Consider the following 71217-nt stretch of genomic DNA (forward strand, 5'->3'; position numbering starts at 1 on the left):
CTGTAGCTGGTTTGCAACTTCTTAATGGAATTTGGAGTTTTCGCGTTTTTCGTTCGCCAGAGTTGGAATTTTTCTCCTCTTACTTCGCTCGCCTCTCAGTCTTGACCCAGGAAGAGCGGCAGTTGCCCGTCGCTCCTCCTCGCATGTCCCGCGCGCAGGGGCTAGGCAGGTGTGTGCGTTTGGGTTCGCCCGCACCGCAAACACACCTCGCCGAAGCCTCGGCTTCTTTAATCCTCGCGAGACGCTGTCGAATGAGCTCGTGGGCGTGCGCACCCTCTTAAGTCCGTGCCTCCGGCCAGTGCGACGCGGTGTACCTGCCCCAACCAACCCATGCCTAGGGGCTCGCGCGAGGAAGAGTGAGGTGCCCCGTCAAGCTTTCTAATAACTCTTCTGCTCTACAAATGCCTCATGAGGCCCTATGGCTCCTGAGTCGTCAGGAAGGGAGCTTCGCCGGACGCTGCCGGAAAGGTGCACCCTCGCGAGGCAGGAAACTGCCGCAAGCATATCAAGCTAAGTTACCTTAATCGCACCTACTTGGAACATGGGTGCCATGGCACAATATCTGGATAACAAACATAGCATAGTGGCATAAGTGCCATAGTTCATTACACACCCCAGTGGGGCCCTCTACTTTTTTCAAATGCAATAGAGAGGAAAGGTTAAAAAAAGCGGGCCGCACAGCTGCGACGGCCCCGGAGGTCAGGCTCCGGCAATGCCCGAAGCTCAGTCCGAGCCCTCCTCCCGCTTCACTGGAGCGTAGCGGCGAGATGGTCCGTCGCCTTCCCCGATCCGATCTCGGCGGCGGGACGGCTGATCATAGCCGCCGCTGCTGGTGCTCTCGCCGGAGGAGCCGCCGCCGCTGGGGGAGGCGCGGTCGTCGCGGCCGTCGTCAAGGCCAAGCTCATCGTCGCTGCTGCCATCCTCGGGGCAGCACCCCGCGCGGCAGCCATCCTTCCTGAACACCCTCACGTAGAGGGTCGAGAGGCCGTCGTACCTGAAGTGGAGGATGCACCTTCCGCTCAGGCCTCATGCACGGGCGAACGCCTGCCAACCGCGGGTCAAGGACACGTTGCCTGCGGCGGTGACCTCGACCCCGGCCCACGAGGCCCTGCTGCAGCAGCCGTCAGCCTGCAGCCAGAGGCTGTCGAGCCCCGTGGCCGGCAGCTCGCCGGCGAAGAAGCGCGGAAGCTGGAGCCAGGTGCTGGCGGGCCTCTCCGACCACACGACAAACTCTGGGAGCACATCCGCCGAGTGGAAGCGCGGCCGAGGAGGCCGAGCGACCACGGCACGCCTCCCCTCATCGCAGGGGCTGCCCCGTCCTCGGCGGCCCCCACCACGAGAAGAAGCGCCACCGCGGCTGCCCAAAGCGACGCCGGCCCCCGAAGAAGTGCGCCGTCCCCGAGGAGCTACCGCCGGGGTCGCAGCATACTTGCGGGGACTGCCGCGGCCTCTCTTGGGCGGCGGCGAACCCGGCCCCTCCTTGGGGCCTTCCCCTTCTCGGCGGCGGAGAAGATGAAGATGAGCAAGGGGACTTTGCCCCTCCCCTCATTTATAGCCGGAGGAAGGCCAACCGCTGGCCTCCACGATCCCATGGATGCTACAGCGAGACGGGGAAACAAGGAGGAAAAAGAAGGAGCGAGCAACGAGAAGATGAAGATGAGCAAGGGGACTTTGCCCCTCCCCTCATTTATAGCCGGAGGAAGGCCAACCACTGGCCTCCATGATCCCACACAATGATGATTTTTCTCCGCATGCAGCAGGGACTCGTCAAGCCGAACGGTTGCCGAGGCAGCGTGGGGAAGCGGAGACGCCCACGTCCCATCAATTGCCATGCGTCGACCAAGGCCGCAGGCGGTTAGGGCCCGCGGCGCTCTGCACTTGCCCTTTGGCTTCGCCTCGAAGCCAAGTTCGAGCGCGCCTTCGGCCCGGGGGCTAGTGTCAGCGTTCTGGGAACGGTGGTACCCAGACTTGCCTGCCTGCGGCCCACGACGTGGCTCCATCAATGGCCTGGTATGGCCCACCTTCAGCATCAACAACTCAAGACCCTCGCGAGGCGGACGACACCAAGACCTCCAGAAGGAACGGCCTCCTCAGGTCGGCTCCCGAGGAGCGGAGATTTCTATGTAAGTCTCACCTCGCGAGGTTCGGATGACGACCAAGGCGAGGCGGGCGCCAGCGGGCGGAGTGCAGCAGTTTCCCCTTTGGTGCTACGGAGGCAAGTGCAGGCGTGGAGTCCCGAGGAATCTGCCAAAGGTTTCCATTCCCGTGCAACAAGACCAAGACCGCCAGGAGGGAGGTCATCGTCGAGCCCACCACGGCGTCACGACCAGAAGCTTTGCAGGCGAAGACTACTTTTGTCAGGATAATATGTACTAGTTGTCTCCCTTCGAATTTGGCCGTTGTGGGATACCTTCCCGCCTTCATTTGGGAAGAGGACCAAGGCCACTATAAATAGGACCTAGCCACCACCATAGAGGGGGATCGGATCCATTCCACCCTAACCAGCTCACCAGCTCACTTGAGCACAAGGCACGCCTCCTCCTGAGGTTGTTCTCCCACTGTACTAGTTCATCCTCAGCCCCTCGAGGCCAATCCACCACAAAGCAGGAGTAGGGTTTTACACCGCAAGGTGGCCCGAACCTGGGTAACTGCTGTGTCCCCTTTCCTTTGAGTTCGTCGAGCTAGGCCGTGAGATTGGCGAGTAGGCAGACTGGGGAGGTTGAGTTCTTCACACGCACCCTAGAGTTCGAACCTCTCAAGGGTTTGCGGATCCCGAAATCCGGCAGGCACATGCTGCCAAGTTTCCGATCCAAGCTAAATATCTTGGAACTCAAGGAACTATACTTAAACGGAAGGCGAAATACTTGGTCAAATGAAAGGACTAGGGCGACCTTAGAGAAGATTGATCATGCGTTTGCCACGTCTTCATGGGAGGAGCTCTACCCCACCTGCTGTCTCACGGCTTTGGGTACGTCGATATCGGATCACTGCCCCATCCTCCTAGACATAAATGCAGATTTGTGCATAGGCAGAAGATTCAAGTTTGAAGCCTTCTGGACGCGGGCAGAGGTGGTTCAGACCGCGTGGAGCTCAACCGAGCCACATGAAAACCCCTATGTGGTGCTAGATAGGAAGTTGCAGGCGACAGCAAAGAGCCTCAAGAAGTGGAGTGAGAAGTGGATCGGGAACATAAAGCTTCAAATTGGTATTGCTATGGAAGTAATATTTTGACTGGACAAGGCAATGGATACTAGGGAGTTGATGGAGCAAGAAAGAGACTTGAGAAGAACCTTAAAACACAAGTTACTTGGATTGTGCTCACTGGAACAATCAATCGCAAGGCAAAGATCTCGCATCCTATTCCTAAGGGAGGGGGATGCAAACACTCGTCTCTTCCACCAGTTGGCATGTCATCGGCAGAGGAGGAATGCTATCTACTCACTTAGGGATGGCTCGGCCATTGCCACGGGCCATGAAGAGCTAGCCCAAATGGTGGATGCATACTATGATAAACTACTTGGACACGCGTCGGCTCGGCCATACTCGCTCAACATGAGCCTTCTACAACTGCCATCGTGGGGCATGTCAAACTTAGACATCCAGTTCACGGAAGAGGAAGTGGAAAAAGTGATAAAATGCCGCTTGACAAAGCGACGGGGCCGGACGGTTTCACGGGCCGATTCTTTGCATCATGTTGGCCGATAATTAAGGGGGACATTATGAGAATACTCCATGCTTTCCACCAGGGGGATATGAGAGGGCTGCCGGCCATCAATAAGGCCATTGTTACCCTACTACCCAAGCTAGACGGTGCGGAGGATATTAAGGATTTCCGGCCAGTTAGTCTTGTCCATGGGATCATAAAAAAATTCGACAAGGTGCTGGCCAATAGGTTGACGATGGAGCTCCCGTTTCTGGTGGGAAATCACCAGAGTGCTTTTGTTAGAGGGCGCTCGATCCATGATAACTTCATGCTCGTGTAGTGTACTGCAAGGAAGTTAAAAGCACTCAAGGAACCTACAGTGATGATGAAACTGGATATCACCAAAGCATTTGATTCCGTTCAATGGCCCTTCCTTCAGGAGGTGCTTCGAGCGATGGGCTTCAGCGGTAAGTGGAGGGAGTGGATCTGTGGTTTACTGTCAACATCATCAACACGAATTATGGTCAATGGAGTCCCGGGCAAGCCCATCTTGAACTGCGTGGGCCTCAGACAGGGCGATCCTATATCCCCAATGCTATTCATACTAGTAATGGAGCCGCTTCACAAGTTGTTCGAGCTTGCTGTTTCGCGCGGCATTCTGACCCCCCTGGTGGGTACGGGCCTTACCCAGAGGTTGTCCATGTTTACGGATGACGTGATGATATTCTTGAAGCCATGGGACAATGATCTTCACGCCTGCGCGGCACTATTGCGGCTGTTTGCTGACAGCTTCGGACTACGCGCCAACCTAGCCAAGAGTGTGGCATTTCCTATACGATGCAGCTCGGAACTCATGCAGAGAGTTGGGGAGATCATGGGCTATCCAGTGGGGGCGTTCCCATGCAAGTACCTAGGGTTGCCTCTCACCTTGCGGAAGCAAACAACAGCTCAGCTGCGAGGGCTCATGGATCAGCTGGCCGGACACTTACCACGATGGAAAGCGGTGAATATGCCAAAGAGTGGGAGGATGCTACTAATTCAGTCTGTGCTATGTGCAATACCACTCCATGCAATGATGGCACTTGACATACCCATAAAGACGATCACTGAAATGGAGAAAATATGCAGATGGTTCCTTTGGTGCGCCCAAGCGCAAGCCAATGGAGGGAAATGTAAGGTGGCCTGCGAAAGAGTGTGCTCGCCAAAGTGGGCGGGTGGCTTGGGCATTCCAAGCCTAAGGTGGATTAACTTAACCATGCAAGCCCGATGGCCCTGGCTCCAGCGTGTGGATGGTTTAAGGCCATGGGCACAATTTCATATCGCCGTGCCAAACGAATCAAGACTACTTTTCCAGGCTGCGACGAATACAACAGTAGGCAACGGTAACAACACGTGGTTCTGGGAGGACAGGTGGATCCAGGGTGCACGTGTGGAGGACATCGCCCCAAACCTGTACGTGAAAGTGCCGCAAAGTACGCGCTCAACGCGCACGGTTTGCCAAGACCTGAAGAATGGCGCTTGGGCCACCAATGTGGGACCGGAGCTTAATGAGATCATGCTACAGGAGTACATGGCCCTTTGGGAGCTACTAGCCGAGGTTCAGCTCCAGCCGGAGGAAGAAGATGTCACAAGCTGGGCTTGGGAGACGAATGGATGTTTCTCGACAAGGTCAGCTTATGCAGCGAGGTTTTGGGGCAGGGAGGCCGTTCCCACTGCAGCATTCACTTGGAAGTCCAGCGCACTGTTGCGCTGTCGCTTCTTCGCGTGGACGGCTCTGTAGAACAGATGTTGTACATCAGACAGGCTAGCATGCCGTGGACTGGAACACTAGAAGCATGCCCGTTTTGTGATCAAGAGGAAGAGACCATCAATCATTTGCTCATTGGATGTGTATTCGCGAGACAAATCTGGACAGGAGTTTGCCTAGCAACGAACAGACCGGAGTGGACACCGAATGCGGATACAAAGCTACAAGAATGGTGCATCACAAAAGTGGACACGACGATGGGGGCAAGAGACATCCGGGCCCTGCTGATCCTTGGCATATGGGAGTTATGGAAGCACCGAAATGCCATAGTCTTCGATGGTGCCACGCCTTCGAGCTCGCATGTACTACGTAGGATAATTCTTGAGGGTAGAACCTAGAAGAGAGCGAACCTCTTCAAAGGGGACGTCGAGCCAATCTTCTTGGCGGTGGAAAGGTGGGCGAGCGGGAGGAGTTAGTCTTAGATCTTTTGTGGGTGGAGTTGGGGTTATGTAATATGTAACTACCAACGTGGAGGGGCTCCTTACCCCCATCCTCTTCTTTAATATATATAGTACGCACACTCGTGCGTATTCGAGAAAAAACTAGATGTCTAACTGAAGTATATGTTTATTATTTATATAGGGAAGGTCTGAATCTTAGTCCTGCACCTCAAGTTGGTGTGAGATTTAAAAATCTGGACGAGGCTTGGTCGTATTGGATTAATTATGGCGGTCAAGTAGGCTTTGAGGTCATAAAAGCAAGTTTGATGGCAAGGTCACTTCATGTAGATATGTTTGTGCAAAGGAGGGTTATCGGAAAAAAAGATACTCCCTCCGTAAAGAAATATAAGAGCGTTTAGAACACTAAAGTAGTCATCTAAATGCTCTTATATTTCTTTATAGAGAGAGTAGTAGAAATCGTGTGATAAAGAATCCTCCAGCTGAAATAAGAACATGTTGTGATGTTCATATGACTCTTACACTAGATCGAGTTGTAGGCGATTTTGAAGTGACTAAATTGGTTCTTGTGCACAATCACAACCTTAGTTGCTTCAAACCTTTCATTTGATGGTATCATAGCGAAAGATTTCAAAAGTGCAAGCCTTTGAAATTGAAACAGATGATGATATGGGAATCGCGCCAAAAGTTGCACATGAGTTGGCTAGTTGCCAAGTTGGTGGGCGAATGTATCTTTCCTACACTTGTCGTGACCAGAAAAACTATTTACAGAGCAAGCGCTAGAGAGAATTGGCATATGGTCAAGCAGGAAGCATGTTGAAGTATTTTCAGGAGAAGATTGCTGAGAACCCTTCCTTCAATTATACTTTACAATTGGATTGTCAAGAAGATATAGCCAATATATTTTGGGCTGGTCCTAAGATGATCACTGATTATGCACTCTTCGGAGATGTTGTTACCTTCGACACTACCTTGGCATAAACAAAGAATATAGACCTTTTGGTGTCTTTGTTGGATTCAATCAGTTTAGGGAGACCATCATTTTTGGATGGAAGTAACACATACCTTCGGCACAAACAAAGAATATAGACCTGTGGTTGTCTTTGTTGGATTCATTGATTATGCATTCCAAACTCACTATGAAAGATCCATCGCCGCATACACAAGAGCATTGGATGGAAATAACACATATGTTGTTGCAATTGGGAGTGGAGAAGATGGTTTAGCCTTTGTAGAGAAAAAGCGCATTGTTGTTGGTAATCCTTTGGAGCAAACAAGTGTATGTAGTTGTGGGCTGTTTACACGGACTGGAATATTGTGTTGCCATACTTTGAAAGTTCTTGACTTGATGAATATCAAGTTGTTGCCACCACATTATATTTTGAGACGATGGACAAGGGAGGCACGTTGTGGAACTATATATGATAGTCAAGGAAGAAGCATTGTAGAAAATCCAAATATGGATGCTATGCTTCGTTGTAGGTATCTCTCTGGCGAATTACTTGGCATATCAAGTAGCTAATTCTCCAGAATATTGCTTGTCACTGGATAATGCACTTGATTCTTTTGGTAAGTATCTTCAAGAAAAAATCAACGCAGCTTCAAATATTATGAGTGAATCACATAATGCCCAGCAAGATGTTCAACAAGAAGAAGATTTGCTTAGTATTGCACGCCTAAAGAAAAAGGTGGTTCAGCCAAGAAGTTCCAAACAAAAGAAAAGTTGGGTTGAGAAATTACGCAAGTTCAAAAAGAAAGTGCCAAAAAAAATCTAGCATATGTTCCTGAAAAACTTGCAATCTTGTATTCTTACTAATTACACGTACGGAATAACAAGTTTGCATTTTTTTATTTAGCAACAAGAGAACAGCGGTGCTGTACAAAATCAAGTCGCAATGGATAGTACCTGTAGGGACAATAACAGGGAGTATGATGATTTGCATGACATGGATAGCAACACTAGCTTTACTGATCTGTTGATGGTAATGCATCATTTATGTTTAATTCATAATTCACTTCAAATGTATTGCTTTTTTGTTTCAGTAGTTATTTTCTCATCACAGTGTCATAGTCAAATTGGTGATTTATCTCTTGGACACCTTTTTAGGCCCCTGGAATGGATACACTCAAGCTGAAGAGTGGATACATTCAAGTACGAAGTGGTCTTGTTTCATCAGTTACTCTGAAGGTGCAAGTTATTTTGTTCTCCTGGAATGAATGTACTGAAACTGAGCGCATTTGAGTTGAAGTGCCAAAACTGAATGTACTCCGTTTGGTACTATTTTGCACTGATTTTTAGCAGTTAACTTGATGATAAAAGTATTCTGCTAGGTGCTGGTCTTTTGTTTTATGAAACTGAAAATGAGTTCTAATCTAATGCTAAATACAATGAGATTGTGTGAAAATTCAGTGGTAAAGCAGAAATATGTCAGGCTGCTGCACCAATGAGATTGTATGAACTGGGCTTACTTGGGCCTTTTTCTGCATTGGGCTACCTCTTTTGCACTGAGAAAATTGAGTGGTACAGCAGCCGTAGGATGCAGATTGCATGGTGGATGATTGTGCCTAAGTCAGCGAGAGACTTGGCTTCACAACTTCAGCCAATCTGAACCGAGAGAAATTGGTGAGGTGTGCAACGGTATAGGTGTAAGTCGGGTGCATATGGGCTGTTGATGCAGCAAATGCAACCGGCCACAATGTTCATGACAGTGCGTGTGGACGCCCTTGACATTAGTGCGTGGCCTGAGAGAATATCAGACCATCTCTAGTGGGGTGAAAAGGCGATTCTCATTCGTTAGAATCCGTTCGATTCGTGCACTGGACCGAGCGATGACAGAGGCACGCCCTTTTCCTACTCATACATCCTCCTCTGGCTCTCCCATACGTGGAGAAGAATATGTGCGTCCTCGCCACCACCCAGCTCAGCTAGCCTCCACCAGTTCAACTAGAAACCACCAGCCGGCCGGTGCAAGGAGAGGGAGCCATGTCCGAACTCGCGGCGAGCGCCGTGAGCTCCCCCCCCCCCGCCGCGGTGAGCACGACGAGCAGGCGCGCACCTGGATGAACCAGGTGCGGCTGATCGCCCAAGACTGCAACAACTGCATCGACCTGTGCCTCTACAGGGGCAATCCTGACATCCACCGCGCCAGAGGTGGGCTCCGAGGCTACCTTTGGTGGGCGACCTGGTTCTTGCACAAGCTGGCTGCACAGCACCGCGCGGCCGAGCAGCTGCGCCTTCTCAAGGAGCGGGCACGCGATGTCCGCGAGCGGCGGTTGAGGTACGGCGTGGAGGTCCGGGACAAGTCCGGGAAGGGGCAATTGGCTCTCACGGCATCCTCGTCGTCGTGGGCTGCTGCGACAGCTGGCTATGCGGCCAGGGATGACGAAGAAGAAGACGGTGATGGTCAATTCATGGGGGCAATGGCGACCGCCGGCCATTCTGGTCCAAGAGCCTTCACTAAGCCTCGCACTCTGGATGACTACGTCAAGGCAAAGCTATGGGAGTGGTTGCAAGGAGTTCCTGGTAATGCCGGCGAAACTTTGTCCATGGTCGTGGTGGCACCCTACACATATGAGGACCTCCTCACTCTTGTACAAGAAACTTGGCTTTTGAGTCAAAACCGGAGGGGCTACCATCGCATTGTCGTGGTTGACATCCCAGCTGTGCACCCCGATTTTATGCTACTACGGCCCAAGGAGGTTCTCTTCTACATTCCGCAGGAGCTTAAGCTTGCCAAGTCCAATCCCCAGGAGCAATGCACAGAAGGCCAAGAGGATCTTGACTCTTGGGAAGTTTACCTAAGAAGATGGCAAATTTACCGTGAAAAGAAGAGGGCTATTGCTCTTCTTGGCATCGAGGAGAATATCAAAAACGACCGGTCCACACAACTTCACTATGAGAATGATGAGTACAAAGTCTTCTCTAGAACCTCTAGAGAGATTTACAACACACTCTCCACGTTGCCAACGGGCAACAGCTACAACAGCCACAAGAGGCAAGATTTCAGCGAAGCAGAGTTTACACAGCTTCTGTACCCTTCAGTGTTTTGCAAACTGCTCTTAAACCTCTGAACCAAACAGCACCAAATTTGGCAGACAAGTAGGCACATGAGTTCTTGACATCCCCTCCAAATTTCAGCTCAATCGGACATCATTTGCCTACCCAAACTGTTCGTCTCCCAAAACTACTCTGTTCTGAAACTGCAGCAGTCAGAGCTGACAAAACCACTCTCAAATCTGATGCTCCACTGACCCAATCCTCAAACTAGCTAACCAGATCGAAGTACTCAAAGTAAGGAACGAGCTGACCAAGTTTGGGGTCGATCCAAGCATGTTTGAGCCTCCAACCATCAGCTTGAACACCGTCTAGTCAGATGCAGCAAATCTGGACAAAACCTCTGCTTCTTCTTCTTCCTCTCTCTCAGGTTGTGTTTTCTCTTGTGTGCTCTCTCTCACTCTCAAGAATGGCAGCCACCACCAGCAGGGGTGGAGTGGCTAGGGTTTTCTCCTTGCTTCACTTCCCTTGGAAGCACTCTCAACCGTTGGATGCAGCGAAGGTCAACAGCTGACATGTGTTGGACTTATGGGCTGATGTTGGGCTGCCAACACACCTCCATCTAGAGGGACTTAGCCCAACAAACTCCCCTCCCGACATCATGGAGGGTCTCACTGCCTTCCGGCAGCCATGCCAGCGAGCCGGCGGCATACTTCAAGCTTCTTCGTTGTCACCACTTTAGTCAACATATCAGCTCCATTGTCATCGGTGTGAACCTTCTCAAGTTGCATTTGCTTGGAATATAACACATCTCGAATCCAATGATAACGGACTTCTATATGCTTAGACCTTGAATGAAAACTTGCATTCTTACTCAAGTGGATAGTACTTTAGTTGTCACAAAACAACACATACTTGTCTTGCTTAAAACCAAGCTCACAAGCCAACCGTTTCAGCCACAATAGCTCTTTGCTCGCCTTTGTTACAGCAATGAATTCAGCTTCAGTTGTATTCAATGCCACACACTTCTGCAGCCTGCTTTGCCATGACACCGCTCCCCCTGCATAGGTAACCAAGTAACCTGAAGTAGACTTCCTTCTGTCAACATCTCCAGCCTTGTCAGAATCTGAAAAAGCAATCAGCTTGGCCTCACCATCACCAAAGCAAAGTTTCAGATTTGTGCTGCCCCGAAGATATCTCAAAATCCACATCACGGCTTCCCAATGAGGTCTTCCTGGATTGGACATAAATCTACTCACAGTACTAACCGCATGAGCAATGTCAGGCCTTGTACATACCATAGCATACATCAAACTCCCAACCGTTGAAGCATAAGGAACATGATGCATTTCCTTTTTCTGCTCATCAGTGGTAGGACATTGCTTTCTGCTCAACTTGAAATGGGCTGCTAGTGAACAACTCACAACGTTAGCATTTTCCATCCTGAACTTCTGAAGTACCTTCTCAATATACTTGAGACAAGTACAACTTGTTGCAATTTCTGTCTCGCTCAATTCTCATTCCGAGAATGTTCTTTGCTGGACCTAAGTCTTTCATGGCAAAACATTTGCTCGAATCCTTCAACTTAGCAATCCTAGAGACATTCTTGCCAACAATCAGGATATCATCAACATAGAGCAATAATATGACGAAATCATCACCTGAGAACCTCTGAATAAACACACAATGGTCTGAGCTACATTTCTTGTAGCCTTGCTCCCCCATGACAGTTTCAAACTTCATGTACCATTGTCTTGGTGCTTGTTTCAGGCCATAGAGACTTTTCTTCAGCTTGCACACATAGTCTTCTTTGCCTTTCACAAGAAACCCCTCAGGTTGCTCCATGTATATTTCTTCCTCCAACTCACCATGAAGGAATGCAGTCTTCACATCCATTTGCTCAACCTCCAAGTTGAGACTTGCTGCCATGCCATGGATTACTCTTATGGATGTCATCTTCACAACCGGAGAAAAGATCTCATCATAGTCAATGCCTTTTCTCTGGCCGAATCCTTTACAACTAGCCTGGCCTTGTACCTTGGATGTGATGTGTGCTCTTCTTGCTTGATTCTGTAGACCCACTTGTTCTTCAAAAATTTCTTGCCCTTGGGCAACTTCACCAACTCATAAGTATGATTCTTATGCAAGGAATCCATCTCTTCTTGCATAGCCCTTTTTCACTCCTTCTTGTGCTCATCTTCCATTGCATCTATAAAGCATTCAGGTTCTGAACTGTCCGATAATAACAACACGTATTGATCCGAGGGATACCTGCTGGAAGGAATTTGACCCCTGTTGGATCTTCTGAGTGGAGCAGCTGGTGGACTTTCTGGTGCTGGTGCTTTCTGCTGATCCGGATCATCAACTTCAGCATCATACTCTTGCTGCTGCTGTTGGGGAGCATCTTCTTCACCTGCACCACCATGTACATCATCTCGTACATCTTCTGCATCTGCTTCAACTTGCATAGGAGCTGGAGCTGCAGGAACTGGGTCAGAATCAATCATGTCTTGCTGCTGCTGAGGAGGAACCTGCCCCTTTGTCTTCACAATATCCTCAAATGTTTGGTCTTCAACAAACACAACATCACGGCTTCTCACAACTTTCCTTGTTATAGGGTCAAACAGCTTGTAGCCAAACTCATCACCTCCATAGCCAAGAAAGATGCACTGTCGTGTCTTCGAATCAAGCTTTGACCTTTCATCTTGAGGAATATGAACAAAGGCCTTGCACCCAAAAACCTTCAGGTGGTCATATGAGACGTCCTTGTCACACCAGACCCTGTTAGGAACATCTCCCTGCAAAGGATAACTTGGTGAGAGATTAATAAGATAAACTGCAGTCATCAAAACCTCACCCCAAAAGTGTTTGTTGTAGCTTTGCACTTGACAACAAGGATCTAACTCTCTCCACAATTGTCCTATTCATCCTCTCAGCAAGACCATTCAGCTGTGGTGTCTTCGAGGGAGTAAATTGATGCCTAATACCTTGCTGCTTGCAATATGCATCAAATGGCCCAATGTACTCTCCTCCATTATCAGTGCGAATGCACTTGATCTTCTTCTCAGTTTCTCTCTCAACCGAGGCTTGGAATTGCTTGAATACACCTAGTACTTGATCTTTGGTCCTCAAACTGAAGGCCCAAACTTTCCTGGAAAAGTCATCAATAAAAGTCACAAAGTACTTAGCACCACCAAGAGATCTTACCGACATTTTGCAAACATCGGAATGTATCAAGTCCAGCTTCTCGGGCTTCTTGTGAGGAGGTAGAGTCTTGAAGGCAACTCGGTGTTGCTTCCCTGCTAGACAATCTGAACATTTCTTGATGTGAACTCCTTTCACACCCTTCAACAATTTTTTCTTCACTAGCACTGTCATCCCCTTCTCACTCATGTGCCCAAGTCTCTTGTGCCATAAAGCACAATTATCATCCTTCTCTAGTGCATTGACGGAAGCACTAAAGAGGTTAGCATGAACATGATACATAACTAAGACCATTTTACCTCTTGCAACAATCATGTTGCCTTTGGTGAGCTTGTACTGCCCTTTTCCAAAACTGCTCAAGTAATCATCTCCATCAAGCAAACCAACTGAAATAATATTGAGACGAAGTGCCTCAACATGCCTCACAGATTTGAGGACTAACCTTGTACCATTTGCGGTCTTCAAATGCACATCTCCTTTTCCAATGATGGCTGCTCTATCATTGTTCCCCATCTTCACAACACCAAAATCACCTGATATATAGTTAGTGAAGAGCTTTCTGCGAGATGTAGCATGAATGGTAGCACCACTGTCCGGTATCCAAATCATCTCGTTACCATCCACAAGGTTGACGGCTTCATCAGAAACAACAGTGATCCTCTCCTCAACAGTGGAACCAAATCCGCCCTCATTTTCTTCATGCATAACAAGCATGATGTCCTCTTCTACTGCAGTAACTCGGTTGCCCTCTGTGTCACTATCACTGTCAACTTGCTTCTGATCTTGCTTCTTCTTTTTCTTTTTGTCTTTCTTCCACTTGTCACATTGCCACTTAATGTGGCCCTTCTGATGGCAGTGATGGCACTCATAATCAGCATACTTATTTTTGATTTGCTCCTACCTCTTTCTGCCCCTTTACCTGGACCTCTGCTCTTGCTTCTCCCCCTGGACCGAGTGACCAACACCTCTGAATGTGAGGAAGAACTAGCTTCAGCCACCTTTCTGGACTCTTCATTTAGTACCCTGGTTTTCACAAGATTCCAAGTGACAACTCCATTAAGTGCTGAATTGCAAACTGTGACCTTAAAGGTCTTCCAGCTGTCCGGTAATGAGCCTAGTAGTAGCAAATCTCTCACTTCATCTTCAAATGTTATTCCCATTAAAGAAAGCTGATTTATAATGCCTTGGAATGTATTCACATGATCTGCAATTAGAATGCCCTCTTTGTACCTCAAGCGCATCAATTGTTTGATCACATCTTGTTTGTACCTTCTGTCCGGGCAAACAACTCTTCCAATTTCTGCCATAAGGTGCGTGCATGTGTCTCATCAATGATATGGTTCAAAACATTGTCATCGACCCATTGCCGAATGAACCCACAAGCTTGGCGATGAAGTACCTTCCACTGACCTTCCTCAATGCCCTCCGGCATCTCAGTGGAGAACACTGGCTTCCAGTATTCTTTCACATACAAAAAGTCCTCCATCTTGCCCTTCCATGCTTGATAATTTGTACCATTCAAAGATATCATCCTGCTGGTATTCACTTCCATCTTTCACCACAAAAAACTCAACAATTTGCACAAGCAAACCAAGGCTCTGATGCCACTTTGTTGGGGCTAGACAACAACAATGCGCTACACAAATTCACCGACATGGCAAATATGCACACTACACAGCCCCCTTCACTTGTGATGAACTTTGAGGACAACTTCAACCAACAAGTAAGCAGCGGAATAACACAAACAACATGCACATGTGACACAGGATTTAACGTGGAAAAACCTCCTCAACTTGAGGAGTAAAAAAACCACGGCTGTGGACCGACCGGTCCACAAAACTTCACTATGAGAATGATGAGTATAAAGTCTTCTCTAGAACCTCTAGAGAGATTTACAACACACTCTCCACGTTGCCAACCGGCAACAGCAACAACAGCCACAAGAGGCAAGATTTCAGCAAAGCAGAGTTTACACAGCTTCTGTACCCTTCAGTGTTTTGCAAACTGCTCTTAAACCGCTGAACCAAACAGCACCAAATTTGGCAGACAAGTAGACACATGAGTTCTTGACATCCCCTCCAAATTTCAGCTTAATCAGACATCATTTGCCTACCCAAACTGTTCGTCTCCCAAAACTACTCTGTTCTGAAACTGCAGCAGTCAGAGCTGACAAAACCACTCTCAAATCTGATGAATCCTCAAACTAGCTAACCAGATCGAAGTACTCAAAGTAAGAAACGAGCTCACCAAGTTTGGGATCGATCCAAGCACGTTTGAGCCTCTAACCACCAGCTTGAACACTGTCTAGTCAGATGCAGCAAATCTGGACAGAATCTCTGCTTCTTCTTCTTCCTCTCTCTCAGGTTGTGTTTTCTCTTGTGTGCTCTCTCTCACTCTCACGAATGGCAGCCACCACCAGCAGGGGTGGAGTGGCTAGGGTTTTCTTCTTACTTCACTTCCCTTGGAAGCACTCTCAACCGTTGGATGCAGCGAAGATCAATGGCTGACATGTGTTGGACTTATGGACTGATGTTGGGCTGCCAACACACCTCCATGTGGAGGGACTTAGCCCAACAAACTCTAGGTCACACTCTGCTGAGCCAAGATGATCTGAAAGTCCTTGCCAAGCTGCCCAAGTTACGGTGTGTTAGGCTCCAACACATTGTATGCACCGAGCACATGCTGAACTTCAAGGAAGGTGAATTCAGATGCCTCAAGTACCTTGTTGTTGAGGGCTCGGACTTGACTAATATCACTTTTGAGGATGGTGCAGCCAGTGAGCTCGAGAAGATGGTTTTGTCTATCACCAGCATATGTTCTATTTCTGGAGTTGAGTATCTTTCTGAATTGAAAGAGCTTGAGTTGAACAGCAGCTTTTGCGGCAGTTTGCTGTCATCATTTGACAATGCCAAACAGATAGCCAAGCTGACTCTTCGTAATACATTGCTAGAGCAAGCTGCTCTACAACTGCTCACCAAGAAACCAAATATACGCTGTCTGGTGCTCTTGGACAAGTCTTTTGGTGGAACACAAAACGAGATCACATTAGAAAAAGATGAGTTCTTATGGCTCAACCTCCTTGTTGACTGCTCGGCCATCACCAAGATTGTCTTCAACAGCGGGTCTGCTTCTAGGCTTGAGAAGATTGTCTGGTCATCTTCCACATCTCTCTCCGGCATCGACAAACTTCCCAGATTGAAGGAGCTCGAGTTCAAGGGTGACCAAGTCCCTCCTGAGGTGAGAGATGCCATTGAAAACCATAAAAACAAGCCTAGTCTTAAACTCAATGGACCAAAAACTCAAGACTAAGCAAAAAGGAGATGAAGAAGAGGATGACGAGGATGCTGCAACATTCTCTTTCTGCTGGAAGAAACAGGTTTGACACCGGAAGGGCCTCTCCGTTGATCACATGGTGTGGTTTGCGTGTGCTAGTGTGGATTGCAATCTGTTCTTCTTGTCTGTTGATTTTTTTTCTGCTGCGTGTTTATGTTCTGCGTGCATTACCACTTAAGTATGTCCGTTTACTTGCTCTACATGAGTGCCCTAGTGGCTCCGATTGAGCATAAACGGTTGTATCTATGCTTGGATTTGAATTTGTGTGACTTTCCTCTGTATCAAACATCGTATGCATTTGTGTACAGTATCATGTAATAAAGTGTGATGATTGTGGAGACATTTGACTTCTTATTAATATATACAGTGTGATATCAGTATGCATGCTTTGATTGGGTTCCGCAACTCAAAGATGAACTGGATACAGGGACCTCTAATGTAGGCATCCGTTTGCTTCAAACCAGCTGAGTAGCTCTTGCACTGATGCCTGACTATGTACTTGAAGCAGAACTTTATGCAGATTAAGAATGTGTGACACAATCTGTCTGCAACTCTGCATCTTCTGATTGTCAGGCAAGCACTAGCGCCCCAGGAAGAATCGAAAGTGTTTTCAGCTGTATGTTGGCGTGCATTTGGTAGCTCGCGTAGTCTCTCCCATTGTTTGCTGGTGGAGATGCCAATACAGCTCCATATTTACCAATCCACTTGAAATGTTCAGACACATGCGGCAATCACGGTTCTTCGCTTCCTCATGTAACAAACCAAATCGAAGCATAAGACCTGCAGAGATAGAAGCAACGATATTAGGCATATAAACTCAGCCGGACAGGGTACCTCGTCACCCAATTGTCACGACCCGGATCAAAACCTCGACAGCCAATGTGGAACTAAACAGTGAGAAGTGCTCCATTAGGCTCTGACGTATCTATTGTAGTCATCTATCCGAAAATCCATCCACTGCAATTCATTCAGAAAAAACCTGTATAACGATGTATATGGGTGGAGAGGAGCACTAGCACCTACCAATCCACTTGAAAAGTTCAGACACTTGCATAACAATCTTCACTTCCTAATGCAAGAAATCAAATCGAAGCATAAGACCTGCAGAGACAGAAAAACGCCTATTATTGAGGCCTCGAGGAGGAAAATCATCAAGAAAATGTAGTCTCTGCTGCTCTAATTCCTGTTTGAGATCGGCAGATCGGAAGGGGTTGGGGGGAGGCGCGGTGCCCCCACCTTACCTCGAATCCGTGAACGACGACGAGCCGCAAAACACGACACTGACGACGGCTTTGTCCTTCCACTTCGTTGGTACTGGGCGATCTTTTTCGGTTTCGATCGAGGCCGCGACGGAGGAGGCCACGGTGAGGAGTTACACAAGCTGCACGGCACCTTGGAGGCTTTACCAACAACATCATTCAACAGCATTGCTAAGGTGATGGTCAAGTTCTCTTACAATGACCTGCCTAAAGAATACAAGTCCTGCTTGCTGTACCTAGCTATCTTCTCTCCTGGACAGAAGATCAGGCGGTCAACCTTGATTGCACGGTGGGTTGCAGAAGGGCTGACATCCAAGGAAGATTGGTCCAGTTCTATTCGTCAGGCCAACCGATGTTTTAATGCACTAGTTGGCCGGTGCCTTGTTTATCCTGCTGATATTGATGCCATGGGAAATGTAAAGAGTTGCGTCGTAAGTGATCCAGTTCATGGATTCATTACCACCATCGCCAGAAAACAACACATTGTGGAGACACGCCTGTCACATCACTTGGCTTGTCACTTCTCCATTTTCAACGATCTCAAACTCCGCAGCTCTGATAGAATTGATCAATTCTTCCATGGGCTCTCTAAATCATCTCAAGTATCCCTGCTCAAGGTGCTAGATCTAGAAGGTTGCCAGTGCTTTCTTGAGAAGTGTTAGAGTTATAATATAAGTCATGTACCCTTTTGTATTTATCCCGTTGTATAAGGGGTTTTCTGCATATGTTCCACACCTGTACATGTATATATATCGGCCTATGGCCTCATGGGAATACAAGTTGTTTATTCCTAACATGGTATTAGAGCTTTAGGTCTCTTTTTTCGCACGCGCAACTCGTGCTACGATCCAATCTCGCCGCCGCCGCGTTTTCTCTTCGCCTCACGCCGCTGCTGCGTCTCTCCCGTCAGGCGCCGCTCCCGCCTCCTGCTCCCTGCGCCGCCGGCCCCGGTCTCCCGTCAGCCGCCGCTCCCGCCTCCTGCTCCCTGTGTCGCCGGCCCCGGTCCCGACTCCCTCCCTGGCATCGGCACCTGTCCAGGCCCGTGCGCCAGCCCCGCCCGCGGACTCCCTCCCCTGCCTCACCGCCCGTCGTCAAGGCCCAGCCCCAAGCCCCGCCTGAGGACAGACGTGTGCGGTCTCCTGCTCCCAGCCACGCGAAGGCAGCGGACGCACCGGCTCCGTGCGCGGCTATCCGTCCACTTCCCGCGGCCGCCGTTCTCGTCTCTGCTTTCTCTCGCGCAAAAAAAAAAATGTCTGCTGCATCGGGCTATGTTGCTGTCCCTCGCTGTCCGGTGATCTTCGATGTGCTTGGTGCTCGTTCGTCTGTGCTATCGTCCCATGTGGCGACTCTCGCACGTGGTGATTGTCGCTCTACATCGACTCCTCCTGCGACTTTCATCGGTGATTATCGTTCTACACCGGCTCCTCTCACGGCCCCCATCGGATGTGTTGATGCATCTGACTCTATTGACCCGCGTCTTCCTTTGGCGCTTGGGGCTTGTCTGCATGTGCCCTCGTCTCCTTCACCGGCCTCTACGGATGATGTTGGTTATGCTATGTCGCCTCCTCTGGCGGTTTCCACAGGTGGTGGTGGGCCTGGTGGCCGCTCCTCTCCCAGTGCTACTGCGTCATCTCCTTCAGCTATGTACTTCACCGAGCAGGAGATTGTGGGACTTCGTGGTCTGCTCACTGCCTCCGGCTCTTCATTGCCAGGTGCATCTACGTCGACCTCTTCAGTTGAGCTCCTGACTGAGCAGGAGATTACGCGCCTTCGGTGCTTGCTCGCTGCATGCTCTGGTTCTTCACCGACGGGTTCTGCTGGTTCTGCTACTGACTCCTCTGGCATTGTGAGATCACCTTCAACACAGTCAGGTACATCTCCATGGATTCTTGATACTGGAGCATCTTTTCATATGACTCATGATTCATCCATCTTGTCTTCTATTCGTGCTCTTGATTCTCCTATTCATGTTCTTACTGCTGATGGTACCTCCCTCCCGGTTAATGGTCGAGGCATTCTTAGCACCTCATCTTTTCATGTTCCTGATGTTGCTCATGTTCCTCGACTTACCATGCAGCTCCTTTCTGGTGGTCAGATTGTTGACTCCGGTTGTCGGGTGATTCTAGACTTTGACTCTTGTTCTGTTCTGGACCGTCACACTGGTGCTCTCCTTGGTGCTGGCCCCCGACACCGTGACTCTCAGGGTCTCTGGGAGCTTGACTGGCTTCACCTTCCCTCCGCTGCCACCGCCGCCAGTCTTTCCCCCTCTGTTGCCTTGTCTACCAGCTCTTTTCAGCAGTGGCATCATCGCCTTGGTCACTTGTGTGGCTCTCGTCTCTCCTCCTTAGTTCGACGTGGTCTTCTTGGATCTGTCTCCGGCGGTGTGTCTTTAGACTGTCAGGGTTGTCGGCTTGGTAAACAGGTCCAGTTACCTTATCCTCATAGTGACACTATGTCTCAGCGTCCTTTTGACCTGGTTCACTCCGATGTCTGGGGTCCAGCTCCCTTTGCCTCGAAAGGAGGTCATCGCTACTATATTATTTTTATAGATGATTTCTCTAGATACACCTGGATATATTTTATGTCTTCTCGTAGTGAGGTGTTATCTATCTATAAGCGTTTTGCTGCCATGGTTCACACTCAGTTCTCTACTCCTATTCGTGTTTTCCGTGCTGACTTTGCTGGAGAGTATATCTCCAAGATGTTGCGTGGAGTCCTTGCTGAGCAGGGTACTCTTGCCCAGTTCTCTTGTCCTGGTGCTCATGCTCAGAATGGCGTGTCTGAGCGTAAGCATCGTCACCTTCTTGAGACGGCTCATGCGATGATGATCGCCGCCTCTCTTCCGCCTCATTTTTGGGCCGAGGCTATCTCCACTTCCGCCTATCTCATCAACCTTCAGCCGTCCGCTGCTTTGCAGGGTGGCGTTCCTTTTGAGCGTCTTTTTGATCGTTCTCCCGATTATTCGATGCTTCGCTTGTTTGGTTGTGTTTGCTATGTTCTTCTTGCCCCTCGCGAACGCACCAAACTGACTGCTCAGTCTGTTGAGTGTGTCTTCTTAGGCTACAGTGATGAGCATAAGGGCTATCGTTGTTGGGATCCTATCGGTCGTCGGATGCGTATCTCTCGCGACGTGACTTTTGATGAGTCTCGTCCTTTCTACCCACACCCATCTTCCTCGATTTTTTCAGTGGAGGATATCTCTTTTCTCACTTTTCCTGACTCACCTATCACCCCCGTCGCGCCTGTGCCTATTCGTTCCACTCCCTCTGCTTCTCCACCTCTAGTCGATTTGCAGCAACCATCTTCTCCGGTCTCCTCGCCTAGCATGTCACCGGATTCTACACCTTCATCTCCGGTGACTTCTTCGTCGCCACCCACACCTTCATCTCCGGTGACTTCTTCGTCGCCACCCCCCGATTCTACCTTGGCGATTCCTCCTTCTATTGTTTCATCTTTTCCTCAGCATTACACTCGTCGTTCACGACCTGTGGATGCCTCATTGGATGAGTCGTCCTCTTCCACTCAGCCTACTTATGGCTTGCGTTCTCGTCCTTGTCCGCCTGTTGATCGCTTTGGATTTCCTACTGCTGGTGCTGCTGTTCTTGAGCCGACTTCTTATCGTCAGGCTGTTGTTCATCCTGAATGGCAGTTTGCGATGGCAGAGGAGATTGCTGCTCTTGAACGCACTGGTACCTGGGATCTTGTTTCTCTTCCTCCCGGAGTCCGTCCCATCACTTGTAAGTGGGTCTACAAGGTTAAGACTCGCTCTGATGGTTCTCTTGAGCGTCACAAAGCTCGTCTTGTGGCTCGTGGTTTTCAGCAGGAGCATGGTCGTGATTATGATGAGACTTTTGCTCCTGTGGCCCATATGACCACTGTTCGTACACTTCTTGCTGTTGCCTCTGTACGCCACTGGTCTATATCTCAGCTTGATGTTAAGAATGCCTTTCTTAATGGTGAGCTGCGTGAGGAGGTGTACATGCAGCCACCACCTGGGTATTATGTTCCTGATGGCATGGTATGTCGTCTTCGTCGCTCTCTCTATGGCCTTAAGCAAGCCCCTCGTGCCTGGTTTGAGCGTTTTGCCTCTGTGGTCACTACTGCTGGTTTTTCAGCAAGTGCTCATGATCCAGCATTGTTTATTCACCTTTCTCCTCGTGGTCGGACTCTTCTTCTTCTCTATGTTGATGACATGATCATCACTGGGGATGACCCCGAGTATATTGCCTTTGTAAAGGCCCGTCTTAGTGAGCAGTTTCTTATGTCTGATCTTGGACCTCTTCGCTACTTTCTTGGGATTGAAGTCTCTTCTACCTCTGATGGCTTTTTTATATCCCAGGAAAAGTATATCCAGGATCTTCTTGCTCGTGCTGCTCTTACTGACGAACGCATTGTTGAGACTCCTATGGAGCTCAATGTTCACCTCCGTGCTACTGATGGTGTTCCTCTCCCTGACCCGATGCGTTATCGTCCTCTCGTTGGCAGTCTTGTCTATCTTGCTGTCACTCATCCGGACATCTCTTATCCGGTTCATATTCTGAGTCAGTTTGTCTCTGCTCCCACATCGGTTCACTATAGTCATCTCCTTCGTGTTCTCCGATATCTTCGGGGCACGATCTCTCACCGTCTATTCTTTCCTAGCTCCAGTTCTTTACAGCTTCAGGCCTATTCGGATGCTACGTGGGCTAGTGATCCTTCTGATCGCCGTTCACTTTCTGCTTACTGTGTTTTTCTTGGTGGTTCTCTCATTGCCTGGAAGACGAAGAAACAGATTGCAGTTTCCCGTTCGAGTGCTGAGGCTGAGTTGCGAGCCATGGCTCTTTTGACGGCAGAGGTGACTTGGTTACGGTGGTTACTTCAGGATTTTGGTGTTTCTGTCACTACACCGACTCTGCTCTTATCTGACAGTACAGGTGCTATTAGCATTGCGCGCGATCCTGTGAAGCATGAGCTCACCAAGCATATTGGTGTTGATGCTTTCTATGTGCGCGCTGCTGTGCAGGATCAGGTTATTGCTCTTCAGTATGTGCCTTCCGAGTTACAGTTGGCCGATTTCCTGACGAAGGCCCAGACTAGAGCACAACATGGCTTTTATCTCTCCAAACTCAGTGTTGTTCATCCACCATGAGTTTGAGGGGGGGTGTTAGAGTTATAATATAAGTCATGTACCCCTTTGTATTTATCCCGTTGTATAAGGGGTTTCCTGCATATGTTCCACACCTGTACATGTATATATATATCGGCCTATGGCCTCATGGGAATACAAGTTGCTTATTCCTAACAAGAAGAACCAGCGGTACCTCAAAGAAATCTGCAGCAAGATGTTACTGCTCAAGTATCTGAGCCTAAGGAGAACAGGTATTACCCAGCTACCCAGTGAAATCAACAACCTCCGTGAGCTAGAGGTACTGGATATCCGAGAAACTAAGGTGCCTCCACATGCAACAACACGTATCTTGCTGTTGAAGCTGAAGCGTCTGCTTGCTGGTCACATTGATCCAAGCAATTTTGGATCCACTCCCCGGATTCCTCATAGGATCGACAAAATGGGAAACATGGAGGTACTATCCAATGTCAAGGCCAAGCAGAGTCATGATTTAAAAGATATTGGAAGGCTATGGCAGCTGAGGAAGCTAGGTGTGGTTATCGATGATAAGGATAGTCACCTCAAGAATTTGCTTCAGGCGATCAGTGACCTACATGAGTGTCTCCATTCTCTGTCAATCACTATTGTTCCTGTAGCCACACCACATGAGGCAAAGTTACCAGAAGTTATTGTATCTTACCTAAAAAAACAACCCAAGATTCTTGAGTCTCTAAGCATCAAGGGAACCATACAAAAGGGGTGTCTTCTTCCATTGTTCATAAAAGGTTATAACAACAAACTTGCCAAGATAACTCTCCGTCACACTCCGCTGAGCCAAGATGATCTGGAAGTCCTCGCCAAGCTGCCAAAGTTACGGTGTGTCAGGCTCCAACACATTGTATGCATCGAGCACACGCTGAACTTCAAGGAAGGTGAATTCAGATGCCTCAAGTACCTTCTTATTGAGGACTCGGACTTGACTAATATCACTTTTGAGGATGAGGCAGCCAGTGAGCTCGAGAAGATGGTTTTGTCTATCACCAGCAAATGTTCTATTTCTGGAGTTGACTATCTTCTTAAATTGAAAGAGCTTGAGTTGAACAGTAGCTTCTGCGGCAGTTTGCTTGACGATGCCAAACAGATAGCCAAGCTAACTCTTCGTGATACACTGCTGGAGCAAGATGCTCTACAAACACTCACCAAGAAACCAAATATACGCTCTCTGGTACTTCTGGACAAGTCTTTTGATGAAAGTCAGAACGAGATTACATTGAAAAAAGATGAGTTCTTATGGCTCAACCTTTTTGTTGTTGACTGCTCGGCCATCACCAAGATTGTCTTCAACAGCGGGTCTGCTCCTAGGCTCCAGAAGATTGTATGGTCATCTTTCACATCTCTCTCCGGCATCGACAAACTTCCTAGATTGAAGGAGCTCGAGTTCAAGGGTGACCAAGTCCCTGATGAGGTGAGGGAGGCCATTCAAAATCATACAAACAAGCCTAGTCTTAAACATAATGGACCAGAAACTCAAGACTAAGCAAAAGGAGATGAACCAGAGGACGACGACGACGCTGCAACATCCTCTTTCTGCTGGAAGAAACAGGTTTGACGCCGGAAGGTCCCCTCCTTTTATCCCATGGTGTGGTTTGCGTGTGCTAGTGTGGATTGCAATATGTTCTGCTTGTCTGTTAATTTCCTTGTGTTTATGTTCAGCGTGCATTGCAACTGAAGTATGTCCGTTTACTTGCTCTACGTGAGTGCCCTAGTGGCTCCGATTGAGCATAAACGGTTGTATCTATGCTTGTATTTGAATTCGTGTGGCTTTCCTCTGTATCGAACATCGTATGCATTCGTGTACGCTTTCATGTAATAAGTGCAATGTTTGTGCACACATTCGACTTCTTATTAATGTGCAGTGTGATATCAGTATGCTTTGATTGGGTTCTGTAACTCCAAGATGAACTGGTGTGTGTCATGATATAGTTACCTGTAATGTAAGCATCCGTTTGCTTCAACCCAGCTGAGCAGCTCTTGCACTAGTGCCTGACTATGTACTTGAAGCAGAACGTTATGCAGATTAAGCGTGTGTGATCCACAGTCTGTCTGCATCTCCTGATTGCCAGGCAAGCATTAGCGAAGAATCGGTATTGTTTTCAGCTGGTATTGGTAGCTCGCATGGTTTCTCCCACTGTTTGCTGGTGAAGAAGCCAGTGTGCTGAGAAGCTCCTCTGCTCACGAATAGACGTTCTAGAATAGGATGTGCCCATCTACTGCAATTCATTCAGAAAAAGAACTTGTATAACGATCTGCAGCGGTGGAGAGGAGAATGTACCAATCCACTTGAAATGTGCAGACACATGCGGCAATCACGGCGGCTCTTCACTTCCTATTTGGCATCGAGGAGGAAAATCATCAAGAAAATGTAGTCCCTGCTGCTCTAATTCCTCTTTGGGGTAAGCAGATCGGAAGGAGTTGGAACCTTGGAGGAGGCGCGGTGCGCCCACCTTACCTCGAATCTGAACGACGACGACGAGCCGCAAAACACGACACTGACGACGGCGACGCGATCTTTCCGATTTCGATCGAGGATGCGACGGAGGAGGGGGAGGACCATCAATGGCAAAGGGAATCGGAGGCCACGGCGAAGGTGCGGCCGCCGGCCCTGGGCCCTGGCAGAGGAAGAGAGAGGAGGGGGTTGCGGGGGCGCGGGGGCTCGACGGTGGCGGCGTGGCCGTGGATACGGATGAGACAAGGAAGTGCATTTTCCTTTAATTATTGGAGAAATTTAATCTTGCTACTCAAACAACAATCCACTTTCTTTTGGAATAATTCATTTTTTTCGAACACAGTACAGACGTAGGTGCTCATATATACGCGCGTACGCTAATCCTTATGAACACACACAGGGGCGGACCCAGAAAAAGAATTGAGAGGGGGCAATAATGTTTGACCATATTCGAATTAAAAAAGTAGTCGTCCATATAAATTGAAATCTAGGCACAATCACTTCATTCTCCATGAGATGGCCAAATTCATGAAAGAAAAAAAATCAATTTAAACAAAATGACTTACATCGGTATGTCAATATCTTGTTCTGAAGTTGCATAAGAGAACACTGATGCATTGCCTAACAATCTAACCAACTAACTGGAAGAAAAAAAATCCTTATTATCAAACGAAGGGAGAATGAAAATATTGAAGGATGCATTTATACAAGCGAAAAAGAGCGTTTCACACATTCCCTTTTACTTTGTCCCACGGTGATTTTTCACCTCTTGAGCACATTTGATTATCACTTCATTTGAAAAAAAAATAGCAATGCCTTTTCTACAAATTAAATACGACTATGGTTCATACCAATCGACACTAAAATGTTGATTGATCGTCACAATTGTCTTTTGCTTAAACTTTTTAGGACGAGGCAGATTTCCTAATGCCAATTGGGATTGTAATATGCAATCATCTTGCTGGAAACTAGCAAGAATAGATGATCCGAATGAAATTTTGAGTATCTCGGGCTAGACAAAGTTTGGTACTAAAATTTAAATCTGACGAGAAAATTGTTTGAACCAATCTAGTCATCTAAATCAGTAAATTATACACATATATTATACGTCTTACTTGATGTCAATGAGAACGCTGAAATTGCAGAATCGGTGATGGGGCTGTGTTGCGAAGGCGGCGTGCAAGCGCGAGAGACAGACGATGGCAAGTCGCTCATTGCCGGCGGCGAGCACAGGATTGGGGCGGCCGCCGTATCATGCGTTCGCTACTTTTTGTGTGTGCGTTTTTTTAGGCAAACTCGCAAAGCTTTTTATTAACCCGTCACAACGTTTACAGGGACGAAACAAAGATCTTCAGGGTGGCCTAACCAAACATGGCGACTGATCTTTGTGGTGGGCTTCTACAGATTTAGAATATATGGGCTTTTGAAAATAAACAAGAAATTGGGCCGAGTGGGGGCAAAGTAATGGGCCGAGTGGGGGCACACGTAGCTTGGCACGATCAGTCGAGGCGTATGAGGAAAAATCGAGTGGGGGCAGCTGCCCCCACAACCTTCAACGTGCGTCCGCCCCTGAACACACACGCACACCCTACCCCTATGAGGACCTCTGAGAGACTGAGCCCTGGTAGGCTGGTGGTGCAAGCAACGGGACTTGAACCCTGGTAGGCTGGTGGTACCATTGTCCTCCTAACCATCCAACCACGGGTTGATTTGCGAATAATTCACTTTTTGGGATGTTGTGCGGGGACGAGAAGGAGTGGCTTTTCCGTCCTCTCCTGCGATGGTCAGGAGGTTTGGCGTGGGGGCGGGCTCGGGGCCAAGGATGTCGGGCAGGCGGCCCTGGATGGCAGCCTACATGTCTTGGCAGCGTGCTTCGGCCATGTTGGCGGCGGGATTCACGGTTGTTGGTGGTCCTCGCAAAGCTGTCACCGGCGGTGGCGGCCTAACCCTGATCTGGATCTGGAGTTCCCCACTGCCTTAGTGGTCCCTCGTCAAGGGTGGGTCTGTGGCATGTTCCCATGGCATGGAGAGTGGAGTGCTCAAGCGAAAGCTTTGCGTCTCGACGCCAGTGGTGGTGATGCCTTGGGGTGTCGCATTTCCCTTGGTGCGCTCCTTTGGTCCTTTCCCTCTCCTTCGGCGCTGTGGGTGAAAACTTTCATCTGCTTTGATGGCGCATGGCATGGTTATCTTTTTGGGGTGTCTACTTTGATGACGCATGGCATGGTTACCTTCTTGGGGTGTCAGTCGATGAGTGTGGGTGGTTATCAATCGTAGCAACGAATCTCCTGTGCTTCTCCTCGGCGACACTCTAGCAGCGTTTAGTATTGCACTCATGTGCGCTTTTCGCGTTATTGGTGTGTTTTGTTGTGTGTGTGCTTTTCTTTTATCGGCTTTCGAGGATTTCCTCAACACCATATGCCTTTGTTCAGCCGAATATAAAGCAGGGCGAGCATGTTTCTAGTACTGCCATTTCATGAGCAATAACAAGATGGTGAAGTTTCCTACAAGGAATGCAGTAACAACTAAATCAACATCTCGCCATTGAAAAAGAGGGAGAAATTCAAGCTTTTGAGTGGCAACTCAAATTGAAAGGTACAATGCCGTTCACAATCTTTGACAACGGAAGCCAAAGCAAACCAATCCATTTCCGGGTTCACCACTCCAAACTATATATACAGATACAATCAGGATTCTACTGAACTGGAGACCTCACACGCCAGCAATCTGCTTAAAAACCACTGATACATGAAATGCAAAGCAAAACAACAACCAGGTCATAGAGAAGTGCATGGATGAACCCATGGCCAGATGAACCCACTTTGAAAAAGTTATTTCTAAATGCCAAAAAATATGAAAAAAAGTCTCACGCATACATCTTCACATTCTATGTGCACGCACAAAGTTTCGCGGAAAAATAACTTTTTCTTTGGCATGTGCAAAAAGACCCAAAAAAATGTGTCGTGTAACGCTATTTAGAAGCACTGAAATTTGTTTTTTTTATTTTTGCGGAGCAAAACAAAAATAGATTTTTCTCACAAAACTTTGTGTCGTGCACACATATTGCGAAGATGTATGCGTGGAAATTTCTTTTATTTTTTTTACATTTTAAAACATGTTTAAAATGCAATTTTTGAAAAGTGGGTTCATATGCCCATGCGTGCAGGACGTGCCCTCTCCCAGGTCATAGGCCTAATAACCACATCAGCGACCTCGAATCTCAACCGGACATCAAACTAGGAACAAGTTGGCACTAACATACATCCCTTAGTCCTCCACTATAGCTGCTTACATGGCCACATTGGTCGGTTACCATCATCTGCCCGCTTCAACTCCCCCCAGCTCGGCCGCGGTGGGTTCACCACCGAGGAGCCTAGCTCATCTAAGCCTCCGACCACTAGGGCGTCGTGGCTTAGATCTGGTGATGCGTTGCGGAACCTGCCATCCTTGTCCTCCAACAAGTTGCTCAGACCTCCCGGGTCGCCTAACATAGCTGCCACCCTCTCTACCGCCGGCGACTGAAGAGGAGCCGGATTTGGATGAGACCTGGAGTGGTGTCAACGTGCTCGAGGAATTGTTGACAAGGTAAGTTTTTCCTGTTTTATTATCTTTATTTGCAATTGCTCAACTGAGTGATGAATAATGTGATGCTAAAAGGTTCTTCCTTTGCTTTTGCAGTGAGCAAATGGGTCCGTATTACGTTGATGATTTTATGTCACAATCGGCATAGACGGTCTCGGCGGTGACGGCGCGACTGTGTGAGCCCCTTGTGAGCTATCCTGTTTTAGTTGGTTTTTTGAAATGAACTTGTTCATTCAGTGTCTTTTGGCACAAAATATGGTTTTAGTTGTTTGTTGGATTGGTAAGGTTTATTTATGCTCGTAGTTAAATTATGGCATGGTGCATTTGAATTTTTTATGTTTGTGTTGAAAACATGAGGAATTTAATTGGATTGTTTAGGCAAACTTGTGAATAAACTGACAAAAGATTTTTGGGGGGGATTGAGTGTTGGTATGGACTAGCTGACCAAAAGTTTAATCCTCTAAAAAAGTTGGGAATTACATGAAGGGGAATAGGATGGGGAATTAAGATATGGGGATGGGCTAGAGATGCCCTAAGACCTCGTATGGTGGGAGTATCATAGCTATTAGCATCATACAGTGTCAACTAGACATGAAGCTACCCTCAAAAAACTAGACATGGAGCTCACATGATATGTCAAGATATGGGCACTTGTAGTATCATAATACGATATTACATCATAGCATGTGAAACGAGAAAAGTTAATGTCAAAGATCTTGTCTACGAATTCATATTGGGATTCTACAAACAATTAAATAAGACTAATTAATTGCCCCTGCATGGCAACGGGGGGCATACATATTTTAGTGGTTCAATATCTATTTTTTCCAACATATACGTTACACCAAACATATTTTAGATTTCGGTAAGATTTGAGTATGGTAAGGAAAGGCAAAGAAAGTCTTGGTTTAGTCGAGGTTTTGATAAGATTTGATTTGATTCAGTTATAGTATTATAGATTAGTATCGTACACGTGTTATGATTCTACCTAGTATATCTGTTAGATGCATTGTCTATAAAAAAGATTCGCTATGGTGCGTTAAGAGACAGAAGCGCAGGCTGAGTGAACATCAGCCCATCCCCAATGGGGTGAAAGGGCGATTCGTGGAAGAGCCCTGGACTCAACGATTACAGAGGCACGCTTTGAACCGATTCTTTTCTCGGCGATCTTAAAGAAGAAAAGAAGATTCGTTTCTGGAAGAGCGTGCACTGGACCCAGCGATTACAGAGGCACGCTTTGAACCGGTTCGTTTCTTTCTTTTCCCTCCTCTGGCTCTCCCATACGAGGGGAAGAATGTGTGCGTCGTCGCCACCGCCCAGCTCAGCTAGCCTCCACCAATTCAACTAGAAACCACCCAACCGGCCAGCGCAAGGAGAGGGAGCCATGGCCGAGCTCGCGGCGGGCGCCGTGAGCTCCCTGCTGGTCGTCATACGCAGTGAGGCGCGGCTACTGCGTGGCGTCCGGGACGACGTACAGTTCATCAAGGAGGAGATGGAGAGCATGAAGAGCTTCCTGACGCACCTGGCCAAGTCGGCACCCCCCGGCGGCGAGCACGATGAGCAGGTGCGCACCTGGATGAACCAGGTGCGGCTGCTCGCCCAGGACTGCAACAACTGCATCGACCTCTACCTCTACAGGGGGAACCCCGACATCCACCGTGCCAGAGGCGGGCTCCGTGGCTACCTCTGGTGGGCGACCTGGTTCCTGCACAAGCTGGTCGCACAGCACCGTGCGGCTCAGCAGCTGCGCCTGCTCAAGGAGCGGGCGCGCGACGTTGGCGAGCGGCGGATGAGATACGGCGTGGAGGTTCCAGCCAAGTCAGAGAAGGGGAAATCGCCGCTAACAGCAGCATCGTCGTCGCAGGCTGCAGCGGTAGGTGGCTATGCTGCTGTTGGGGACGATGACGAAGAAGAAGACGGTGACGATCAACTCGTGGGGGTGATGGCAGCCGTTGGCCATTCTGCTCGAAGAGCCTTCACTGAGCCTCGCACTCTAGACGACTACGTCAAGGCAAAGCTATGGGAATGGGCACGTGGAGTTCCAGGAGGCGCCGACGAAAGTCTGTCCATAGTCGTTGTGGCACCCTACACATATCAGGACCTCTTCGCTGTTGTACAAGAAATCTGGGGTTTGAGACAAAACCGGGAGTACAGCCCCTACCATCGCATTGTCTTGGTTGACATCCCAGCTGTGCACCTGCATTTTACGCCGCTACGACCCAAGGAAGTTCTCTTCTACATTCTGCGCGAGCTCAAGCATGCCAAATCCCAACCCCGGGATCAAGGCACAGAAGGCCAAGTGGAGGAGAAGCATCTTGACCCTTGGTCAGCTTACATGAGAAGATTGCAAATTTACAATGAAAAGAAGAGGGCTTTTGCTCTTCTTAAAATCGAGGAGAGTATCAAAGAGATGAGGATCTATGAAAAGCTTCACAAAATCAAGAGTGATATTCAAGGTCGACTAAAGAATAAGGGCGGCGGACTACGGAAGGGCGACAAGCTGCTGGGAGATTTTGACCAGCTGGACCTAGACGTACTCCTTCAGCTGCTGCTCCAGGCAGCGTCTCGACAAGATCAAAAGGGGAAGAACATGCATAGAGTGCCGGTGTGGGAAAACAGCAACATCATCGTCAACAAGCTTAAGGAGTATATGGAAGCAAAGGAAAAGGACAAGAAGCTCGAAGCGAAAGAAGCAGCCAAGCATATGGGGGCGGAAGAAGTAGAAGCCTCAGCCAAGCATATGAAGGAGGAAGGGGGAGGGGGAGGAGGAGGAGAAACAGCCATACATAAGGAGGAGGAAAAAGGAGGTCGGGGAGAGGGAGAAACAGCCAAGCATATGGCGGCGGAAGAAGTAGAAGAAGCCTCAGGCAAGCATATGAAGGAGGAAGGAGGAGGAGGAGGAGAAACAGCCATACATAAGGAGGAGGAAAAAGGAGGTGGGGGAGGAGGAGAAACAGCCAAGCATATGGCGGCGGAAGAAGTAGAAGAAGCCTCAGCCAAGCATATGAAGGAGGAAGGAGGAGGAGAAACAGCCATACATAAGGAGGAGGAAAAAGGAGGTGGGGGAGGAGGAGAAACAGCCAAGCATATGGAGAAGGAGGTACGTGGAGGAGAAATCGAAAGTCAGCAGACGGCATGGATTCAGCTTGATGAGGTACAATATGCACACATTCTGCGGAAGCTGCTCCCCAAGAGCGTCAGCAAGCCCTTGCAGGCTCAAGACAGATCCTTGGACAGGCAAGCTATGAAGACCACAAAGGCTACATTGGGTGAGGATCAAATCAAACAAATGATCCACGACGCAAAGGAAGACATCTTACGAGAGCTGCAGCAAGGCAAACATGACAAGAGTGAAGGGACAGGTGAACCTGGAGCTATGGGTCAAAACCCAGAAAGTGTTTCTGAAAGAATATTTGCCGGTTTCGTGGACCAGATGATGGAAAAAATGAAGGATGAGTTCAAAGAGCAGTTCAAGATCAAAGGGCTCGTGAACGAGATTAAAAATAACTTGAATCCTCATCCGTTCCGAGATAACAAGTGTGAATGCCCCCTGTTTATCCTCAAAGTTGATGAGCTGATGGATGTTTCCACATGTGAGGATATCAGAAATGCTTTGAGCCTGTTAAACTGCAGCGCCGATTTAATGATCGTCACCACCACAAAGGACATCCAGCTGGCTAAAGAATATTGCTATCCACAGCGACAACCTATAGACTATTCTCTTGCTGGCCTCTACCATGATACAGTGCTCGAGTATACTAGTCAGCAGAAGAATGAAGACAGCTATAACCCCCAAATTTTTCATGATATCTTGTATGAGTGTGAGCCACATGAATTCTGCATGAAGATCTTCACTCATGCTCTGTATGCTAACCCCAAGAGGAGCGGTGACGAGTTACACAAGCTGCACAGCACCCTGCATGCTTTACCAACAACATCATTCAACAGCATCGCTAAGGTGATGTTCAAGTTCTCTTACAATGACCTTCCAAAAGAATACAAGTCCTGCTTGCTGTACCTAGCTATCTTCTCTCCCAGACAAATGATCAGGCGGTCAACCTTGATTGCAAGGTGGGTTGCAGAAGGGCTGACATCCAAGGAAGATTGGCCCAGTTCTGTGCGTCAGGCCAACCGATGTTTTGACACACTCGTTGGCCGGTGCCTTATTGATCCTGCTGATATTGATGCCATGGGAAAAGTAAAGAGCTGCGTCGTAAGTGATTCAGTTCATGGATTCATTACCACCATCGCCAGAAAACAACACATTGTGGAGACACGCCTGTCACATCACTTGGCTCGTCACTTCTCCATATTCAATGACCTCCAACTCCGCAGCTCTGATAAAATTGATCAATTCTTCCATGGGCTCTCTAAATCATCTCAAGTATCCCTGCTCAAGGTGCTAGATCTAGAAGGTTGTCGGTGCTTTCTTGAGAAGAACCATCGGTACCTCAAGGAAATCTGCAGCAAGATGTCACTGCTCAAGTATCTGAGCCTAAGGAAAACAGATATTACCCAGTTACCAAGTGAAATCAACAACTTCCGTGAGCTAGAGGTACTGGATATCCGACAAACTGATATACCTTCACATGCAACAACGCATATCCTGCTCTTGAAGCTGAAGCGTCTGCTAGCTGGCCACGCTGATCCAAGCAATTTTGAATCCAGCCCCCGGATTCCTCATAGTGTCGACAAAATGCTAAACATGGAGGTACTATCCAATGTAAAGGCCCAGAAGAGTCGTGATTTAAAAGATATTGGAAAGCTATGGCAGCTGAGGAAGCTAGGTGTGGTTATCCATGATATGGATAGCCATCTCAGGAATTTGCTTCAGGAGATCGGTGACTTACATGAGTGCCTTCGTTCTCTGTCAATCACTACTACTCCCGTAGCCTCACCACGCAAGGCTACTCCTTCCAGTGCAGAGTTACCTGGCTCTCTCTTAAAACACTTCCCCAAGATCCTTGAGAGTCTAAGCATCAGGGGAACCACACAGAAGGTGCGTCTTCTTCCATTGTTCATAGATGGTGATAAAAACAAACTTGCCAAGGTAACTCTATGTCATACTCCGCTGAGCCAAGATGATCTGGAAGCCCTTGCCAAGCTGCCCAAGTTACGGTGTGTTAGGCTCCAACACATTTCATGCACCGAGCTCATGCTGAACTTCAAGAAGGGTAAATTCAAATGCCTCAAGTACCTTCTTGTTGAGGGCTCGGCCTTGACTAATATCACTTTTGAGCATGGAGCAGCCAGTGAGCTTGAGAAGATGGTTTTGTCTTTCACCGGAATAGGTTCTATTTCTGGAGTTGAGTTTCTTCCAAAATTGGAAGAGCTCGAGTTGAACAGCAGCTTCTGTGGCAGTTTGCTATCATCATTTGACAATGCCAGACAAATAACCAAGCTGACTCTTCGTGGTACATTGCTAGAGCAAGATGCTCTACAACTGCTCACCAAGAAACGAAATATACGTTGTCTGGTGCTCATGGACAAGTCTTTTGGTGGAACACATGAGATTACACTAAAAAAAGATGAGTTCTTATGTCTCAACCTCCTTGTTGTTGACTGCTCAGCCATCACCAAGATTGTCTTCAACAGCGGGTCTACTCCTAGGCTCGAGAAGATTGTCTGGTCATCTTCCACAACTCTCTCCGGCATCGACAAACTTCCCAGATTGAAGGAGCTCGAGTTCAAGGGTGACAAAGTCCCTGATGAGGTGAGAAAGGCCATTGATAAGCATGACAACAAGCCTAGTCTTACTGGACCAGAAATTCAAGACTAAGCAAAAGGAGATTAAGAAGAAGATGAAGATGATGCTGCAACATTCTCTTTCTGCTGGAAGAAACAGGTTTGACGCCGGAAGGGCCTGTCCATTGATCCCATGGTGTGGTCTGCGTGTGTTAGTGTGGATTGCAATCTGTTCTGCTTATCTGTTGATTTCTTTCTGCTGCGTGTTTATGTTCTGCGTGCATTACAACTGAAGTGTCCATTTATTTGCTCTGCATGAGTGCCCTAGTGGCTCCGATAGAGCATAAATGGTTGTATCTAATTCGTGTGGCTTTCCTATGTATCGAAAGTCGTATGCATCCGTGTACGGTTTCATGTAATAAAGTGTGATGTTTGTGGACGCATTTGACTTCTTATTAATGTACAGTGTGATGTGAGTATGCTTTGATTGGGTCCTGCAACTCAAAGATGAACTGGTGTGTGTCATTGATATAGTTACCTGTAATGTAGAATGTAGGCATCCGTTTGCTTCAAATCAGCTGAGTAGCTGTTGCACTAGTACCTGATTATGTACTTGAAGCAGCACTTTATGCAGACTAAGAAGAATGTGTGACCCAATCTGTCTGCAACTTCTGCATCTTCTGATGGTCAGGCAAGCACTAGCGCCCCGGGAAGAATCGAAAAAATGTTGGCGTGCATTTGGTTGGTAGCTCGCGTAGTTTTTCTCTCATTGTTTGCTGGTGTAGAAGCCAATACAGTTTCAAAATTTACCGGTCCACTTGAATTGTGCAGACGCGTGCGGCAATCATGGCTCTTTCTCTTCCTCGTGTAAGAAATCAGATCCAAGCATGAGACCTGCAGAGACAGAAGCGCGCATCGAGGAGGGGATTTCAGCAAGAAAAAAAGTAGTCTCTGCTGCTCTAATTCCTCTTTGAGATGAGCAGATCGGAAGGGGGTTGAACCTTACCTCGAATCCGTGAACGACGACGAGCAACAAAACGCAACACTGACGACGGCTTCGTCCTTCCTCTTCGTTGGTACTGGGCGGAGATATTTTCGAAGGAGGACCATCAATGGCAAAGGGAATCGGAGGCCACGGCGAAGGTGCGGCCGCCGGCCCTGGGCCCTGGCAGAGGAAGAGAGAGGAGGGGGTTGCGGGGGCGCGGGGGCTCGACGGTGGCGGCGTGGCCGTGGATACGGATGAGACAAGGAAGTGCATTTTCCTTTAATTATTGGAGAAATTTAATCTTGCTACCCAAACAATCCACTTTTTTTCGGAAATAATTCACTTTTTAGGGTGTTGCGCAGGGACGGGAAAGAGTGGCATTTCCGTCCTCTCTTGCGATGGCCGGTGGCGTTAGGTTTGGCTTGAGGGCGGGGTTTGGGGCCAAGGATGCTGGGGCGGTGGCCCTCGATGACGGCGCCTACACGTCTTGGCTCTCTGGCGAGCAGCGTGTTAGCAGGTGTTGGCAGTGTGCTCCGGCCATGTGGGTGGCGCGATACACGGTTGTTGATGGTCCTGGTAAAGTTGTCACCGGCTATGGCGGCCTAGCCCTGATCTGAATCTGGAGTTTCCAGCCGCCGAGTGAAAGCTTTGCCTTTGCGTCTGGACGCCGGTGGTGGTGACGCCTGCGGGTGTCACATTTCCCTTGGGGCGCTGCTTCGGTCCTCTCCCCCCCTTCGGCACTGTGGGTCAAACTTGCATCTGCTTTGATGGACACGATGGTGAGGCGCATGGCGGTGTTACCTTCTTGGGGTGCCTGTCGATGAGTGTGGGCAACGAATCTCATGTGCTTCTCCTTGGCAACACTCTAGCGGCGTTTGGTAGTGCACTCATGTGCAATATTTCGCGTCTTTGGTGTGCTCTATTGTGTTTTTCTGTTTTGATCAGCTTTTGAGGATTTGCTCAACACCATGTACCTTTGTTCGGCCAGCAGGGCGAGCATGTTTCTAGCAGTAGAGTAGTAGCACACTGCCATTTCATGAGCAATAACAAGGAATAAGGTAGCTCCATCAACGTCCAAGTACACAAGTGCGTTCTAAAATGTAAATGTATACAGCAGCAGCAACGAAATCAACATCTAGAATTTGTCCTAAAAAAACATCTCGAATTTAAAAAAGAGGGAGAAATTCAAGCGTTGGAGTGGCAGCATAAATTGAAAGGTACAATGCCGTTCACAATCTTTGACAACGGAAGCCAAAGCAAACCAATCCATTTCCGGGTTCACCACTCCAAACTACGTATATACAGACACAATCAAGATTCCACTAAACTGGAGACCTCACACACCAACAATCTGCTTAAAAATCACTGATACATGAAGTGCAAAGCAAAACAACAACAGGTCATAGGCCTAATAACAACATCAGCGACCTCAAGTCTCAACCACGACACCAAACTACGAACAAGCTGGCACTAACATACATCCCTTAGTCCTCCACTATAGATGCTTACATGGCCAAATTGACCAATCACCTTACCATCATCTGCCCGCTTCGACTCCCCAGCTCGTCCGAGGTGGGTTCATCACTGAGGAGCCTTGCTCATCCAAGCCTCCGACCACGAGGGCATCGCGGCTTAGATCAGGGGACGCATTGCGGAACCTGCCATCCTTATCCTCCAGCAAGTTGCCCAACCCGCCCAGGTCGCCTATCTCTGCTGCCATCCTGGGCTCATCCCATGCCACTGGCTTTCTGCCCATCTCGATGTCGCCGACAGCTCTCCCCATGTTTGGGCTCATGAAACCGTTCGTCGAGCGAGGCCTCAGGCCCTGCTCCTGTGGAACTCTGGCGCCGAAGTTGTTCCTGGAAGCAGGGATCGGCGTGAAGAAGATCTCCTTGATGTTCTCCACGACTCCCCTGTTGTATGGGTTGGCCCGTTGGTCATAGCGATACCTGAAGTTCTCATAGGTTGTCTACAGAAGTAACAGGCAACAATGGTTAGCAACTGACAGAACGGAATCACGATGCGAGACTGGGAATATACCATTCCAGGGAACATCGTTTACCTGGTTAGTGCTCATGAGATACAAGTGAAACACTGAGAGGCCACCAACAAACCAAACCGCGATAAATGTATAGACAACCAGAGCGATAGACGCAGGGGTCTTTGCCATTGCCTTCCATATTGTTATCTGCTCCGCATCTCTGATCTTAATAATGTACACCCAGGAGAATCCAAAGACATAGAGGCAGAGAAGAGTCGTTGAGAAGACAAACATATAAAAGAACCTGTAATTCCGCTGCACAATCATATACAACCTTGTAAGCACTTTAAATTATTTCAGAATCCATCAATCAAACAGAACTGGGCATGTTGAAACAGGAGACTCTATATACCACAATATGAAATGCTAGTATACTATTCTGTCAGCATATGCAACTGAATCAAGCTAACAAGTGTAGAGTACAACAAGAGATGAAATATTGCATAGCAAAGAGTTTACACCTCTTAGATAAATTCTCAAGAACCAAAATATGAGCACGACATGCACAAGACGATGCAAAAAAAAAAAGGTAGGGCACAGTATTTATAGGTATGTGTATTCGGTTAATGAACTTACAAGTCCTATGCACTGCCCAACCCATGGGCAGTGATGGTCAAATCGCTCGACACAGTTGTTGCAGATAGAGCAATGGGAGCATCGAGGAGGCCGGTACAACATACAGGTGTCACAGTACTTTGTCTTCACAGTGATTCCATTCACAACGACATCCTTCACTCGGGGCAAACGCAATGGTGGAGTCTGGTTAGCTCCAACTTCAGCATTGCCTTCAAAACCTTCAGGTTCTGGAGGATGTGCATTTCGAGGTATGATTCCTGGATCCCTCCCAGAAGTGAGAAATAGAAGACTCAAATCCTGCAAAGTGACAGATGACAGAAATGCCAAAGCAGTAAGTGAAGAGTACTGTGGATACATACACTTTTCTGTTTACCAGGAAAAGTCACAAACAAAGACGAACGACATTGTATTTATATCCAGTTTGCAAGATGTGAGGGGATAGCAGCGTCAAAATATGCTAGTGCTACTGGCCAGCAAGTTCAAGGGTACAACAAGCTAGGGCCCCCTTCCTTGATATCCGCAAACTCAACTGCATTTATGCAATCAGGATCAATTGGTCGATAAACATGCCATGCATGATCAAGGAAGGTATTACAGTTCAGTTAGCAAATATCGTAGTTCAGACCTATATTATCTGGAACAAATCGGCTAATTAATGAACAATTTAAAATAAAGGCACATACTCATAGTAGTACAATCTATACTTTAACTCATATGTTTCTGACTCCATATTGATTGGACATGTAATCATATAAACCCAGAATAGATTCACAGCCTTGTAATCGAACCATATTGGTACTTTTAATGGAAATTGGAGAGAGATGCCTCTCATAAAAAAATTATTCACAGCATGTACATTATCTGAACTTGAAAAGCAGCTTGCAAGACATATCTGGAAATCAAGGAAGCAGGTGATCTGAAAGGGGTACAAATGGTACTCACATATGCCGTGAATACAACTGCCACAACCATCACCGGTAACCCCAGGCCATAAGAGAAGCTATTCATCAATTCTTTTGCAACGAACACACAGAAGACTATTACTGGAGCGATAATGAGGAGCATGGTGACAAACAAGGATCTCGCATCAGGTCCAAATATAAACCTCCCCTGGAGGAAAAATACCTGCAAACAGACAGTATATCATATCAGTCGCAGTCACATTTTCCCCACTGCTTACCTGCACAATAACAGTCTGAAGATCTCATACAGACAAACTTCATCCCAAGCTAATGTAGGCAGCAATGACATGCATAATTCCTTCGGGAAAGAACAAGATGAAGCGAGATGTATTTTTACATTTAGCATCATCAGGTGGAAGGACCATTAATACATCCATTACTAGAACTATTAAGTCTCAGCTAAAACTCCTCTCCTTGCCACATTAACTAGCAACGAATCAAAACTATCCACTGGCGTTTACTGTCCTTGTCATGAACAAGAACAAGGACACCACATACATGTCCCAGAACCTACACTCCCCTAGCACACGATGCAGAAAATCGTACTAGTAAAACACAAGGGGAAAAAACGAGCAACCATCTACGCGGAGCTCAACGGAAGGACCCTAGCATGCATTTCCGCAAGCCAATCTAGCGACCACCTCGAGAACGCACAGATCCGCGCGCGCACCCAATAAAATGGGGGAGAGAAAGATGGGAGGGGGGGTAGAGGAGAGGGGAGGCGGCGGGCTCACATTGTTCCCTTTCCAGGCCTGGTACACCAGCGGCCCCTCGCCGCCGGAGCCGGCGCCGGCGCTCGCCCCGTTCATCGCCGCGGCCCTCCCGGGCCAGCAATCCCGGGCGGGATCACGCCCCGGATCGCGGCATGGCCGCCTGAGAGCTCCCTCCCTTGCTCCCGCCCCGCTCCTCAGGCCGCCGCCGGGGCCGTGAGCTCCCTCCCAATGCCCGCCCGCCGCCGCGCCGCCGCCGATGCCGGGAGCCCAGAGAGAGACACCTGACACACCAAGAGAGAGAGAGAGAGAGAGAGAGAGAGCGAAGCAGATGGAAGGGTGCTCGCTAGCTGGGGACGCGTAGTAATAACCGGGTCTGTGCCTTTTTTGTTTTACAACGAAGCCCCTGTAGTCTCGAGATTTTACGTTTATACACCCCGTAGTCATTAGATTAGAGCTGAGTAGCTCATTTGAATATGATTGAGTAGCTTCTCCCCTTTCTAGTCTCCATGTGTTTTGTTTTGTTTAATGGACGTTGGTGTGCTGTGATCTGTGTTGCTAAAAGTTGCTTGAGTGGGGTTAGTACAACTGAAATGTGGCACCATATGGTAACTCAAATAAACCCCTTGAGCTGGAAAAGAGAAGGAAAAGACATGGTGCATGTCTTGTGGATTGTCAGATATAACTGAAACATGTATGGTTGTAAGGAGTTGAGAAAAAAGAATAGGAATGCTGGTTAAAAATTGTACTGATCTCTTCGATACATATTAATTGTCGTTTAGTACTACCCCTCCGGTCCATATTAATTGTCATTGATTTAGTATAATGCGGATCAAAAGGATGGTATAATTTTTTGGACAGCGCTACGCATCGAACGGCCGACGTGGGGAGAAAATCAGTCACCTCCAGAGCTGTTGAATCTGCACTGCGACCCGTTTGTGTGCAACATAGACCAGGTCGTGCTTGTTGTTTGCAAGACAGGACATGTTGCGTTCGCCGATCTGTGTCACATCAGTTCGTCTAGCAGGTGGACGTCATGTTGCAAACACACACAAAAAACACTTCCACTATCCCATCCTCGTCAGAGTTGAGCAAGAATACCTACCGCCCATCATCGAGAACCCATCCTTCCTCTAATCCAACCCTCTGCAACATCATGGCACACCATATTTGTGCAGGATATGCTTGATCCGACACGGATCAAGCGTAACACGGAACCCCACTCTGTGCACCGTCGTCAAGGACATGTGTCGTCGTCGCAGATGCGGTATCCAGCCGCAACCGCCCTCCCTCGTACCCAGAGGCGTAGCCAGGCCCTAAGCTACCAGGGCCGTGGCCTGGGGCGTGCCGGCTCGCTCCTTTGTTGACTGTAGCTACAAGATCATGGTTTGATATTGTTTACTACTGTAGCAATGATGTTTGCCCGGGGCTTGTCTCCAACCTGGCTACGCCACTGCTCGTACCGGCCACTCTACAACAAGGCTCGTGTTGCACTCGAAAGGGTTGCAACAAAGCTCACGTTGCAAACCTAGACTATGCGGAGGCGGTCTAGGCACGCACGGTAATCAGTCGGATGAGTGCTAGGGTTTTCCTAGAATTTTCCATCAATGCTCACAAAAGAAAGATGGGTAGAAATGCTAAGTGAGTAGTAGTACTACCGCCTCAAGAAACGTACGGTCTAGTTCATTGGCGGCATGCACTTCAATTTGCAGTCACGCACGATGAGTGAAGCCGGGTCCGAAAGTCAGCACTGACTGCCGAGCTAGCATCGCTGGAAGTAGAAAAAACCAAGGCGGGTTTGCTTCCACAGCAAGACCAACGAGGAAGCACATGCCGCGTCTGCATACGAGAAAGCAAAAGCAAAAGATGGATGGAAGAGATCGGAAGGCGACGAGATCGGTCGGCGGGGATCCTCTCTTCTTTATTTCTACTTCTACTTGAAAAAAGAAATGTGGGAAAGCGTAGGGGGTGGAATGCAAGAACAGCCTGAAAAGTGGGAAAGCGTCCCTCCTTGGACCCCTGCGGCTGCGTTGCACATTCTCTTTCAACCCGCTTTTTCCCGAAAGCGGTGTCGACGACGCCCCGCCGTGGCGCCAATCATTCGCGTCGCCGCCGTACGTGGTTCCGTTCGGGCGCACGGGCGCACCACCACTACGTGCCGGCTATGCACGCACGCCTGCGCCTTCCATCCATGTAGCAGTAGTTGAACGATGTATACGGTACCTGCACGACGTACGAGTGTCGTTTGAAGTTATACGTACAATGCGGAGTCAGCAGACGGGAGACCTCTTGCCGACTTGCACACTGATGAAATTTCTTCTTCTCCACACCGGGAAACCAACAATGCTCAAATTAGGTAAGGTAAGCATGCTGAGACTCCACTCTCGACGCAATGATGCGATGCTATTAGAGTCGACTAACCGCTACTTGCGGATGATCGGAACATCTTAACCAGCTCCACCACTGACCACGACGTGCAAGTGCAAGTCCTTGTGGCGTCCGCGTCGCCAAGAGGAAAATGATTTTGTTACGGATATCCGAATGCTAACGCTCACCAAACCGCAATAAAGGGGTGCGTGGACCGGGAACTGTGCCGCCAAGCGGTGATTGATTAAGCTCCATGTGGGCCCAGCACGGAGTGGGGACCAGTATCATCTGGCCCGGGGCCGCATTATGTGGGTCGTACCACAGAAAGCCCGGTTTGAAAGAGGAGCAGCAAAAAGTTAAGAAGCTGGATCTTCGGCGTTTCCTATTTAGCCCTGCAGGCGCCCGTTTGTGTGCATTTCGGAAACTGGCGCCTGCATCGCCCCATGCTGGGCCGGCCCATATAGGGGGTGCGTGATGGTTTTTACTTCGGGAAAATTTTGTTTTTCCATTCTAGATTTTGTCAATTTTTCTTATGCCATTCTAGATTTTGACATTTCACTTTTGTCACTCTTAGTTTTTGACAATTATCACAATTGCCATTCCTGTGGCAAAAGCAAAATTTTCAAAGTTGCAATTGTGATAATTGTCAAAAGCTAAGAATGGCAAAAGTGAAATAAAATTATTTTGGTTTTGCCACATAATGGCAATTGTGATAATTGTCAAAAACTAAGAGTGGCAAAAGTGAAATATCAAAATCTAGAGTGGCATAAGGAAAATTGGCAAAATTTAGAGTGGCAAAAACAAAATTTTCCCTTTTATTTCTACGTTTTTAGAACGAAAAAAGTTAAGAAGCTGGATCTTCTCATCTAGCGAGAGGTTTTTTTTGCTACCGAGCCTGAAGAGAGCGCCAGACTGGGCCGGCTCAGCGCGCGGGAGGCCGCAGGCCTCAAAACCGATGGTTTTTTAACTGTGTTCTTTAACTTTTTGTTTTTTTCCTTTTTATACTTTTGTTAATACTTCTAAATATTATAAATACTTAAAAATAATAATTTACATTATTTTTCGATAAATATTAATCATGCTTCTAAAAAATGGTAAGTGTGCATAAAAAATGTTTTTTATGTATATGAAAAATGTACAATATGTATGGGAAAAAATAGACATAAAAAATATACACCCTACATTTCTAAATATAAGTCTTTTTAGTGATTTCAATAAGGGACTACATACAGAGCAAAATGAATTATTCTATACTCTAAAATATGTCTATATACATCCGTATGTAGTTTCTATTGAAATCTCTAGAAAGACTTATATTTAGAAACGGAGGGAGTAAGTTTAAAAAATGTTAATCATGTATTTGGACAATGTAACACGTGTATATAAAAATGTGCCTGATATATACAAAAAATATACAATGTGTATAGAAAAAGTAGACATAAAAGATATATTTTTAGAAAAAAAATCTTAACCGTGTATTTGGAAAATATTAAATGTGTATATAAAAAATGTTCCGGATGTATACAAATAATATACAATGTTTATGGAAAAAAGCAGACATCAAAAAATATTGTTTTAAAAATTAATCCTTTATTTAAAAAATATTAAACGTGTATATAAGAAATGTTTCTGGTGTACATAAATATGTATAAAAAACAAAGAAAACCAATAAATACTTCAAACCCGGTTAATAAACGTTCGTAGTCCAACTCTTGCAAGTATACTATGGTCATCAAATAAGCCCAAATTTACTATTGCCGACTATGACGACGTTGGCTAGCATTGTTAGCAGGGGAGCCCGGCCAATCACAAAAACCTACCCTTGCTCATGTTGCTTTTCACAATGTTGACAATATTGAAATTTCTACATGGTGTACTTCGTGTATTGAAGAAAGACTGGGTTGAATGTTAGAGATGAACAACACAAGGAAAAACTAAAAAAGAATAGACCTGAACAACGTGAAGAACCAAAGGTTGGCTCATTGGCTGGATGTTTTGTATGGTTCAATGTCGAGCGGCGAGGCCGGTCCAATCCAAAAGCAGCTAGCGATACTGTGATAGTGGTACGGAGGAGTGCAGGGTGAAGACAACAGGCACCACAGTCCACGATGGTCCGCGATCGACAGGTCGAGAGGAAGGTTCCAACTTCCCACGTACGTACGTACGTACAAGGAGGCGAATGCATTGTGCGGCCAGCGAGCTACTTGAGCTAAGCATTAGGAAGACGAAGAACCATGGGTCGAAGAAACTTGCGTCTGAGTCGTTGCCCAATTGATTCTCCCAGCGATCTTTTTTTTTTGGATAACTTTCCCCTCCCCTCCCAGCTTCCCACCCACCTCGAGCTCACCTAGCCACCGCCGCCACCGCTGATGCCGGCGGTAGTGGCGGCGCCCGGCCACCGAAGGCGGCGGGCACGGTCAGCGCGCCCCGATGGGCCTCCCTCGCGTGGGGGAGCGGCGTCATCCGGGCGGCGCGCGGCGGATCTGATGGCGCACGACGGAGCAGGCGGCGGAGAGGAGGAGGCGGCTAGGGCTCGCGGGAGAGTTGGTCGCGGCGCGGTGGATCCTCCAGGAGGTGATGGCGCGGGACGAGCGGGCGGCGGCGTGACGAGGCCATGGCGGCGGGACGGCGCTCGGCCAGGAGTGGCTGCCTTGCAGCGCCCGAGCCTGCTTCGTCCTCCGATGTCTCGGTCACGGTGCCTGCTCCAGGTCCTGGTCGTGGAAGATGGAGGTGGAGGCGCAGGCTGGATGGGCCTGATCTGGACCGCAGGGGCTCGACACGGGCGTCTGCCGGAGTTGGCCTGACTGCTGCTGTGTGCGGCTCCTGGAGGTCCTTGATACGGCTGGGAGGGAGACCTGCAAGCTCGCAACCGCGGGGAGGTGTGGTGTGTCGGGCTGTTTTGCTTTTGCATGTGCTGCCTCAGACCATCTCCAGCCGCGCCCCCAACAGGCCCCCCTAGGCAACTTTTTCGGCGCCGGCGCCATAAAAAGGCCCAGTCGCGCCCCCAGGACGACGAAAAGCGCCGGGCGCTTGGGGGCTCCGGCGCAAGGGAAAAGCGTGGCTGGCCCACGCCGTCAGGTGAAAAGTCAAGATTTTCTTCCCCGACTCGCCTCCCACCCCCCGCACTCTCGGCCGCCACTAGGTATATCCCGGCGCCGCCCCGCCGCCCTTCACCGGTAGATAGCCATTTCCCGCCGGAAAAATAGCAGAGGTTCGCCGCGGCAGCCCCTCCGACACCAGCTGGGCGTTTCCCGCCGCCGTTTCCGGCCGCGGAGGGGCAGTTTAGCGGCGGGTGCACGCCCACCGCGCGCAAGGTGTTCGGCGATTTGCCTGCCTCGGCGATGGACTCGGATGACGAGGAAGTGCTCGCTGCGCTGCTGGAGGAGGAAGCCGAGGCCGACGTCCAGGAAGAAGAGCATCTCATGGTGCTCGCCGCCCTCGCCCAGCTACTGGCGAGCAATGAAAAGCCGCGGCGAGGTGGCTCGGCGCCGGGGCGGGTGAAAGCAAAGAACCGGCATGCTTTTCCTCAGGATTGTGAATTCCATCCAGGAGTTCGACAACTACTTCAAATGCAAGATGGATTGCACCGGTAAACTTGGATTCACCTCCATCCAGAAATGCACGACAGCAATGAGGATGCTTGCATACGGAGCTCCCGATGACTCACAGGACGACTATGGGCGCATGGCCGAATCCACTAGCATAGAGTGTTTCTACAAGTTCTGTCGGGCAGTGGTGGCAGTGTTTGGACCGCAATACTTGAGAACACCCAATGCGGAAGACACTGCTCGGATCCTAGCATAGAAATGCAGCAAGAGGATTTTCTGGGATGCTTGGAAGCATCGACTGCATGCATTGGAAATGGAAGAATTGCCCATTTGCTTGGCAGGGGATGTACAAAGGCGCCAAAGGCGGTTGCAGTGTGGTACTTGAGGCGGTGGCCACACAGGACCTCTGGATTTGGCACTCCTCCTTTGATTCTGCTCTCGGGCGAGGGCGCGCGTGTTTCTCCGCTACCATTTCTTCACAATGTGGGCGCGGATGGCTTCCTCCTCTGCGGCCGCCTGCTCCACCACATCAGCCGCCGCGATACGGCCTCGGCGGCCCTTATCCTCTGCTTCCCACGGCAGGCCACCCGTTCCGGGTGGGACCCATAGTCTGCACGACCGATGATGGGGAAGAAGAGGTGTTCCGGCTGTCAGGACCAGGAGGATCCAACACCAGAGGACCCGAGCGCCCGGTGAGCTGACGCTATGGCTTCGCGGCGGCGGATTCGTTCGTCGGTCGGGCACTGTCCTCCCGGGAGCGGCGTAGTGCAATGCGACTGCCATTGCCTCCTCCGACTCGCACGGAATGGCACCCCAGTCGACGGATTTGGAGTGGTCGGAGTCTGATACGCTGCCTGCAATGTCAGAGAAGGCCGAAACTCGCCGGAGGTGAGCTCGGGTGGCTGAGGGGAATGTAGTGAAATGGCTAGGGTTTGCTCCGACAAGCGGATGGGGACGAATATATGTGGGGTCGGTTGGGCCAACATGGACCGGGTCCGACGTGGCGGACGTGCCCGGGCGCCTGAATATGAGGGGTGCCGGTCAACCCGGGTGTTTGAGGCCCATTTGAAACGTCCGTCTGAATCGAAAAAACGTGGCCGATCAATGACCAGGCCACCCGTCTAGGCGTATGAGACGGGTTTAAGGCGCCCGGCTGTAAATGCTCTCATCGATCGTTTACAACTACAAGCGGGCAATCTTGGCCGCCGATTCCCGGGCCCCATGCACGTACTAGCAGACGACTCGATCCACGACTTGCGCGGGTGGCGCCGGAGCAAACGACCCGATCGACCGACGACATGCGCGGGTGGCGCCGAAGCAATGCCGTGATCCGGCCGGCAGTGTGACTTGCATGCCATGCCGTACGTGGTGAGGTCCCATGGGCACCTATCACGGGCATGTACTCTGGATTGCTACTGCTCTCATAATCACGCGCTCCCCACTTCCCTTGCTGTTTCACGGGCACTATATAAGCAAAGGATTATTGTCCCCAGGCGTCGCCACACTACAACCCATTTGCATTTGCAGTCACTCGGTTAGCAGCTGTGTCTCACCCATCCCGTACTCCTCTGCCCATCTCGTTTCACCGCCCCAACTGAAGCCGGACACGCACTAGGACAAGGTGATCATCTCCCCCCTCTATACGAATTCCTTTTCACTATGCGGATATGCGATTCTCTAACAGTATACGCCGCTACCTATCGATTTATACATCCTATCATGCGTTCATCAGTAACAGTCAACACACATCTCACTCATGTTCCTTGGACCTGGATATCTAGCGGACATCAAATTTTTAGGCATGGCAGATTGAACTTTTTTCATGTCAAGTTGTGTTCGCCGAGGATGTCAAGGCTAGTTGGCGAGCATGACAAATCTGCATCAACTCTTTTTCTGCCAGAAAAATTGCCGTGCTTGCAAACTGAAATTGACATCCTCGCGCCAATATAAAGTGCCATGAACAACGTTCGATTTGCCATGTCTGAAAATCTAACTTCGGATTTTTAGGCTTTCTGTATTTATTTTCAGGGAAAAAATGATGACAATGGCGGAGAAAGTGCCGGAGATGGTGGTCCAGACACTTGTGGACAAAGCCGTGAATAGAGCCGTCTCCTTCGTGTTCGGACTCCGCGGGGAGAAGCACTCTCAGGAGGACCTCATGAAGAGGCTGGTGACCGCGCATGACGACCTGGAGCTGAAATTTGAGAGGACGAACAGGCTGCCCATCACTGAGACGGCATTGCTCCGTCGAAGGATGGAGATCAAACAAGCCTTCCGAGAGTGCCATGACTTGCTCTCCAACCTGGAGCTGCAGCAAGACGAAGGGGCGCCCTCTCCCCCCAAAAAGGCCAAGTCTCTCTTTGCCTTGGGCACAAACAAGAACCTGCTGAGATCCTCGGACGTCGCAAAGTTCGAGCGGTCCGTGGAGAAGGCCGACAGGCTCCTGCGCGACTTGAAGGACGGCTTTACACTTGCCCAGTATAGGTTTTATCTCAGCCCTCTCGTCACAAAGCTTCTTCAAGGGAGGGCGCTCTGGTATAAGGAGGAGCAAGGATCCCAGGGCCGCTGCCTCATGGTGCACACGTGCCCTTCCGAAGAGCATGGTATGCTGGCAATGCTAGGCTTCAAACACGAAGATCTCAAGAGGCCAATGGCATATGTTTACTTCACGGTAACACTGCGGCTAACTGAGGGCACGGACATTATTGGGATGACCGCTGAGTGCCTCAAGTCACTTCAATCACTTGGTCCCCAGTTCACGCCCTTGGTCGATCTAGCGGTCGGGGAAATCGCTGAGATATCTTCACAAGTCCTAGTTTCACCATGGCCGTGGCAATATACGAAGGTTGATCTCGCCAAGTTGGGCAGAATATCCCGTCAAGACCCATTTTGCTGCAAAGCGGATGGGATCTATTCTTGTGAGAACAAGGTCGTTCCATCGGAATTAACACGTAGATTTCCAGAATCAGTCATCGCCATGGGTTTTAACTGCCATATTTCAGCTCCTCGGAGCAGCTCAACTAGAACTAGAGCGCACAGAAACACCCACCCATATCTAACGTTGACCATTAGCTGCACACCCCATTGCTCGAACGCAGTCCTAAGTGACCGGAGTTTGCAGCAAGCAGAGGAGGCGATACAAACAGAGGCGATCGAGTCTTTCGTCCAAAAACCTGATGAGCCGTATAAAATGTATTGGTTCTCCGCACATGGTTGTGCAAAATTTATAGTATCAAAGCCTGTCGTTGAAACCAGCACATCAAACACTCAGAGAGTGTCAGAAGAGAAACCGGCCCACCAAAAACACCTCCCACCTCCCTCGTGTGCTCCCTCCCGGCGCGAGCTGCCCGCATTCATGTCGTTGTAGAGCGCGGCGCTCAACATTGAAGACACTTAGAGCGGACGCGACCTCTCACTGCCTCCGCCATTGAAGCGGCGCGCCAGCCAAGGGCACCACCGCGACGCGTCTCTGGTGTCCGCACCTGTTCAACGCCGGAGATGCGTGACTGGACGGGACACATATCTACCGCGCCCGTTCAATGTCGCTGTCCATCCGTCTGCAGCCCCTTAAGCAAGCTCCCCGGCCGAGAAACCCACTCCGGCGCCGTGCATTGACACACCCGGACGCCTGGCCTCACCGGAATTCTCTATATAAAGGCGGCCACACCGGCTAACTCCACACCACAATACCAGCCCCTCCACATCCTCCTCCCTTGCACTGCATCTGCCATGACCGCTAGCGGGAAAGCACTGTGGGACAGTCTATAGCCGGAGATGAAGCACGTCGTGGCCGCCCTTGCCGCCACCTGGCATAGCCGCCGTGCTAGGCGGATCGAGGCCGGCCAGCTCGCCTGAGGTCTTCGATGACGAGGACGACACCACGATGGAGACGGGTTTCGACGACTCCGCCCCGGCTCCCGCGCCTCCTGTTCAAGCCGGCTTCACCATGGAGCAGGCGCATGCGCAGTTCAACGCCGCCATGGCGGAGGTGCAGCCTACACCGACGCAGGAGGAACAGTGGTACAACCTGTTCTTTCTTAACCAGCACCGGCTGGCGGAGGGCCATATCTACGGCGAGCGCGTGAGCGAGGAGGCTGTGGCGGCCATGGCCGCGACGAACCCAAATTTCATCGCGGAGTAGCATGCCATCTACAATGTCGTCCGCACTCAAGTCGTCGCTTGGCAGGAAGCGGCAGCCGTGGAGGCGCAGCTGCACGTGATCACGGAGGAGAGCAACGCCAGTTGCGCCTCCTACGCGCCGCCGATGAACCATTAGCCGACCCTGTGGGACGACGAGTGCGAGGCGCCGCCATTTTCCTCATCGACCTCACGTCCACCGGCTACCAACAAGGCGCGGACTCCTCCGAGGATGAGTAGGCCACGGGAGGTGGCGGGGCCTAGTGACCCATGTGGGCCGGCCCGTCTCCCACTACTAGGGAAAATCCTAGTAGCAGCGCTTGATATATGCATAGCAGTAGCGCTGGGTCAAGCGCTACTGCTAGCGCGCTACAGCTAAGTTCTAGCAGTAGCGCTGGTAGGGGCAGCGCTACCGGTAAGTATTGTTAGCAGTAGCGCTTCCTGGACCAGGGCTACTGATACCTGTCAATAGCGCTTGTCCACAGGAAGCGCTACTGCTAGGTGCTTTCCAGCGCTACTACTAATGTTCCTGCTTTCAGCAATTCGCACCCCTCTACGTATTTGTGTTGTATTTATATAGGCTCTATACAATAGTTTCATCAGATCATAGTAAACATATACTATTCTCATCATATCATAGACATACAGTAGTCTCGTCATACCATCATCATTATCATTCAACACAAATATCATCAAATCTCAAAAATAGCAATACACAAGTGCGATCATGTCATGTCTCGAATAAGTGCAGCTGCATGGTCATGGCACACACACAAGTTTCATCATCTCTATCTAAACCATGATGTAGAAGAGAAGAGCAATCAGCATGAGCAAGAGCGCGACTATGTAGTACCGGCGGTCCCGCCCCTGCTCAGGCTGGAGTGTCCACCTCAAGTAACTACTTTCCGCTTTGGCTCTGTTGTCGAACCCTCTGTGGCTAGCACCCGGGTACCTGTGCACCTGGGCCTGAGCGGTTGGCCAGTGGTCGTAGACTCCTGGAACCCTCCCAACGTACACGGCATAGTAGCCCTTCGCCATCTCTGATCTATGTACCTGCATCGTGAGTTGATGAATTGAACGATAATATGCAACATAATGTACTTAAGAAAACAAGGAGGCATAATTAGCAAAATACAAGCAACCAATAGTAAACATAAATGACGAAGTTCCTCATACCCAAACTAATTAACTAGAGCGATCTACGCTAGTTCAGGACCACGGTTTAGTTACATCACATAGTTTCGCCGTGCATAAATTCAAAGTTTTGTCATAAAAAGACAGTAGCGACACATTGTCATCAACAATCAGTCCTCCATGTCGGCGGTCCAATCTTCATAGTCAGGGAGGAAGCACCCGAGCTTCTTGAAAGGCTTCAGGTCCAAACGCTGAGCGAGTAGCAGTGCTCGGACATCTTCCCGCGTGATTGGCCCATGGTAGAACATCCCTGTTGGTTCGAGGACCTGCTTCATGATCACTTGGGCAAGTTCACTCTGTACGTGATAAAACTCAGCTCTGATTCGATGATCCGGTGTCCTTCCTATGCTTTGGCCCAGCTGACAATCTCGGCATCGTTGGTAGTAGGTGACATGCGAAGGCGTTGATTATCCCTTCTGTACTCGAGTAGGTGATGCATGAGGTAGAATCCATCAGCCATACTGGTGTGCGGTTGCTGGATGCAGCAGAAGTCGGTCTTATGACCGAAAGCCAGCCCGCGATTCCTGTACTTTTTCACCTTGATATATCCACCAGACAGGCTGAAGGTTAACAGGGCACTATCGAGAACACTCTTTATGTTCTTGTAATCCTTTGTCCTGAGGTTCTTCGATGAGTCCAAGTACATCGCATGGAAGTATTCCGGGTACAGAACGATGAGGACGCCCCCCCCCCCCCCCCCGCCCGCGCTGCGCAAATTAAGTACACCTCAAATTAGCCTCCATGCTTGCAAAGGAATGATTAACACTTACGAAAGGATATGTGCGGATGACTTACGTGGGATGATAAGGCACGAGAATCGCTTCCTTGTCCTTATTAGCGATCATGAATTCACCGAGGTACTTCCTCGCATAGTCACGGTGCTCTTGCAAACTGCCAACAAGAAGCTCTCGTGCATATAGAACGGGTCCGTGACACAGATATATTTGATGTTCTCGACCCTGATGAAGTAGTTCAGATACAGCGCATACATGCGGATGAACTGGAAATCCAGCTTGGTCATGTGGAACATGTTGTAGATGTAGTCAAATCGCAGGATGAACTTATTCGCGGGCCATCTCTCGGCGTACAACCTCCCACCCGGCACCTGAGCCGCGTAAAGCGGGTATCCTGGTTTTTCCGCGACCAGAAGGCTTTTCTCTCTGGCCAGCACATCTTCATGGAGTCTCCTTAGATCATTGTTCAGTATGTGCTCTAGCGCTTTCGCAGGTAGGATCGGCTGGCCGGCGACATGGAAGTGCTGCGCACCTTCCACAGGTATTCTGTCTACCACCCGGGGCTCCAGAGGCGGCTGGCTGCTTGAAGCAGCTCTGGCTCCTTTAGGGCCTTTCTTGTCCGGTCTCCTTCTTTGCTTCTTGGTGGGTGGCGGTAGTGAGCCCACCATACCTTCCCTAACCACCACCCCCAGTGTCATCGGGCTAATCAGTGGACGGGCCTCGGGGGGTTGCTGGGTACAAGCGACATCTGGAGGCGTCTCCTGCGAGGATCGCTTGAAGAGAGACTTTTTACATTCCACCTTAGGACGTTCCGGCTCCGGCAAATCAGGCAGCATCAAGTCATCATCTCCACGCTCATAGCCTGAGTCTTCGTCGTCCTGAGCCATCAATCCTCCATCATCATAGGCGGTATTGAAATACTTGTCTGGGTCATCATCATCCTCCATGTCATCATCGACATTTGCTTCTTTAACAATGGGGGCTACATCATCTGGCACTAATGGAGGCTCTCCCTCGCGTCGTCCGCTATCACTCGCCACGACAGGTGCAGGTAATGTGGTAGGTGGGTGGTGTTCATACCTTCTTGAGAAGGTGGCGTTGGCGTGATACTGGGCGCCTCAAGACGAAGAAGAGACTTCGGCCAAGGCAAGAACCAGCCCTTGCATGCGCCAATCATCTTAGGGGTCTCGTTGTCATCGACTAGTACCGGAGGAGGCAAATCCTCGAAGTCCGCAAAGGCACTGGCCACGTTAACCTTGAAGACGCCATCGGGCATCTCTCGGTTGTGGAACATGCGGTCCTTCGGCTTCACGATCGTTGCCTTTCCCACGACCACCTTCTGGCCCTTGATGTCATAGAGTATGGTGCATGGAGTGTCGTCGGCCTACGAAGGAGACATGTCTGCGACGTCAAACATCCGAAAGGCAACTGAAACGGAAGACTATAGACATGCTAGTGAAAAGGGTATGACGCGTAATTACCGTGAGGGCGTCAAGCTCAGCCAGCGATGAAGGCCCACCGAGCATGCAAGAGACGGATGTCGGGCTGCTATTAACAGGGGCGGGACCTTTTGCGATTGCTTGAGAAGGTGCTGGTGCTCTGGTGTTCACCGAATTGCTCCCGACAAAGCTGGGAAGGGGAAAATCCTCCGACCGTGCATTTGGATTGTTCTTCGTGAAATCCCATAGTGCCGGAAGCAAGCTGACCACCGCGTGAGTGACCGCTGCAGAGACGGCCCTGAGCAACTCTTCTTTGGTCTCAGCTTTGGTCTTATTGACCGCAATCTTGACCTTCTCGTCGATGCTCTGCTGAGTGACGGCCCGTCTCTTCCTTCTTTCCTCTGGCTCCTCGTGGTAGCATGTCTTCCACGAGCACCATCTCCGACGCCATGCACACGTCCATAGGACGGCGGCTTGTCCACCGGGACCTTTTTCAGTATGTTCAGGGCTCGGTTGAATGGGGTGTCCCACTTGGGCCTCGCCGACGACTGTGATGACTCATCGCTTTCGGCTGCCTTTTGGTGTTGCTCTTTCTGCAAAAGGAACGTGGATGGTTTACTAATGTGACAAAAATTGCAGTCGAATTGATTGGAAGCTAATATGATAATGTGGTAATATAACAATTACCAGAAGTCTCATGAACTCCCTCGTGTTCGGGTCCGTGTAAAAGATATTTTTTTTCTTTGTCCCACTTGTACTGGGCCCTGATCCAGTCATGCTCCACCGGGTCGGTGAACTCTGCCAAGGGGTCTGGGATTCCATGACTTTCACATTCGGCGTCCTCCTTGGCCCATACGTGCCTCTTCCCCTCGTAACCATGGCTTCCGAGGCGGTGGGGAGGCGTGTTCCTGGCCTGGAGTGCCTTCATTTTCTCCGACTTTGCCTTGACACTTTCTTTACCAAGGTTCTCCTTGAATTTTGCAAAGTCCTCTTCCGTTATTGACGGATTGTCAGCATGAATCTTGGACCACGGTTCATTCTTCGCAATCGCTTTTTTCACCCGAACTTTCCAGGAGGACAAGTCGTTGGTGAACGTCACCATCGCCTTGTCGTTTATCTTTGTCATGGCAGGATCGTCCCACGGATCTTTATAGTCTTTTTCATTTTGGCCGGGGAACAAGAACCTATTGTGCAACTTCTTTAGGAGCATGTTCTCCATATGTGGTACGAGCCTCAACCTCTCGTCGTTGATGTTGGCGGTTTCCCTGAGGATGCATCCAAGTTGATTGCCCCAGCAAGAGCACGCATCCTCTGGCGCCATTGGCTCTAACTTCTTGGGGTGCATCTCCGTGACCACAATTTTTCCGATGCCAAGCTCGTTTCGTCTTCGTGTCCTCTTCTTCTTCGGTGCTTTACCGGCTACGACAACATCGTTGCCGGTCTCGGGGGTGGTGTCGGTGCCGGTGCCAGTGTCGGCGTCGGTGTCGAGGTTGGTGCCACTGCCGCCACCACGCAACCCCATCTGGTGTTCGTCCAGGTAATCAAAATAGTGATTTGCTGCCTCGATGGGGTCTTCGAGGCGAGCAGAACCACCCGCGACTTCGGCGTCGGTAGACATGTTTCCTATTCAACAATTGTAAATAAAAGATATAATGAAGAGAAAAAAGGGGCCTAGCTATATTTGGTCGGAATGTTGATTCATTCCCCTTCCGCAAATCCTGGGTACTCCATATGTCCTAGTTTCTAGCACAAGTCATGCAGAAAATCACGGAATTTTTTGGCATAACCTTTGCTAAAAAGTGGACATATGTAGCGCGTGAAATTTGCCCGAACGAAAATGAATCAACATTCCGGCAAAACATAGGCCACTCAGATATTCTTCGACATTCAACCAACATATAACATCAATGACATATATCATTCAAGCAAAAGCATGCTTGTACTTAAATGCACAAAAATGACCAAAATAGCTACAAACTTGCTCCTAGGGTTCATACATAGCTAACTCCTAGCACAAACTTGCTCTCTCTCTCTCTCTCTCTCTCTCTCTCTACTGTTTTTGCTAACTTGCTCAAAATTTTGCTAACTTTGCTACTATTTTTTTAATTTGCTACTGTTTTTATATCTAACTTTTTGCTACTATTTTTTTTAAATTGCTACTGTTTTTCTAAACTTTGCTATTGTTTTTTTTAAATTGCTACTGTTTTTCTAAACTTTGCTACTGTTTTTTTTAAATTGCTACTGTTTTTTATACCTATTTTTTTTTGCTTACTTGCTACAAATATTTGCTAACTTGCTAAAAAACAAAAAACTAAAATTTGCTAATCAGCTACTGCCCAAATTTGCTAACTTTGCTAACTTGCCCTAAAATTTGCTAATCAGCTACTGCCCTAATTTGCTAACTTTGCTAATTATTTTTGCTAAATTTGCTAACTTGCCCTAAAATTTGCTAAATTTACCCTAAACAGAGAGAGAGGAGGGCAGGGGAGAGGAGAGGCTTACGGCGAGGGAGCTCAGGCTCGGGCGGCGGCAGTCGAGGGCGGCGGACGGAGACGGCGGCAAGGTCGAGGGCGCACGGGCAGGGGAGAGGCGGGGCGGCGTTGTGGTCGAGGGCGGGTAGGGGAGACGCCGGTGAGGTCGAGGCCGGGCTCGGGAGACGGCCGGCGACGAGGTCGACGGCGGCCAGGGCGACGGATGGCGTGAGGGCGGGCAGGGCGACATCGGCGGCGATAGAGTGGGGGAAAGAGGACGGGGAGGAGTGGGGTTGGGACTTGGCGGACTTGGCAAAATTTGAGCCCCCGCGGTGGTTAACTCAAAGTAGTAGTAGCGCTGGATTGTGAACCAGCGCTATAGCTAAAAATAGCTATAGCGGTTGTAATGCAGCGCTACTGCTAATGGCACATAGTAGTAGCGCTTTTTTAGTACCCAGCTCTATAGTTAAACTTTTTATTCTTTTCTTTTTATTATTTTCCTTTTCTAGTTTTTAGTTTTCTTTTCTTTTATTATTTTCCTTTTCTTTTCTGTTTACTTTTCTTTTCTTTTGTACTGCTTTCTCCCTTTTGTTTTTGTTTTTTTGTTTTTCTCCCGACGACGGAGTCTCCCTCTCCCCCACTACGCGGATATCACCGGAACCACGCATGTGGTGGTAACATATCACTTGACCAATAACGGTTACTTAAGTGCGTACACAAAATACATACATACATATATATACATATATATATATATATATATATATATATATATATATATATATATATATATATATATATATATATATATAAATATAAGTGTGTAGGTTTCTGATCAGCTGCGTCGACGACGTTTCACATTGAGCTTCTTCCCTTTCTTGTTCGTTGCCGAGTAATTGAGCCCCTCCTTATGACTTTTCCGGAGCCATGGATTACGATCTTTCTTAGGTAATGTAGTATTGATTCTTCTTTTCACGTATGCTTTATCGTCATCGTCATCTTCCCTCATCGGGTTGCCGTATTGGTCGTAGTCTTCCTCGTTGGCTACTCCATCCATTCCGACGATGCTCCTTTTGGATCTCCTCACGACAACACGGCTGGGATTGGCCGGGTCGGTTATGAAGAAGCATTTTGTCACATGCTTAGCGTGTACCCATGGCTCATTTTTGGCGATGACGTTAACGTTCACGGGAGTGCTCTTCGCGTCGGGTATAGACATGGTGGTGAAATCTTGTTTTCTCTTAGGACGTCCTTGGCCCATCTGACACGGAACATCGTCGCATCATGCATTCCAGCATAGTCAAGCTCCCAGATCTCTTCGACCCTTCCGTAGAATCTTTCAGTTGTGCCGTTGGCGTCAGTCATGCATTGAATTGTCACCCCGGAGTTCTGGTAATCACTGTCCATGTCTTTGGCCTCCATGTAGAACGTGTACCCATTGATATCGTAGGACTGATAGGTCGCGAGCTTGGGCGCGGGGCCATGTGCTAAGGCGTGTATGAGCAATCCGTCCGAACTGCCCTCTTCCGGGGGATTTTCAAGAACTTGCTCTTTGAACAAACGCAAGAAAGTGGCGTTGTGCTCTACAGTAACTTTGCCGTTCGTCTTGAGCATCCCCTTATCACGGTACTTCTTTGCGATGCTTTCTTTGTGCTGTGCCACATAATCATCTACCACATCTAGGTGTTGTAGCACTACTAAGTTAGCCTTGTGATACGTCTCCAACATATCTATAATTTATGAAGTATTCATGCTATTATATTATCCATCTTGGATGTTTAATGGGCTATACTATGCACTTTTATATTATTTTTGGGACTAACCTATTAACCCAGAGCCCAGTGCTAGTTTCTGTTTTTTCCCTTGTTTCAGTGTTTCACAGAAAAGGAATATCAAACGGAGTCCAAACGGAATGAAACCTTCGGGAGCGTGATTTTTGGAACGAACGTGATCCAGGAGACTTGGAGTTGAAGTCAGGGAAGCTTCGAGGTGGCCACGAGGCAATGAGGCATGCCTGCCCCCTGGGCGCGCCCCCCACCCTCGTGGGCCCCTCGTGGCTCCCCTGACCGACTTCTTTCGCCTATATATGTCCATATACCCTAAAAACATCGGGGAGCAGAATAGAACGGGAGTTCCGCCGCCGCAAGCCTCTGTAGCCACCAAAAACCAATCGGGACCCTGTTCCGGCACCCTGTCGGAGGGGGATCCCTCACCGGTGGTCATCTTCATCATCCCGGCGTTCTCCATGACGAGGAGGGAGTAGTTCACCCTCGGGGCTGATGGTATGTACCAGTAGCTATGTGTTTGATCTCTCTCTCTCTCTCTCTCTCTCTCGTGTTCTTGATTTGGCACGATCTTGATGTATCGCGAGCTTTGCTATTATAGTTGGATCTTATGATGTTTCTCCCCCTCTATTCTATTGTAATGGATTGAGTTTTCCCTTTGAAGTTATCTTATCGGATTGAGTCTTTAAGGATTTGAGAACACTTGATGTATGTCTTGCATGTGCTTATCTGTGGTGCCAATGTGATATCACGTGATCCACTTGATGTATGTTTTGGTGATCAACTTGCGAGTTTCGTGACCTCGTGAACTTATGCATAGGGGTTGGCACACGTTTTCGTCTTGACTCTCCGGTAGAAACTTTGGGGAACTCTTTGAAGTTCTTTGTATTGGTTGAATAGATGAATCTGAGATTGTGTGATGCATATCGTATAATCATACCCACGGATACTTGAGGTGCATTGGAGTATCTAGGTGACATTAAGGTTTTGGTTTATTTGTGTCTTAAGGTGTTATTCTAGTACGAACTCTAGGATAGATCGAACGTAAAGAATAGCTTCATGCTATTTTACTACGGACTCTTGAATAGATCGATCAGAAAGGATAACTTTGAGGTGGTTTCGTACCCTACAATAATCTCTTCATTTGTTCTCCGCTATTAGTGACTTTGGAGTGACTCTTTGTTGCATGTTGAGAGATAGTTATATGATCCAATTATGTTATTATTGTTGAGATAACTTGCACTAGTGAAAGTATGAACCCTAGGCCTTGTTTCCTAGCATTGCAATACCGTTTACGCTCACTTTTATCATTAGTTACCTTGCTGTTTTTATATTTTCAGATTACAAAAACTTATATCTACCATCCATATTGCACTTGTATCACCATCTCTTCGCCGAACTAGTGCACCTATACAATTTACCATTGTATTGGGTGTGTTGGGGACACAAGAGACTCTTTGTTATTTGGTTGCAGGGTTGTTTGAGAGAGACCATCTTCATCCTACGCCTCCCACGGATTGATAAACCTTAGGTCATCCACTTGAGGGAAATTTGCTACTATCCTACAAACCTCTGCACTTGGAGGCCCAACAACGTCTACAAGGAGAAGGTTGTGTAGTAGACATCAAGCTCTTTTCTGGCGCCGTTGCCGGGGAGATGAGTGCTTGAAGGTATATCTTTAGATCTTGCAATCGAATCTTTTTGTTTCTTGTTTTATCACTAGTTTAGTTTATAAAAGAAAACTACAAAAAAATGGAATTGAGGGTGCCTCATATGCTTCATATTTTTAATGTCTTTAGTGAAAATGATGGGAAGGAAAATTGTGCTCAAGTACTAGAAGAAGAATTACATAGAATGCTTGGCATAAAATATGTGAATGACGAGCATGATTGCAATGTTGTTAGTATGAATTCTATGAATATCCATAGTACTAATGATGATTGCACTAGTCATGATGAAAATGTCTCTTATAAGCACGTCAACTTTTGTGGAATACATAGAGCTTGCAAGTACACACCAAATAGGGAAGATAGATTTTGCAAGAGGCATAAGTATTTGGAAACTAAATGGTTGCAAGAAAGGCTAGATGATTGTGCTGAAAGATTCAATATTTATCCCCATCCTTGTGAACTTTGCAATGAACATGGTCACTTAAAACTCCAATGCTATTTGTTTCATGATCAAATCGTGTCCAAAAATTGTGATAACTTGATTACCCTTGAGCATCATAAAGAGCTTAGTCTTCTTTTGGGGTATGAAGAAATGAAACGTATAACTGAGGGTATTCCAAAATTTAATCTTGATAAATTTCTTGATTTTGATCTAGAGGAAATTTATATGTATTGTGCGGTGAATTGCATTGAAAATCCTTATATTGCCAATTACATAAAGAAAAGAAAACAAATAGAAGATGAAGATAATACTAATGAAAGGGAAGGGACTTCCCAATATCCTCCTATTATTTCTTATGATGAATCAGGTAACGAGGAGGAGCCCTCTATCCAACCAATCTCATCAATAAGGAGCTCAAAAAAGAGGGTTAAACCCACACATGATGTGAAGAAGAAAAAGAAAAGACGAAGAAACAAAGGTAAAAAGGTATCCCTCCCAAATGATGTTGCTCCTATTACTCATTGTGATGATGATAATTGCTATGCTATTGGTGCTATCCATACTATTAATGATGAGAGTGATTATGCTTATGATATGAAAAGGCCCAAGCTTGGGGATGCTATGTTTGATGAGAATGACATGTTTGTGAATATATTTGCTGCAATTAATGTTTGTCCCAAGCTTGGAGATGCTATGTTTAATGAAGATGATATTTCTATCCTCCCAAGTTTTGATATGCAAATTTGTTATGATGATAGCATGCCTCCTACTTATGATGATTATATTGATGAAAGTGGGTTTGGAAGAGTGTCAACTTTAGGAAGTAATGATCCCACTATTTTGGAGGATGTTGAATCTTATTGTGACAATTATGGAAGTGGACTTGGAGAGGTCATGACTTTATTTAGTGATGAATCCACTATTTCGGAAGAGGTTTCAATCGATTATGATGAGAACAAAGTTGCTACCTATGATGATTATTGTGATGATACTTATGCTATAAAGAGTAGTGATGATTATATTTATAAAACTTGTCATGATTATGAGTACCCATTCTCTGAACATTACTCTTTTAATGTGGAAACAATTTATAGTATTCGAGTCTCTTATGATACTCCCACTATTCCGAATGAGAAAAATTTTGCTTATGTGGAGAGTAGTAAATTTTCTATGCTTGTAGATCATGAAAAGAATACTTTATGTGCTGGTTATATTGTTGAATTCATTCATGATGCTACTGAAAATTATTATGAGGGAGGAATATATGCTTGTAGGAATTGCAATAATACCAAGTTTCCTCTCTATGTGCTTAAAGTTTCGAAGTTATGCTTGTTTTGCCTTCCTATGCTAGTTGATTATTGTTCCCATAAGTTGTTTGCTCACAAAATCCCTATGCATAGGAAGTGGGTTAGACTTAAATGTGCTTGCCATGTGTTTCATGATGCTCTCTTTATGTTTCAATTCTTATCTCTTATGTGAGCATCATTGAAATCATCATGCCTAGCTAGGGGCGTTAAACGTTAGCGCTTGTTGGGAGGCAACCCAATTTTATTTTCGTTTCTTGCTTTTTGGTTCTGCTTAGTAATAAATATTTGATATAGCCTCTGGTTAGATGTAGTTTTATGTTTTAATTAGTGTTTGTGCCAAGTAAGACCTATAGGATCTTCTTGGATGATAGTTATTTGATCTTGCTGAAAATTCCAGAAACTTTTTGTTCACGAAAACAATAGTTTAGAATCACCAGAACGTGATAAAATACTGATTCCAATTGCAGTAGATCAATAAACAAATTATATAGGTCGTCCTATTTTGGTAGGATTTTTTGAGTTCCAGAAGTTTGCGTTATTTACAAATTACTACAGACTGTTCTGTTTTTGACAGATTCTGTTTTTCGTGTGTCGTTTGCTTATTTTGATGAATCTATGGCTGGTAAAATAGTTTATAAACCATAGAGAAGTTGGAATACAGTAGATTTAACACCAATACAAATAAAGAATGAGTTCATTACAGTACCTTGAAGTGGTGTTTTGTTTTCTTTCGCTAACGGAGCTCACGAGATTTTCTGTTAAGTTTTGTGTTGTGAAGTTTTCAAGTTTTGGGTAAAGATTCGATGGATTATGGAATAAGGAGTGGCAAGAGCCTAAGATTGGGGATGCCCAAGGCACCCCAAGGTAATATTCAAGGACAACCAAGAGCCTAAGCTTGGGGATGCCCCGGAAGGCATCCCCTCTTTCGTCTTCGTTCATCGGTAACTTTACTTGGAGCTATATTTTTATTCACCACATGATATGTGTTTTGCTTGGAGCGTCATTTTATTTTATTTAGCTTTGCTTGCTGTTTGAATAAAATACCAAGATCTGAAATTCTTAAATGAGAGAGAGTCTTCACATAGCTACATAATTATTTAACTACTCATTGATCTTCACTTATATCTTTTTGGAGTAGTTTGTCATTTACTCGTGTGCTTCACTTATATCCTATGAGTAAATGGTTGAATGATTTGAATGTCATAAATCTGAAATTATATATGTTTCATATGCCTTTCCCATGGGGAGTAATGACTTCACATATAAGAAGTAGAGGTGGTAAATTTATTGAAGGCTAGCAAACATTGTATTGGTCACTTGAACAATTCATGAAAGAATATTGAAGGAAGAGAGATTTCACATATAAATATACTATCTTGGATATCTTCTATGATTGTGAGCCCCATTAATTATTTTCAAACATGAGCAAATTAGTTGAAGTTGGACAAGGAAGACAACATAATGAGTTATGCTTGGGTATATTTGTATAGAAGTTATATTGTTATGGATCCTCTAATATGTGGTGCTTGCTATTTAGAATCCTTTGCTAGCCAAAATATCTGTACTAAGAGGGAATACTGCTTGTGCATCCAAACTCCTTGAACCAAGTTTCTTCCATAAGTGTCCACCATATCTACCTATATGCGGTATTTACCTGCCATTCCAAGTAAATTTGCATGTGCCAAACTCTAAACCTTCAAATAATAATCTATTTTGTATGCCCGAATCGCTCATGTAGCGACTAGGGGCTGTCAGTATCTTCCATGCTAGGTGGGTTATTCTCACGATGAGTGGGCTCCGCTCATCATTCATGAGAAAATGGCTGGTAACTGGGATGCCCAGTCCTATGATCAAAAGATCAAAAACAAAATCACAAATAATTTAAACAAAACTCCCCCAGGAATGTTGATAGTTGGACGGCACCCATTGTTTCGAACAAGCCATGGAGTGTGAATGTTGGTGTAGGGGGAGTAAAAAATTTACCTTTCTGCGTGGGAACCGCCTATGATGTATCTAGTATGGAAGATATTGGGAACTCTTGGTCGTTATGTTGACAATGAAAGCATACCTCTCAAAATTATTTTCATCTCTGTTTTAGCTTCAAGCTCTGGCACCTCTGCAAATCCCTGCTTCCCTCTGCGAAGGGCCTATCTTTTACTTTTATGCAAGATTCAGTAGTATTCCTTCTCATTCCAACCTACTCTTTAGTTGGCAAGCATCATGTGGTGGAGAAAGATCTAAGCATATATGGCCATTCAAATATATTTGAGCATGAATTATTACTGTTGACATTACCCTTGAGGTAAAAGGTTGGGAGGCGAAACATTAAGCCCCTATATTTCTCTGTGTTCAATGAATACTATTTGTTCTAAAAAATATGCTTTGAGTGGTAGCAATCATGGAAGACTAAATGATAGTTGAGTATGTGAAGTTTGTTGAATCAAAGCTCTGACATAGACTCTTCCTGAAAATAAGATGAATTGTAATTGTTTGATGACTAATAACACGGTTTGTTAGTTTTCAAGAAAGTTTATGATCTATACTTTAACATGTGAATAGTTTGTTACTTGATCATGCAAAGTTTTATGATATGAGCTACTGTTATGACATATAATGATGCTAGAAAAGGTGATTGAAATTATCATTAATTAAACTTGTGCACCTGCTAGCATTCACACTTCATAAATTATTTCTTTTATCATTTACCTACTCGAGGACGAGCAAGAATTAAGCTTGGGGATGCTGATACGTCTCCGACGTATCTATAATTTATGAAGTATTCATGCTATTATATTATCCATCTTGGATGTTTAATGGGCTTTACTATGCACTTTTATATTATTTTTGGGACTAACCTATTAACCCAGAGCCCAGTGCCAGTTTCTGTTTTTCCCTTGTTTCAGTGTTTCGCAGAAAAGGAATATCAAACGGAGTCCAAACGGAATGAAACCTTCGGGAGCGTGATTTTTGGAACGAACGTGATCCAGGAGACTTGGAGTTGAAGTCAGGGAAGCTTCGAGGTGGCCACGAGGCAATGAGGCATGCCTGCCCCCTGGGCGCGCCCCCCACCCTCGTGGGCCCCTCGTGGCTCCCCTGACTGACTTCTTTCGCCTATATATGTCCATATACCCTAAAAACATCGGGGAGCAGAATAGAACGGGAGTTCCGCCGCCGCAAGCCTCTGTAGCCACCAAAAACCAATCGGGACCCTGTTCCGGCACCCTGTCGAAGGGGGATCCCTCACCGGTGGTCATCTTCATCATCCCGGCGTTCTCCATGACGAGGAGGGAGTAGTTCACCCTCGGGGCTGATGGTATATACCAGTAGCTATGTGTTTGATCTCTCTCTCTCTCTCTCTCGTGTTCTTGATTTGGCACGATCTTGATGTATCACGAGCTTTGCTATTATAGTTGGATCTTATGATGTTTCTCCCCCTCTATTCTCTTGTAATGGATTGAGTTTTCCCTTTGAAGTTATCTTATCGGATTGAGTCTTTAAGGATTTGAGAACACTTGATGTATGTCTTGCATGTGCTTATCTGTGGTGACAATGTGATATCACGTGATCCACTTGATGTATGTTTTGGTGATCAACTTGCGAGTTCCGTGACCTCGTGAACTTATGCATAGGGGTTGGCACACGTTTTCGTCTTGACTCTCCGGTAGAAACTTTGGGGCACTCTTTGAAGTTCTTTGTATTGGTTGAATAGATGAATCTGAGATTGTGTGATGCATATCGTATAATCATACCCACGGATACTTGAGGTGACATTGGAGTATCTAGGTGACATTAGGGTTTTGGTTGATTTGTGTCTTAAGGTGTTATTCTAGTACGAACTCTAGGATAGATCGAACGGAAAGAATAGCTTCATGCTATTTTTCTACGGACTCTTGAATAGATCGATCAGAAAGGATAACTTTGAGGTGGTTTCGTACCCTACAATAATCTCTTCGTTTGTTCTCTGCTATTAGTGACTTTGGAGTGACTCTTTGTTGCATGTTGAGGGATAGTTATATGATCCAATTATGTTATTATTGTTGAGAGAACTTGCACTAGTGAAAGTATGAACCCTAGGCCTTGTTTCCTAGCATTGCAATACCGTTTACGCTCACTTTTATCATTAGTTACCTTGCTGTTTTTATATTTTCAGATTACAAAAACTTATATCTACCATCCATATTGCACTTGTATCACCATCTCTTCGCCGAACTAGTGCACCTATACAATTTACCATTGTATTGGGTGTGTTGGGGACACAAGAGACTCTTTGTTATTTGGTTGCAGGGTTGTTTGAGAGAGACCATCTTCATCCTACGCCTCCCACGGATTGATAAACCTTAGGTCATCCACTTGAGGGAAATTTGCTACTGTCCTACAAACCTCTGCACTTAGAGGCCCAACAATGTCTACAAGGAGAAGGTTGCGTAGTAGACATCACCCTGTCAAAGTCGTTCCGTCGATCCGAGTAGTCCACGTGCAATTCCCTCCGGCCGTTATTGTGACCATCTCCTTCGAGCTTCCCATCGTGCTTCTTGACGGGCAAACCAACAACAGGGTCTCCGACGCTTATATAATTCTCGCAAAAGGAGACGCACTCATGCGTCAGATAGCCCTGGACGATGCTCCCTTCCGGATGGGACATGTTATGAACGAATCCTTTGATGACCCCATTCATCCTCTCGAACGGCATCATGCTGTGAAGTAATGTCGGCCCGAGGTCGATGATGTCGTCCACGATGTGGACACACAGATGCACCATGACGTCCAAGAACGCGGGCGGGAAGTACATCTCAAGCTCACATAGTATGACAACGATCTCTTCCTGTAGTCTTCGGAGCTGCTTCACACTTATGGACTTTCGAGATATAACATCGAAGAAGTTGAAGAGACCAGTAAGCGTGTCACAGACGTGCTTCTCCATTATCCCTCTAATGGCAACCGGGAGTATCTGCGTCATCATCACGTGACAGTCATGAGACTTCATCCCACTGAACCTTTTCTTCTTGGGGTCTAGAAATCTGCTTATCTTCCCACAGTAACTAGAACTGACTTTGATTCCCATAAGGCACTTGATGAATTGATCGATCTCCTTCGCACTTAAGGTGAAGCAAGAAGGGGGGCAATAATTCTCCTCCTTCTTGTTGACTTTTCTGCCCCTTTCCCCCTCCTCCGTCTCCTTCTCCTCCATCGACTTTTTACGGTGGAGCTCTTTCCTGATCTTCAAATCTTCCAAGTCTTTCCTTGCCTTCGGCCCATCCTTGGTCTTCTTCGGCATGTTCATTAGTGTGCCAAGCAAGCTCTCGAGGACATTCTTCGTGATATGCATTTGATCAAGGCAATGAGGCGTGTCGTGATTGGGCCAGTACTCCAAGTCCCAGAAAAAAGACCTCGTTTTCCATACCTTCAGCAGCGGCTCCGACGCCTTTTTGATCTTTCCCGGCGCGGGGCATTGTTCCCAGTTTCTCAACAGCTCGTCGATTTCAGCGCCGCTCCTCTTACGTGGAGGTCCTCGAAGCTCAGCCAACCCATTGAATAGATCTCCATGCTTTCTCCACGAGTCATCCTTCTCGAGCCATCTACGATGCCCCATGTACACGATTTTCCCGGACCCGCCATCTTTCATTGACGTAAGCTGCTGAGACGTTGTATCATCCATGCACCTCGTGCATCTGCAGTATCCGTGGCACACCTGGCCTGAGGTGTACCCGTAACCGAGATAGTCGTGCACCATCGTCATCAGCGCGGCTCTCATATGGAAATATTCTCCTTTGCTGGCGTCCCATGTCCATGCCGGTGTTTTCCATAACATGTCTAGCTCCTCTTGCAGAAGCCCCATATACAGGTTAATACAATTTCCTGGTTGCTTCGGCCCTTGAATCAGCATGCTCATGTGTATGTACTTTGTCTTCATGCACTTCCATGGGGGGAGGTTGTACATCCATACAAACACGGGCCATGTGTTGTGGTTGGTGTTCTGGTTTCCAAACGGATTCATGCCATCGGTACTCGCACCAAGCATGATGTTCCTTGGATCTTCTGCAGAAAATCCATATACGGCGTTGAATGCTCTCCACTGGCTACCATCTACGAGGTGTCTCAGCCTCGGATCATCTCCATCGTCGGGCTTCTTCCTCTCTGCGTGCCAGCGCATGAGCTTTGCTTCCTTAGGATCTACGAAATACCGCTGCAGACGGGGAGTGATCGGAAAGTACCATACAACTTTCTGAGGAGCTTTCTTTCCTGCCTTCTTGTATCGAGAAGCATTGCACACTGGACAACTGGGTTTTTCCGCGTGCTCCCCCCGATAAATGATGCAATCATTGATGCATGCGTGGTACCTAATGTGCGGCAAATCAAAAGGGCAAACGATTTTCTTGGCCTCCTTGACACTAGTAGGACACAGGTTCCCCGCGGGAAGAACTTTATTATATAGAAACTTCAAATGCTCATCGAGGCTTTCGTCTGTCCATTTGTTTTTGGCCTTCGTCTTTAGAAGTTCGAGCGTGAAACTCAAGCGGGTCACCTCGGGATCGCAACCATCATACAATGGAGTCCTCGAGTCTACTTCAAGTTGCGCCAGCTTGGCTTCCTCTCTAGAAGCAGCTCTCTCGCTAGTCGTACTCTTGCGAAGGAGGTCTCGAACATGAGGATCCTGCACGACTGCACTTAGTAGCGTCGAAGACTGCGGCGTGACCGCCGCCTCTTCTCAGCCATGTCCGGACTCTTCTTCGCCGTGTCCGGAATCTTCCCCGCCGCCGTCGTCATTTCCGCACTCTTCCCCGCCGACATGTCCAGCGCCATCGTCTTCTTGTCGATCGGTCATCTCTTCGTTTAGCCCCCTGTCATTATTCCCTGCCATGTGGATGTCCTCATCATCATCATCATCTTCTTCTTCACTTATCCACTGAGTATAGCCATCCATGAAACCATTCATCAGCAGGTGCGCCTTCAAAGTGCCACGATCAAAAGGGTCCAAAAGGACTCCTTCCTTGCATCTTGCACACGGACATCTAATCCTAGTCCGATTATTTGCATACATGTCCATCACCGCGGATTGCATGTACCGCTCCACCTTCCATCCACTCACCTTCATGACCGACTGCACGGTATAACAAGCAAAAGGGTTATGAAATAAATAATGCATGCTTCAAAGTCATATATATATAATTTTGGCATGACCTTGCCTAAAAATAGGACATATGAGTTTGCTCGAAATTCACCGAAACGGAAATAAATCGATATTTCGGTAAAATATAAGCAACTCGAGGGCATGTCAGTAGCACAAATCTCTCCATATATATATATATATACATATATATATATATATATATGGAAAATCCATCCTACCACTTGGGGGTAGTTACCTCACATGTCTCATATACTACCATGTGGTAGTATATATTCTACTTTATCATTTTAAGTATGTTCATATACTATATATAATATACTCCAAATTAAGTTACATGAAAAAATTGCAAGTTAGCCCATGGTTTTTATTATATTTGTGAAATACGTACATATTTGTACGTAAAAAAAAGCATACTCAAAATACGATACATACTACCAAAAAAGTAGTATATATACTACCTAAACATTCTTATATACTATATACTACGCGTACATACTCTCCTCTTTGATAGATACTACATATAACATACAAAACTCAAGTGGTGGTAACTACCACTGGTGGTAGATAAAATTTGTCATATATATATATATATATATATATATATATATATATATATATATATATATCCCAAACACACATATTCCCATTCTTGAAATGAACAACTTTTTACTCACCTATATATATCTCCCGAGAGAGACCGAGAGCACGCGGTTAATTAGATGATGTGGAGGAGGGTGGTTGGCTACATAGCTAGCTAGATCTAGTTGTTGAGGAGGAGAGGTGAATCTAGCTAGCTAACTAATGGAGAGGGGTTATGGTGGATGGGGGCATTAATGGGGGAGAGAAGAGAGGTGTAGGAGAAAGAGAGAGGCCATTTAAAGAGAGGTAGGAGGAAGAGAGAAGAAGAGAAACAATGGTGGAGCTAGAGTGGAGAGGGGAGAGGGGAAAGGAGGGGGAGAGAGGGCAAAGTGGGGGAGAGGAAGGGGAAGGGATGGAAAAGGTGGCACCAGCTGCAACTAGCAGTAGCGCTGCTTTGCAAAAAGCGCTACTACTATTGGACATAGTAATAGCGCTTTCCAGGAAAAGCGCTACTACTAAGGAGGGCCCACTAGCAGTAGCGACGCATAAAAACAGAGCGCTGCTACTAAACTGTTAGTAGTAGCGCTTTTTTCTGTACACCGCTACAACTACGAAAACAGTCGGTGACCTCGTCTGGTCCCACATAGTAGTAGCGCTTTTCTGCTTCACAGCGCTACTACTATGGAGTTACTAGTAGCGCTTTCCTGGAAAAGCGCTACTGCTAAATAGCAGCAGTGTTTACTTCTTTCCAGCGCTACTACTATGCTACTGTGTATAAGCGTTTTCCTAGTCTCGTGTTCTACTCTTCCTCACCAGAGACCGCACCTTCACTTCATTGGTCTTATCGCCGGTGCTTATGGAGACAGCGGAAGGAGGACGACACGGGCTTGGACGCCAGGCGCCGCCACCGTAGTATAGGTTTAGGGGTGGGTCTTTTTTTGTTCTAAATGTTCAAAATGTAGTTAAATTCGCCGTGTTTGTATGAAATCCGTCATGTTTGTATGAAATCTGGCCGTGTTTGCATGAGTTTCATCTGGTTCGTTAAAAAAGAGTTTGATATGTATGCGGCTAGCGTTGGATGTCAAACTCTCGCATCCATGTCCGCGGATTGGTCACCCCCTGTCTACAAACGGACGTAGAAGGTTTTTTGCGGGTTGCCGTTGGAGATGCCCTAACAACACATTCCACCAATCCTGAAACTTCGGACGAGGCGTGGCAAGCAAGCCTTCCCACTCTCACCCTCTTTACTTCTGTACCATGCGAGGGTTGCCTCAAGAGGCACTAGTCTACATCACAAGGAGCAAGGAGGGTTCTCTATTTCAAGTGAAGAAAAATTTCCGACTCACCTTTTGCAAAGAAATTTCTGCTTTGTAATAGAAAATACTTCATTTGAGTAAGGCGGAAAGCTTTTCTTTGTATTGAAGAACAATGGAGAATTTGAGTTTGTTTCTTGTGGAAAAGTTTCGCTCCTGAAACACTTGTTGACGAAAACGCAAATAGGGTCGAAGCGCGCAAGACACAAAGTTCTTGATTATCTCTTCTCTTGGTTACAATAAAAACAACAATGTTCTTATGCATAATTGACAGTGCGGGAGTGACACAATTTTAATGGATCACATGCCCCGGTAACCAAGTGGGTCGTCTGTTGGGGATCGTTGCAGAAATTAAAAAATTTCTACGCATCACCAAGAACAATCTATGGAGTCCTCTAGCAACGAGAGGGAAAAGAGTGCATCTACATACCCTTGTAGATCGCGAGCAGAAGCGTTCAAGTGAACGGGGTTGATGGAGTCGTACTCGTCGTGATCCAAATCACCGATGACCGAGCGCCGAACGGACGGCACATCCGCGTTCAACACACGTGCGGAGCAGCGACGTCTCCTCCTTCTTGATCCAGCAAGGGGGGAGGAGAGGTTGATGGAGATCCAGCAGCACGACGGCGTGGTGGTGGAAGTAGCGGGATTCCAACAGGGCTTCGCCAAGCACTGCGGGAGGAGGGAGATGTGTCACGGGAGGGAGAGGGAGGCGCCAGGACTTGGGTGCGGCTGCCCTCCCTCCCCCCCTCTATATATAGGGCCCCTGGGGGGGCGCCGGCCCTAGGAGATGCAATCTCCAAGGGGGGCGGCGGCCAAGGGGGTGGCTTGCCCCCCAAGCCAAGTGGGGCGCCCCCCACCCCTAGGGTTTCCAACCCTAGGAGCAGGGGGAGGCCCAAGGGGGGCGCACCAGCCCACCAGGGGCTGGTTCCCCTCCCACTTCAGCCCATGGGGCCCTCCGGGATAGGTGGCCCCACCCGGTGGACCCCCGGGACCCTTCCGGTGGTCCCGGTACAATACCGGTGACCCCCGAAACTTTCCCGGTGGCCGAAACTGGACTTCCTATATATAATTCTTCACCTCCGGACCATTTCGGAACTCCTCGTGACGTCCGGGATCTCATCCGGGACTCCGAACAACTTTCGGGTTACCGCATACTAGTATCTCTACAACCCTAGCGTCACCGAACCTTAAGTGTGTAGACCCTACGGGTTCGGGAGACATGCAGACATGACCGAGACGACTCTCCGCTCAATAACCAAAAGCGGGATCTGGATACCCATGTTGGCTCCCACATGTTCCACGATGATCTCATCGGATGAACCACGATGTCGA

The 71217-nt window shown here is 47.8% G+C and overlaps 5 protein-coding genes across 5 annotated transcripts; 4 read left to right on the top strand and 1 right to left on the bottom strand.

The window, feature by feature from the left end:
* Positions 1-15725: 15725 nt before the first annotated feature.
* On the top strand, positions 15726-18488 carry LOC141020661 (uncharacterized). Its single transcript, XM_073495583.1, has 3 exons — positions 15726-16283; positions 16747-16817; positions 17580-18488. The coding sequence occupies exons 1-3, from the start codon at positions 15726-15728 to the stop codon at positions 18298-18300; spliced, it is 1350 nt and encodes a 449-aa protein (XP_073351684.1). The 3' UTR covers positions 18301-18488.
* A 262-nt stretch (positions 18489-18750) lies between these two features.
* On the top strand, positions 18751-24654 carry LOC109770015 (disease resistance protein PIK6-NP). Its single transcript, XM_073511058.1, has one exon. It carries the CDS (start codon positions 22885-22887, stop codon positions 24259-24261), a length of 1377 nt encoding a protein of 458 aa, XP_073367159.1. The 5' UTR covers positions 18751-22884; the 3' UTR covers positions 24262-24654.
* Positions 24655-27377: 2723 nt separating this feature from the next.
* On the top strand, positions 27378-34931 carry LOC109770014 (uncharacterized). The gene has a single exon (XM_020328716.4). The coding sequence runs from the start codon at positions 30194-30196 to the stop codon at positions 34586-34588; it is 4395 nt and encodes a 1464-aa protein (XP_020184305.1). The 5' UTR covers positions 27378-30193; the 3' UTR covers positions 34589-34931.
* A 1848-nt stretch (positions 34932-36779) lies between these two features.
* On the bottom strand, positions 36780-40089 carry LOC109769985 (probable protein S-acyltransferase 7). The gene is made up of 5 exons (XM_020328693.4): positions 39793-40089; positions 39039-39221; positions 38097-38393; positions 37542-37775; positions 36780-37448 (listed from the first exon to the last, which is right to left on the bottom strand). Exons 1-5 carry the CDS (start codon positions 39865-39867, stop codon positions 37017-37019), a joined length of 1221 nt encoding a protein of 406 aa, XP_020184282.1. The 5' UTR covers positions 39868-40089; the 3' UTR covers positions 36780-37016.
* Positions 40090-46488: 6399 nt separating this feature from the next.
* Positions 46489-49050, top strand: LOC109770013 (uncharacterized). Its single transcript, XM_073495584.1, has 2 exons — positions 46489-46571; positions 47712-49050. The coding sequence occupies exons 1-2, from the start codon at positions 46489-46491 to the stop codon at positions 49048-49050; spliced, it is 1422 nt and encodes a 473-aa protein (XP_073351685.1).
* The last annotated feature ends 22167 nt before the right edge of the window (positions 49051-71217 follow it).

The sequence above is a fragment of the Aegilops tauschii genome, chromosome 3 (genome assembly GCF_002575655.3).
Source record: "Aegilops tauschii subsp. strangulata cultivar AL8/78 chromosome 3, Aet v6.0, whole genome shotgun sequence".
Classification (NCBI taxonomy): domain Eukaryota; kingdom Viridiplantae; phylum Streptophyta; class Magnoliopsida; order Poales; family Poaceae; genus Aegilops; species Aegilops tauschii.

Excerpts from the sequence above, each read along its gene's own strand:
- LOC109770014 (XM_020328716.4), top strand. The coding sequence starts at position 30,194 with ATGGCCGAGCTCGCGGCGGGCGCCGTGAGCTCCCTGCTGGTCGTCATA.
- LOC109770013 (XM_073495584.1), top strand. The coding sequence starts at position 46,489 with ATGGCACCCCAGTCGACGGATTTGGAGTGGTCGGAGTCTGATACGCTG. Across the intron at positions 46,572-47,711 it reads AAGGCCGAAACTCGCCGGAG|GGAAAAAATGATGACAATGG; the intron begins GTGAGCTCGGGT and ends ATTTATTTTCAG.
- LOC109769985 (XM_020328693.4), bottom strand. The coding sequence starts at position 39,867 with ATGAACGGGGCGAGCGCCGGCGCCGGCTCCGGCGGCGAGGGGCCGCTG. Across the intron at positions 37,776-38,096 it reads TTGGGCAGTGCATAGGACTT|CGGAATTACAGGTTCTTTTA; the intron begins GTAAGTTCATTA and ends ATGATTGTGCAG. Across the intron at positions 37,449-37,541 it reads ATCTCATGAGCACTAACCAG|ACAACCTATGAGAACTTCAG; the intron begins GTAAACGATGTT and ends TTACTTCTGTAG.
- LOC109770015 (XM_073511058.1), top strand. The coding sequence starts at position 22,885 with ATGGCCTCATGGGAATACAAGTTGCTTATTCCTAACAAGAAGAACCAG.
- LOC141020661 (XM_073495583.1), top strand. The coding sequence starts at position 15,726 with ATGCTGAACTTCAAGGAAGGTGAATTCAGATGCCTCAAGTACCTTGTT. Across the intron at positions 16,284-16,746 it reads GTGACCAAGTCCCTCCTGAG|TGTGATATCAGTATGCATGC; the intron begins GTGAGAGATGCC and ends TAATATATACAG. Across the intron at positions 16,818-17,579 it reads TGGATACAGGGACCTCTAAT|ATCGGAAGGGGTTGGGGGGA; the intron begins GTAGGCATCCGT and ends TGAGATCGGCAG.